We start from the raw sequence: 70836 nt of genomic DNA, 5'->3' as shown, positions 1-70836 counted from the left end.
AACTTGTTATGACGACTTGTGTTCTCAGGATTAGTGCTTCCATCTTTATAACACTCTAATCTTGTCTATATAATTCGTCAAGTTATCATATATCTTACATAATCTTTGGCAATATCGTCATCTAACCCACAATCAGCTAACATCTGTTAATAGAAGACAGCCGATTAGGTTAAATAGCGACGTTGTCCTAGATTATATAAGATATCTACCACTTTATGAAACACCCAGCGGCTTGATTGTCTAGATGTTGTTCTTCTTTTCATACTTAATGCTGCATCAGTTGAGCTTGATCTATTAAGTCGTGCTTAGAATATCAATCTCTAGCCTGTTCTCTGGTTGTCGATTAGGGTAGTATCGGAGTTTCAGCCGATCTTATCTGATTTAACCATATTCGATCTATGTGCTTCAATGACATGTTAAATCCGCCCTTTATGTCCAGATCTTAGTGCATTTAAGTATATTAAGCTTTTGTTTGGTATATTATATTTGTTTTGATATCTTTATATAAAGTAGTATCGGAGTATTAGCCGATAGATGCTAGATCTATCTGATCGGCTATGCTATAAACATATATAATCATGTTATTAATATGTATTTCGATCTAAGTGATTTATACTGTCTCGGCATGGTGACCGATCTATCCCAATCACTTAATTTAAGTATATATTAATATAAGAACTATATATCGTTAATATCTACAGCCGATCGAATAGATTTAGTTCCTTACTATCTATTTATAACCGCAGATCGATTCATATATGACATCGGCTCAAAGATAAATGATATGTCATCGGCACCTAGCCGATCGGCTATCATTAATAGATTTAACCACGAATTCTTTGTCTCTATTTCTTGTTGATTGCAGGATCAAATCAACTGGCACGCTCATACATTCAAAGGCGAGCTTTGGACCTGCACTGGAGTTAAGCAGATCTCCCAGGCCTCGTGTTTTCTATCAACACGCTTTTGGCACGCCCGGTGGGACCGATTAGAAGTCAGCGAGCAATTCTTCCTCATGGCCGAGAAGCCACCGCTGTCTCCATCCTCGGCTAGCCCAAGCACTGTTAAAGAAAAGATCCAGAAGTTGGGGTTGACTGACGTCAATGAAGGAAACGTCGTGCCCATCGATCTAGAGAAATTCACACCTGAGCAGAAGAAGGATTTTGAAGCAATGCTGCAGCAAGCCCTTGATCAATTCTTGAACTCATTCATGCAGACCCGCAAGGGAACATTGGTTCAGAAGTATAAAGTAAAGGTAGTTGTCGATGATCCTGGGACCAGTTCTTCCAAAGTAGAAGACGGGAGACAAGCTCCAGATGGCTCGGCTCAACTGAGTGACAAAGGTGCTACCGACGGTTCTCTAGGAAGTAAGGGTGACAAATCTCAAGGGGTCCATGGAGTTCAAGGCGATGGGGTCCATGGAGTTCAAGGCGATGGAGTGCATGGAGTTCAAGGTGATGGTACTCAGGGGTTGCAAAGGGGAAATCTTAATCAGAATAGTGATGCGGCACAAGATTTTTTCAATAATTTCCAAGACCGGGTCGACTATGCTGTGCACCATGCTTTGATCAATCAGTCTGGGGTGTTAGTCAATACCTTATCAAACATGATGAAGTCAATAGCCGATGGATCAGTAGCTGAGCATCAGGCTGCAGGCCCAGTTTATTTGCAAGGAGGTGTCTTTCCGAATTATCGGCCTTTGATCACTGATGCCCAGCCATCTATTCGGGCAGTTTCCCCCGTCGCACCATCAGCTCAGCCGACGGCGCCAGCATCGACTCCCTTACCTGCTCCGTCAGCATTGGCACCAGGCCAGCTGGTGAACCCTCAGTTGTTAATGAGAGAGCAGCCACAGCATAGTGGGCAGGTTGTGAATCGGCCGACGCAAGATCAGGTTGCTGCCATGTTTCTGCCGCCTCAACCTGCTGTTGATCCACTACAGCAGCAGCCGATTCAACAGACACTCCCGATTCAGCAGGTTGTACAACCAATCCAGCAACAAGTTGTGCAACCAGTCCAGCAAACGCCACCAAGGCAACAGCCTCCGCGGCCGATTCAGCAAACACTGTCAAGACAGCAAATCGTTCAGCCGATTCAGCATCAAGGCTCAATGAGTGCATCGGCCGGGTTTGTGGCGCCTGGTGGACAGCCTGTACAACGATTTTTAAATCAAGTTGTCCCAGAACACTTGGTTCACCACGTACAGCCGGATGGCACAGTAATGCCTCAAGTTGTTCCCGAGCATTTGGCACGTAATATTCAGCCGAATCTTCATAATTACCAGGGGGCAACTTGAATTATCAATATCAGCCTCCTTCTCCGCAAGCCCAATATCAGCCAGGGGGACTGGCTCAACCTCAGTTTGCGTCTCAGTACGGTCAGTTCGAGCCCATGCAACAACAGTCACAGGGAGCAGCTCAGCAATGACCGTGGGCCGATGTGATTGCTGATGTAATGAGGGAACAGTTTGGGCTTAAACCAAAAGAGACTGGAAGCTTGTATCGGCAGCCTTATCCTGAGTGGTTTGAGAGAGTTCCTCTCCCCAATCGGTTCAAAGTTCCGGACTTCTCCAAATTTTCGGGACAAGATGGTGTGTCAACTTATGAGCACATTAGCCGATTTTTAGCTCAGTGTGGTGAAGCATCGGCTGTGGACGCTCTGAGGGTTAGGTTGTTCCGGTTATCTTTGTCTAGATTGGCTTTTACTTGGTTTTCTTCTTTGCCGTATGGGTCGATCAATAGTTGGGCCGATTTGGAGAAGCAATTCCACAGCTATTTCTACAGTGGGGTTCATGAGATGAAGTTATCTGACTTGACTGTGATTAAGCAGTGGCATGATGAACCTGTGCACGAGTATATTCAGAGATTCAGGGAGATGAGGAACAAGTGCTTCAGCTTGAGTTTAACTGATGCTCAGTTAGCCGATCTGGCCTTTCAGGGTATGATTGCTCCGATTAGGGAGAAATTCTCGTCTGAAGACTTTGATAGCTTATCACATATGATACAAAAGGTAACCTTGCACAAGCATAGGTCTGCGGAGACTAGGAAAAGCTCTAAGAAGGTTAATCATTTTGTCCTTACATGTGTGGGTCAGATGACGATGAGGATGACTCTGAGATAGCTGCAGCCGAATGGGTGAGGAGTAAAATGGTCATACCGTGCCAATGGGTAAAGAGTTCTGGAAAGTAAGAGAAGTATGATTTTGATATTACTAAAGCTGGCAAGATTTTTGATCTTCTACTCCGAGAGAAGCAAATTCAACTCCCTGCTGGTCATACGATTCCATCGGCTGAGGAATTAGGCAAAAAGAGATATTGCAAATGGCATAATTCTGGGTCCCATTCTACTAACGATTGCAAGGTGTTTAGACAACAGATTCAGGTGGCCATTGAGGGAGGCAAGATTAAGTTTGATGATTCCAAAAAGCCGATGAGGGTCGATGGTAACCCATTTCCCGTTAACATGGTACACACAGCTGGCCAAACAGCTGATATGGGGCGCATGAGGGGTTATCAAGTAAGTTCGGCTAGAATTATAAACAAATATCAAAGGAAATATGACAAGCAACAGGAAAGGCATCATGAAGAAGATAATGGTGGCTTTGATCCTCATTGGGGCTGTGAGTTCTTCAGGTTCTTTTGGAATGAAGGTATGAGGTTACCATCTATCGAGGATTGTCCTGGATGCAGTGATGTTGCAAGGGGTTCAAGCCGATTGTACGATGGAGGCAATTGGCCAAAACAGACAAGAGTGCTTGTTCATCAGATATTGGGTCCAGTAAACCAACGTGGTGATTCGGAATATGACGAAAATAAGAAGACTCAATGGTGTCCTCCTGGTATTTTTACGAAGAATCAAAAAAGAAGGGTTCAAAGATTGAGGAGTAGGGAACGCTTCCAGGAGGTCGAGCAAGAAATTAATCATTGGCTGAAGAAAGCAAAACCGAGGCAGGAGTGGCGTGTTAAGAATCAGGCTCCTGTAGTCGACGATGTTGTAGCTGATGAGGCAAAGAGGTTGGCAAAAGGAAAGAGTGTTGTGACGGCACCAGTTAACATGGTTTTTACCTTGCCAGCCGAATTCAGGATCGATCAAGCCGATGTCGACGAGGTGGAAGAGGAATCGGCTAAGTTGGTTCTATCACCAGAACAGGCGGTGTTCGAGAAGCCTGATGGGACAGAGAATCGGCATCTTAAACCATTGTATATAAATGGCTATGTCAATGGGAAGCCGATGTCTAAAATGATGATTGATGGTGGGGCCACGGTGAATTTGATGCCTTATGCTACGTTCAGAAAGTTGGGTAGAAATGCCAAGGATCTCATCAAGACAAATATGGTGCTCAAGGACTTTGGTGGCAATCCATCGGAAACCAAAGGTGTTCTAAATGTGGAGCTGACAGTCGACAGTAAGACTATTCCTACCACGTTTTTTGTCATCGATGGGAAGGGTTCTTACAGCTTGTTGCTTGGAAGGAATTGGATTCACGCCAATTGTTGTATTCCTTCAACTATGCATCAATGCTTGATTCAGTGGCAAGGCGACAAAATAGAGATTGTACCAGCCGACAGGTCAGTTAATGTTGCCAGTGTCGATTTAGCTCTTTGGGAGATGGATGGCCTTGATTGTTTATCTAGAAAAGTTTGGAATGGAGATTTTCTAAAAGTGTTCGATTCTAATATACAGCCAGTTGAAGATGGAGAACCCAAGCTATTATTTTGAGGGCGTCGTGGAGGGTTCAAGTGTCTACACCACGGATACAGTAGATGATCTCGATGACAAGCAAGGTTAAGGTTTTATGTCGGCCGATGATTTGGAAGAAATAGATATAGGTCCAGGCGATTGGCCAAGGCCGACATTTATTAGTAAGAATTTGTCTCTAGAATTTAGAACCAACCTGATAAAGCTCTTAAAAGAGTTTAGAGATTGCTTCGCTTGGGAGTATTATGAGATGCCTGGACTCAGCCGATCAATTGTAGAACATCGGCTACCTATCAAGCCAGGGGTTAGGCCGCACCAGCAGCCTCCGAGGAGATGCAAAGCCGATATGCTTGAACCTGTCAAAGCTGAGATTAAGCGTTTATATGATGCTGGTTTTATTCGTCCTTGCCGATATGCTGAGTGGGTTTCTAGCATAGTTCCTGTCATCAAGAAGAACGGCAAGGTGAGGGTGTGCATTGATTTTAGAGATATGAATAAAGCTACACCGAAAGATGAATATCCAATGCCAGTAGCCGATCAGCTGGTTGATGTTGCGTCAGGGAACAAAATTTTGAGTTTTATAGATGGAAACGCAGGGTATAATCAAATTTTTATGGCTGAAGAAGATATCCATAAGACAACTTTTAGATGTCCTGGTGCAATCGGCTTATTTGAATGGGTTGTTATGACTTTCGGCTTGAAGAGTGTTGGAGCTACATATCAACGTGCCATGAATTATATTTATCATGATCTAATCTGCTGGCTGGTTGAGGTCTATATTGATGATGTGGTTGTTAAATCTAAGGAAGTAAAAGACCACATAGCCGATTTAAGAAAAGTTTTCGAGAGGACCAGGAAATATGGCTTGAAGCTGAATCCGACAAAGTGTGCTTTTGGTGTATCGGCTGGCCAGTTCTTGGGATTTCTTGTCCATGAGAGGGGAATTGAGATAACTCAAAGAAGTATAAATGCGATCAAAAAGATTAAGCCCCCGGAAAACAAGACCGAATTGCAGGAGATGATCGGCAAGATTAATTTTGTTCGATGGTTTATTTCTAATTTGTCCGGAAAATTAGAACCTTTTACACCATTGTTGAGATTGAAGGCCGATCAGCAGTTTACTTGGGGGGCAGAGCAGCAAAAGGCTTTGGATAATATTAAAGGATACCTGAGTTCCCCTCCTGTTTTGATTCCTCTACAGAAAGGATACCTTTTAGATTGTATCTGTCGGCCGGTGAGAAGTCAATCGGCTCAGTCCTGATTCAGGAGTTGGATGGAAAAGAACGAGTTGTATTTTATCTCAGTTGTCGGCTCTTGGCTGCAGAGACTAGATATTCTCCTGTGGAGAAGTTATGCTTATGTTTATATTTTTCATGCACGAGGTTAAGGCATTATTTACTGTCCAATGAATGTACTATTATATGCAAGGCCGATGTTGTTAGATACATGTTATCGGCTCCAATATTGAAAGGAAGGGTTGGAAAGTGGATATTTTCCTTAACTGAGTTTGATCTTCGGTATGAGTCTCCGAAGGCGATTAAGGGACAAGCTGTAGCCGATTTTATTGTGGAACATCGTGATGATTCAATCGGCTTGGTTGAAATGGTGCCATGGACTTTATTCTTTGATGGATCGGTGTGTACTCATGGTTGTGGTATCGGCCTAGTTATAATTTCCCCTAGGGGGGCTTGTTTCGAGTTTGCTTATACTATTAAACCTTATGCGACTAATAATCAAGCTGAGTATGAAGCAGTGCTTAAAGGGTTGCAATTGCTCAAGGAAGTTGAAGCCGATGCTATTGAAATCATGGGGGATTCTTTGCTGGTAATCAGTCAGTTGGCAGGGGAGTACGAATGCAAGAATGATACGTTAATAGTTTATAATGAGAAGTGCCAAGAACTGATGAAGGAATTTCAGCTGGTTACTTTAAAGCATGTATCTCGAGAACAAAATATTAAAGCTAATGATTTGGCCCAAGGGGCATTGGGGTATAAGCCGATGATCAAAGATGTTAAGGTTGAAATTGCAGCAATAACAGCCGATGATTGGAGGTATGATGTGCATCAATATTTACATAATCCATCTCAATCGTCTTTTAGGAAATTAAGATATAAGGCGTTGAAGTACACTCTTTTGGATGATGAGCTTTATTATCGGACGATTGATGGAGTGTTACTTAAGTGCTTGAGTGCCGATCAGGCTAAAGTTGCAATCGATGAAGTTCATGAAGGAATTTGTGGCACTCACCAATCGGCCCATAAGATGAAGTGGCTACTCCGGCGTGTAGGGTATTTTTGGCTGACAATGCTGGAGGATTGCTTCAGGTATTATAAGGGGTGTCAAGATTGTCAGAAGTTTGGGGCAATTCAACGAGCTCCGGCGTCGGCTATGAATCCTATTATTAAACCGTGGCCATTTAGAGGTTGAGGAATTGATATGATCGGTATGATAAACTGTCACACCCAGAAATTCTCGAACCAGAATTTCTAAGCTGAATGTGCATTAAATCCCTGTCCAGGACAAGCCAGGGTACACAAACGACAATTGTTGACATACAGACCCACGTCTTACAAAAATATAAAAGATTACAAATGCAGCGGGAAAGATAAAAGCGAGCTAAACCGGGAAGCTTGACTTCAGCAGCGGGCGACTCCACTCCACAGGCAATCCTTGACGGCAGCGACGAAACCAACCTCTCTGAGACGGCTCCAACTGAGAAGAACTTCAACTCTGGTGTGGGGGAAAAGAGAGCAAGACTGAGTACTACCCACTGTACTCGGCAAGTCATACCGGAAGAAGAGGTATGATGCAGGATATAACTAAAGGAAGCTAGGGGTTCTTTTGCATAAAGCAGGCATTTCTAAGCAGTAGTTGAAAGCAGTAAAACAGCTGTAGTAATTAATCAATATTAACCAATCACTGTCCAACGCTACACCACGTTGCAACAGGCCCAATCAACCACCTGAACTACACCAGTTCATTAAGCTAAACTAGGGGTGAGACTAATCACGGTGAATCTGGTTGATCGCCCATAACCGCGGGCAAGGCTATTCGAATAGTTTTACTCTGGCCAGAGGTGTACAACTGTACCCACAAGACACGATTCCACACATGTCGCCATGCCCCGAAGTATCACCATGATACTGCAAAGGGGGAAATCGTGACAAGACCCTCCACATAACCCTCCCCTAACCATCCACACCACGCTAAGGTTTCACCCCCACCCCTCAAAAGGCAGTGGGCGGTCCCCTCTTGCGCCGCGGTGAATCCGGCAGTTGGACAACCGAACACCTCGGCCGACCCAACTCCATCACGCCCACCCTCGCCACCGGTGCCTAGGAAAGGGTCGAGCTATACTTCAGATCAAGCAGTTACCCACTCCCGCTTGTGGTAAGCACGGTAAGTCTCCCAGGGTTTCCCGTGAACCGGTCCTTAACTGCTATGGGTGCGACCAGCAAAACCATGCACTCACAGCCCGCCATTCAGAATATTTTAATAAACTGACACCCTTGCGGTGGCACCAATCTAAAGCTATGCCAATAGACAAAGTCTATGTAATAATGTGATCCCTTTTTGTGTACTAGTTGAGCTAAGCATGGCTAAGCATTTCCTAAACCAACATCTAATCATTTTGATACCCAGGTTATCAATGGCATATGGTAAACAATAAATGGCTAAGTAATAGGACCCATCCCACATGACATTGTAAAAGAATGCAACATTTAATAGAAATGCAGGGTGTTTGTAAATTGGGTACAATATGATCAAATGTAAAGCATGACTTGCCTTGCTCTCGAACTGATGAGACCTCAGCAACGTCTTCGAGAAACTGCGGATCGACGAAACAGCCGAAACCTACGCGACAAACAAAGCACACAAGCAAAACATGCTATAAGTCTACTGAAACAGGAAACAAAACCATTTTTAATGGATTCTTTGCATTTTTCTTGATTTACTGAGACTTGAATGGACTTAAACGGAGCTCGGATGAATTACTTATGAATTTTAGAAGATAAACTGTGTTTTTACTAATAAAGAAAATGTAACACCCTGAAAATTCGACCGACAAAACAAAAACTCTAAAAATACGGACTTTCAAAAACTTTTTAAACCAATTGCATCATGCCGACTTTATTCGCCTGTTTCATTGGATTTTGATGTCGGAGTCTATTAATCGCGAATAATGAATAACTAGCTAGGAACAAACCATAAAAGAAAATCTAGTTGACTAAATAAATAATTAAAATATAAATTAAAATAAAGGTTAGGTGGGATTGGAAACAAATAAAATATTATCGCAACCATAATAGCAATAATTAAATTTTAGTACGATGGAATAACCCTAATTAAAATAAATTATATAAACAGAATATGAGTGATATTAAATTAAGGAGGATTTTAGTTAGGATAACACAAATGTGGGATGTACTTCATTTATACAAGATTTAGAAATTATGAAATCAAATTTATTTTGAAAATAACCTGAAATCGGGAATAATAGGAAAATGCACTGTTCATTGCCCGCAAGGTGTTCGATGTGGCCCCTAGCGTTTCCCCTCTCCCCTAGCCCAGCCCCACTCCTCTGCCCCGCGTGCCGCGCGCCCGGCCGCCCCGAGCCCCGTGCCGTCGCATCGCCGTCGCGTCGCCCGTCGCCACCGCGTCGCCGTCCCATCGCGCCGCGCACCGTCTCGTCGCCACTGCCGAGCCGTCGCCGTCGTCGCCTCACCCCCCCGGTGCCACGCCGCTCCCCCGAGCCCCGCGCCGCTGCTGTGAGCCGTCACCGCGCGTCGACGTCGCCGCGCGACCGTCCCATCACCGCGCGCGTCCCATCGTCGCTCCGAGCCGCGCGCCGCCGCTGCCGAGCCATTCCCATCGCCGTTCCCTCGCCTCTGTCGCGCCGCACCAATGTCGCCGTCGCCATCGCCGCGGGTCGCCGTCGTCTCGCGCCTCGTGCCGCCCGCCGTCGCGTCGCCGCAACCGTCGCGTCGTCCCGCGCCGCGCCGCTGTCCCATCGCCGCGCCCCGTCGTCGCACGCGTCCCGTCGCCGCTGCGGCGCCGCGCGCCGTCTCGTCGCCTCGCGCCGCGTGCCCGCCGCCTCGCGCCCCGCGCGCTGCCGCGCCGCCATCGCATCCCTTCTCCCCCACACCCCCTCTTTCTCCCCCTCTCACACCCTATAAAACCCCCAACCCATCTCTTCTCCCCCACACCCATTCCCCTCCATCTCCTCCCTTTCCGCCGCGCCGCCGCCGTAGTGCCGCCGCGCCGCCATTCCCGTGCCGCCGCGCCGCCATTCCCGTGCCGCCGCGCCGCCGTTCCCGTGCCCCCGCGCGCCGTCGTCGCCGCCGCCGTCGTCGTCGCCGCCGCCGTCGGTGAGCCGCTGTTTTCCCCCCTCTTTCTTTTGTCGCCGCGCTGCTCGGGTAGGAGGGAGAGCCGAGAGAGAGAGGGAGAGCCGAGAGAGAAAGAGAGAAGCCGGGAGAGAAAGAGAGAAGCCGGGAGGGAGAAGAGAAAGAAAATAAAAGAAGAGAAAGAAAGGAAAAGAAGAGAAAGAAAAGAAAAGAAAAGAAAGAAAAGAAAAGAGAGAGAGAGGGAAAAGAAAAGGGAAAAATTTAGGGGGAAATTTACAATATTTACAAATATTAGAATTTAATTGTAGGATTAATGAAAATATAGTTAGATAAACTCTTACTAATTAAATACCTAAAATACTAGCATTTAAATATAGGATTAATGAAAATATAATTGGATAAATTCCTATAGATTATAGATAACTTTTAGTACTCTCCATAAGAAATCAATTCGCGGTATTAATTTAGATGTAATTAATAATTAAACAAATGTATGAATTCTCGTAAATTATTGTGGATTATTTCTGGGAAATCTCTATAAATAATCGATCAACGGTAGCGATTCGGACTTAATTACTAGGGTGTTAGCCGTGTATTATATTTAATCATAGACTAAATTAAGTCGTATAATAATATAAGATAATTTTAGGATTCCGTCCGACATTTAGCTCGCGATAAGAAATTTCTAACCTAATATATGGATATAATGCTAGGGTAGATTAAATTAAAAACATACGACAACAAAATATTGTAACCGCAAAATAATTTAAACCAAAATTGGGGTTTGCCATAGTTCGCGAATAGTAAAATTAATAAAAAGGAATTAACTTTCGCATTCGACTTTTATTTGGATTTATTTGGATTTTTATTTGAATTCTAACCGAATTCAAATCAATTTTTGCACGTAACTATAGAGCCCGAGGGAGTTGCGGATCCAAGCGAAGGCCAAGACCCGCAAGACTTTGAGCAAGGCAAGTCATCACTATTCCTTGAACATGTTGATCCCAATTGCGAAATTGTTTTGTTTACAAATAAAATTGCATGCAATGATGAACATCCTACTTGTGATTATACCATGCCTTGATTATTGTTTACCCTTAAAATCCTTGTAACCATAATTACGTATGAGTCCCTAGTCAATTATGACAATTGCTTAGAAATGCCATTCCAGAATCATGCATACTCATATTTATCAAATGCTATATGCTTGGGCAATTACCTTTGGGAAGGTAATTGAGATGCGGCATGTGGAGACATGAGCGCCACATTGCCATGATGTTGATGACATGATTTGTGAAAGGAGAAATAAAATTAAACAATTGTTTTCGACCAGGGGCGGACGGAGGATTTGGGTGGTATCTGGGAAAGGCTAGTACCGTCCCCGGTCAATTAAGGACCGAGCCATGAAGTTAAGCATGAAACGACCCCCGTACAACCGTACTTCTCGAATGGGTATAGACCTAGCGGATTAGATAGCCGAGCGGAGGCAGTATCCCTGCATAGATGGTTCACCCCTGAGTGAGGCAGGTGCGCTACGATGGGACAGCCGTTGAGGTAGGGCCGAGAGGCGTGCCCTACATCGGTGTCGCCATTGGTAGGACTGCCATGAGTGTGTGAGAGAGAGAACTTAACTTGAACCATAATTTAATATGTGTGTGAGACTTCTCTTTCCCGGGAGCGCCAGAACTCCTCTCACTGCTAGAAACATGGACGCCTAGAGTGCATGAGGATTTAAGTTCATGGAGCGGGTACTGCCAATGCGAGGTTATCGAAAAGCTTTGCCGTGACGCGTCTCATGTGTTGGGACGAGGCCCATGTGTTGGGCAGTCGCGGAGTGCAGGTAAAGTGTACATCCACTGCAGTGTGAGTAAATCAAATCTATTCGAATAGCCGTGCTCGCGGATATTGAGCACCGGGACATGTATTACACTTGGCTAGACTCTAAATTCTTAACTTGTGTGGGAGGGGATATTGCATGATGAATTTTATGCTGTTGGAGCCACTTCCTGAGAGGCGGGAAGGTGGACGTCCTCAGAAAACCATGACGAATCAATGGCGGGAAGCTATCCTTGGGATCACAATGGATGGTGGACAGAACCGTCGTTGTTTAAATACAAACTCTGGTACTAAAATTTGATCAGTCAATGCTAGGTCTTAGGCTTGTGAAAAGAATTACAAAACTTGCTTTGCGCAAAAGAACTATGGCCATCCTTTGAATTCCCCCTTTCATATGCATTGTTGCTGTGGTGGCTTGCTGAGTACGGTTGGTACTCATCCTTGCAAATATAAAATTTATCAGAAGTGGGAGATGAAGCCTCGGAGGATCCCTATGCCTATTATCAGGAGGGAGATGAAGACGATGGCGTCCAGTAGGTCTTAGTACGATCGTTGCCTGTGGCAATGGCATGCCGCTGCCTGAATTCCGCTGCCTTATCTATTTCTGCTTTTGGATGTATTCCGGACCTCTCGGTCCGATGATTTAAGACTATGCCTGCGGGCCTATGATGTAATAATTCGTATTAAACACTCGTGTATGTGCACTTGATATTCCAGCTATGAGTTCGTGTGTACCAAACTACTTAATCCAGGGAAATGGTACTGTTTACACGATTGATTCCTGTTATAAAAACGGGGGTCCACAGAGCTGGTATCAGAGCCATACGACTGTAGGAAAAGACCAAAAGGCGCCCCACCCTTTTTCTAAGTTGGCCAAGGGAGAAATTCCCATTTAGTAATACTTTCAAAAATAAAAACGCTATGTTTACAAAACTCGGCACAATTTTTATCTTACTCTTAACTATTTTCTTTACAAAACAAGTTTTACTCTCAACTGACTTTGGGTTTTTCTTAAAATTAGATGGCAGATTCGGATTCACCCGCTACCTGGGAGTTGAGCTTACCCCAATTGGAGGGTTATGTCATTGAGCTGCATCGGATGTTGAGGCGTCTGCGATACCCTGGTTTTCCGTCATACCGAGTGAGGCAGTGTGGCCCAGTTTGGGAGGCTCGGGTCGAGATTCACCCCCGAGTCCCTTCCGAGTTGGACTACAGCTTTCAGACACGTCACCACCGAGACCTGCCAGAGACCGCGATGCAGGATGCTGCTCGGGAGGCCTTTCTCCGACTCAGCTCTATCCACCGAGCTGAGTTAGTGAGTACCGAGTTTGCTCATCACCCGTTCCGGGAGGAGGGCAACTCAGTTTGCACAGTTCATGACATGCCCTGCTGCTACAACCCGATAGTGACTCGGTTGTCACGATGGGCTGAGGCAGTAGATGACTACTACGAGGAGGCTTTGTTGGAGATTGACGACCACCAGAGACGTGTGGGGGAGTTAGAGACTGAGGTGACCGACCTCACAGCACAGCAGCTTCAGTTGGAGGAGGAGCACCAGGCTTGGGGCAGTGAGATAGACTCACTGAAGGCACAGCTCCAGGTCCACGGCGATCAGTTCCAGCAGTTATCCGACCAGTACAACGATCGCCGCGGAATGATGGATACTCTTGAGGAGCAGCTGAGAGAGAGTCAGGAGCACGTCAGCCAGCTGGAGGAGCAGCTTCGAGCAGCCAAGATCAGCACCACAGGGGCCTCTACTTCCACAGCAGTAGGCCGTGACCGCTACTTCTTCCTCACCCCGCCATACCCACCGGCGTTCCACGCTCTTCTGGGAGAGGCTAGTATGCTAGCTACCGAGTCAGCGCCCTACCTAGTGGACCCTACAGCAGCACAGCCACCTGTTCCGGAGTTGGTGCACACTCCACTGATCCCTACACCTTCTCCGCAGCTGGGTTCTAGTTTGGAGACTCCGATCCAGGTCGACTCCGAGACAGAGGGGACCGACACCGAGCCAGAGATCGAGCCAGACATCACTGATCCTTCAGAGGATGAGGCTCCTGTTCCCCGTATCACCTTCCTCGGAGGCCCTCGCACCCTCAGCACTGCTCGCAAGAGCACACGACCCCCGGGCAAGAGGCCCAAGCCAGATCCAGAGGCCACTACCTCTGAGCCGTGGGGACTCCGGTTTGCGCGAGCCAGCGACCACCCTCTACCTGCCCCGGGATCATGCGGATAGCTGGAGAATTAGACTGACGGACTCCTTGCAGCTTCGATCTCGTATCAGATGGTTTTTGGATAGTATGCGAGACACCCCCTTCCCTTACCTAGATTGACGAGTAGTTTGATGATTGGTTTGATGTATCGTTTGGATGAACCTTATTTGGACTGCGTATGTATGCAGTCAATTGCATCATGATTTATGTACCATTTGTGAAACTCTGTGATGTTATTTATGATATCTATTGTTGTTGTGTTGTAAATGAGTTTATTCCACCATGCTTGCGAAACAAAGTTCATATCGACACAACTCCCTTAATGGGATAAAGCCATAGGAGCTAGTTAGAAAATTAGGATGCTTACTCCATCAACCTACACAGATGGCAAGCCGACGTCGGGCAACAACCAGCAATGACGAAACTCAGACACCCGACTTAAACACTCTGGCCGGAATTATGGCCACCCAAACTCAACTTCTGCAAGCTATCGCGAGCAACCAAGGCAACCGCGGAGGGTCAAGCTTTGGAGAGTTTATGAGGACCAAGCCACCCACATTCGCCACAGCTGAAGAACCTATGGATGCGGAAGATTGGTTAAGGATCATTGAGAAGAAGCTAATTCTTGTTCGAGTACGTGAGGCCGATAAAGTGATCTTTGCGGCAAACCAATTGGAAGGACCAGCCGGAGACTGGTGGGACACGTACAAAGAAGCCCGAGAAGAAGATGCTGGAGAACCAAACTGGGAGGAATTTACCACAGCCTTCCGTGACAACTTCGTGCCTGCCGCGGTGATGAGGATGAAGAAGAATGAGTTCAGGAGATTACGGCAAGGGAATACCACAGTGCAAGAGTACTTGAACCGTTTCACTCAGCTGGCGCGCTACGCAACTGGAGATCTTGCCGACGAAGAGGAAAAGATTGACAAATTCATTGAAGGCTTGAATGACGAGTTACGCGGGCCCATGATTGGACAAGACCACGATAGTTTCCAGAGTTTAATCAATAAGGTCGTTAGGTTGGAGAACGACCGGAAGGTCGTGGAGCACAATCGTAAAAGGAGGCTTGCCATGAACCGCCCGCCTCAGACCGCACCCCAGCGTCCTAAAGGGACAACCTCCTCGGCTTGGAGACCAACAGTGGTGACAACCAGTCGACCTGCCACCTCCAGCAATTTCCACAGGCCGGTTACCATTCAGAACCGCGCTCCTGCACCGAATCAGGCCGCCACTGGATCAGTAAGGCCAGGAAGCTGTTTCAACTGTGGAGAGTATGGGCATTTCGCTAATAAATGTCCTCATCCAAACAAGACACCCATTCGTACCTGAGCTAATGCAACGGCTATTCACGGTACTGCTACCCCTGCTGCTGGACGAGGTCTATTCAGGACTCCGCAGACTAACAGGACCGCTACCGGATTTGGACGCGGGCAAGTGAACCATGTTCGAGCTGAAGAGGCCCAGGAAGACCAAGGCGTACTGATGGGTATGTTTTCACTCAACTCCACTCCAGTTAAAGTTCTCTTCGATTCAGGAGCATCGCATTCATTTATATCTTTGAAAGCAAGTCAACAACACAATTTAACCAGAGTTAAATTAAGACAACCAATGTTAGTACATTCACCTGGGGGTGAGATAGCAGTGGATACAGCTTGCATTGACGTACCCATCTGCCTTAGGGATGTGGTATTTCCCTCCAGTCTTATGGTGCTAATACCCCAAACTCTTGATGTCATTTTGGGTATGGATTGGTTAGCAAAGCATAGAGGAGTAATTGACTGTAGACGTAGAGAAGTTACCCTGACCACACCCTGGGGATCGGATATGAGAGCAACCATGGATCAAGATCCTAGGCTAACCGAACATGCCGGAGGTATATTTACCATGCTACCCCTAAAGGGAATGCCAGTAGTGCAGCGATTTCCTGATGTGTTCCCAGAAGATTTACCTGGAATGCCACCAGATCGTGACATAGAGTTCATTATTGACCTGATACCCGGAACTGCCCCCATATCCAAGAGACCATATCGGATGCCGGTCAATGAGTTAGAAGAACTTAAAAAGCAAATCAGGGAGTTGCAAGAGAAGGGATTTGTACGCCCCAGTTCGTCACCTTGGGGAGCCCCAGTGTTGTTTGTTAAAAAGAAAGACGGTAGCATGAGAATGTGTGTAGACTACCGATCACTGAACGAAGTAACCATAAAAAATAAGTATCCACTACCACGGATTGATGACCTCTTCGACCAACTTAAGGGAGCTAAGGTGTTTTCAAAGATAGACCTTCGATCAGGATACCACCAACTGAAGATTAGGACCGAGGATATCCCCAAAACCGCGTTTTCAACACGCTATGGGTTGTATGAATTCACAGTAATGTCGTTTGGTCTAACCAATGCCCCAGCATACTTCATGAATCTTATGAACAAAGTATTCATGGAATATTTGGATAAGTTTGTGGTGGTGTTCATTGATGACATTCTGATCTACTCCAAAGATGAGGAAGAACATGCGGAACACTTACGATTGGTTCTCCAGAAACTCCGAAAGCACAAGTTATACGCAAAATTCAGCAAGTGCGAATTTTGGTTGAAGGAAGTCGCTTTTCTAGGTCACGTAATCTCAGCCGGTGGAGTAGCAGTGGACCCTGCTAAAGTGGAGGCTGTCACGGAATGGAAAGCACCCAAATCTGTGACTGAAATTCGGAGTTTTCTAGGCTTGGCTGGATACTACCGAAGGTTCATTGAAGGGTTCTCTAAGATAGCCCGACCAATGACACAACTACTCAAGAAGGAAAAGAAGTTTGTATGGTCAGAACAATGTCAGGAAAGCTTTGAACAGCTTAAAGAAAAGCTGACCTCGGCACCTATTTTTGTTCTTCCCGACATCAGGAAAGACTTTGTTATATATTGTGATGCGTCAAGGCAAGGACTAGGAGGAGTACTGATGCAGGACGGAAAAGTTGTGGCCTATGCGTCGCGACAATTACGACCACATGAGGAAAACTACCCTACCCATGACTTAGAACTCGCAGCTGTAGTTCATGCGCTAAAGATTTGGAGACATTATCTGATTGGAAACCATTGCGATATCTACACTGACCACAAGAGTCTAAAATATATCTTCACCCAGTCAGATCTCAACTTGAGGCAAAGGCGATGGTTAGAATTAATCAAGGACTATGATTTAGAGGTTCATTATCACCCAGGCAAAGCAAACGTCGTAGCCGACGCTCTGAGTCGTAAGAGCCATTGCAATCATCTGAGAACGGAAGGGATGGTCCCTGAGCTTAGGGAGGAAATGGCGCAGCTGAACCTACATATAGTACCCCATGGACAGATAAACACCCTGGATATTCAACCTCTTTTGAGAACCCAAATAGAAGAAGCCCAGAAGGACAACGAGGAAGTCCGAGAGGTGAAGGAACGCTTAGCTGCCGGACGTGCAAAGGAATTTTCAACCGACGAAAAAGATGTTCTATGGTATAAAAAGAGAATTTACGTACCCGAACAGGGTGGACTGAGGGGATTAATTTTAAAGGAATCTCACGAATCGGCATATTCATTGCACCCCGAAAGTACGAAGATGTACCAAGATCTGAAGGAAGGATACTGGTGGCCCAACATGAAGAGAGATGTGGCCGAATACGTAGCACTCTGCGACGTATGCCAGAAGGTGAAGGCTGAACACCAGAGGCCGGCAGGTTTGTTGCAACCTCTCAGGATTCCCGAATGGAAATGGGATGAGATAGGTATGGATTTTATTGTTGGATTGCCCAAAACCGCAACAGGATATGATTCCATATGGGTGATCGTGGATCGACTCACCAAGACGGCAAGATTCATCCCCGTCAAGACAAACTATAGCAGTGCAAAACTCGCCGAGTTGTACATGACCAGGATAGTGTGTCTTCATGGTATACCTAAGAGGATTATATCTGATCGAGGCACACAGTTTACCTCACATTTCTGGGAGAAAGTCCATGAAGCCCTAGGAAGTTACCTCGCATTTAGCACCGCTTATCATCCACAGACGGATGGCCAGACGGAGAGAACCAACCAGGTCCTGGAGGACATGCTGAGGGCTTGTGCTTTGGATTTTAGCAAGGACTGGGAGAGATGTTTGCCCTACGCCGAATTCTCCTACAACAACAGCTTTCAAGCAAGCCTAAAGATGTCACCCAATGAGGCATTGTTTGGTCGACGATGTCGTACCCCGCTAATATGGTCCGAGACTGGGGAACGGGCGGTATTTGGACCTGACATCATTCAAGAAGCCGAAGAAAAGGTTCGTTTGATCCGTGACCGTCTAAAAGTAGCACAGTCACGACAAAAGAGTTACGCCGACACTCGAAGAAGAGACCTGGAATTTAAGGAAGGAGATTACGTTTATCTAAAGGTTTCTCCGATGAGGGGAACAAAGAGGTTTAAGGTTAAAGGAAAACTGGCACCAAGATATGTGGGGCCATTCCAGATCATCGCCAGGCGAGGAGAAGTTGCATATCAGTTACAACTACCAGAGAATATCGCCGATGTGCACCCAGTCTTCCATGTATCCCAATTAAAGAAATGCTTACGAGTGCCGGAAGAACAAGCTCCGCTGGAAGAGATTCACATTAGCAATGATCTCACATACCCAGAACACCCGATTCGGATATTAGATGAAGCAGAAAAGAGGACTAGGAGCAAAGTGTGGCGTATGTACAAGGTACAATGGAGTAATCACACTGAGGATGAAGCCACCTGGGAAAGCGAAGAATTCTTGAGGACGGAGTACCCGCATCTATTCTACAACTGGTAAGAAAATCTCGGGACGAGATTTATTTAAGGGGGGTAGGTTTGTAACACCCTGAAAATTCGACCGACAAAACAAAAACTCTAAAAATATGGACTTTCAAAAACTTTTTAAACCAATTGCATCATGCCGACTTTATTCGCCTGTTTCATTGGATTTTGATGTCGGAGTCTATTAATCGCGAATAATGAATAACTAGCTAGGAACAAACCATAAAAGAAAATCTAGTTGACTAAATAAATAATTAAAATATAAATTAAAATAAAGGTTAGGTGGGATTGGAAACAAATAAAATATTATCGCAACCATAATAGCAATAATTAAATTTTAGTACGATGGAATAACCCTAATTAAAATAAATTATATAAACAGAATATGAGTGATATTAAATTAAGGAGGATTTTAGTTAGGATAACACAAATGTGGGATGTACTTCATTTATACAAGATTTAAAAATTATGAAATCAAATTTATTTTGAAAATAACCTGAAATCGGGAATAATAGGAAAATGCACTGTTCATTGCCCGCAAGGTGTTCGATGTGGCCCCTAGCGTTTCCCCTCTCCCCTAGCCCAGCCCCCCTCCTCTGCCCCGCGTGCCGCGCGCCCGGCCGCCCCGAGCCCCGTGCCGTCGCATCGCCGTCGCGTCGCCCGTCGCCACCGCGTCGCCGTCCCATCGCGCCGCGCACCGTCTCGTCGCCACTACCGAGCCGTCGCCGTCGTCGCCTCGCCCCCCCCCCCCCCCCCCCCGTGCCACGCCGCTCCCCCGAGCCCCGCGCCGCTGCTGTGAGCCGTCACCGCGCGGCGACGTCGACGCGCGACCGTCCCATCGCCGCGCGCGTCCCATCGTCGCTCCGAGCCGCGCGCCGCCGCTGCCGAGCCATTCCCAGCGCCGTTCCCTCGCCTCTGCCGCGCCGCACCAATGTCGCCGTCGCCATCGCCGCGGGTCGCCGTCGTCTCGCGCCTCGTGCCGCCCGCCGTCGCGTCGCCGCAACCGTCGCGTCGCCCCGCGCCGCGCCGCTGGCCCCGCGCCGCGCCCCGTCGTCGCACGCGTCCCGTCGCCGCTGCGGCGCCGCGCGCCGTCTCGTCGCCTAGCGCCGCGTGCCCGCCGCCTCGCGCCCCGCGCGCTGCCGCGCCGCCATCGCATCCCTTCTCCCCCACACCCCCTCTTTCTCCCCCTCTCACACCCTATAAAACCCCCCACCCATCTCTTCTCCCCCACACCCATTCCCCTCCAACTCCTCCCTATCCGCCGCGCCGCCGCCGTAGTGCCGCCGCGCCGCCATTCCTGTGCCGCCGCGCCGCCATTCCCGTGCCGCCGCGCCGCCGTTCCCGTGCCCCCGCGCGCCGTCGTCGCCGCCGCCGTCGTCGCCGCCGCCGCCGTCGGTGAGCCGCTGTTTTCCCCCTCTTTCTTTTGTCGCCGCGCCGCTCGGGTAGGAGGGAGAGCCGAGAGAGAGAGAGAGAGAGCCGAGAGAGAAAGAGAGAAGCCGGGAGAGAAAGAGAGAAGCCGGGAGGGAGAAGAGAAAGAAAATAAAAGAAGAGAAAGAAAGGAAAAGAAAAGAAAGAAAAGAAAAGAAAAGAAAGAAAAGAAAAGAGAGAGAGAGGGAAAAGAAAAGGGAAAAATTTAGGGGGAAATTTACAATATTTACAAATATTAGAATTTAATTGTAGGATTAATGAAAATATAGTTAGATAAACTCTTACTAATTAAATACCTAAAATACTAGCATTTAAATATAGGATTAATGAAAATATAATTGGATAAATTCCTATAGATTATAGATAACTTTTAGTACTCTCCATAAGAAATCAATTCGCGGTATTAATTTAGATGTAATTAATAATTAAACAAATGTATGAATTCTCGTAAATTATTGTGGATTATTTCTGGGAAATCTCTATAAATAATCGATCAACGGTAGCGATTCGGACTTAATTACTAGGGTGTTAGCCGTGTATTATATTTAATCATAGACTAAATTAAGTCGTATAATAATATAAGATAATTTTAGGATTCCGTCCGACATTTAGCTCGCGATAAGAAATTTCTAACCTAATATATGGATATAATGCTAGGGTAGATTAAATTAAAAACATACGACAACAAAATATTGTAACCGCAAAATAATTTAAACCAAAATTGGGGTTTGCCATAGTTCGCGAATAGTAAAATTAATAAAAAGGAATTAACTTTCGCATTTGACTTTTATTTGGATTTATTTGGATTTTTATTTGAATTCTAACCGAATTCAAATCAATTTTTGCACGTAACTATAGAGCCCGAGGGAGTTGCGGATCCAAGCGAAGGCCAAGACCCGCAAGACTTTGAGCAAGGCAAGTCATCACTATTCCTTGAACATGTTGATCCCAATTGCGAAATTGTTTTGTTTACAAATAAAATTGCATGCAATGATGAACATCCTACTTGTGATTATACCATGCCTTGATTATTGTTTACCCTTAAAATCCTTGTAACCATAATTACGTATGAGTCCCTAGTCAATTATGACAATTGCTTAGAAATGCCATTCCAGAATCATGCATACTCATATTTATCAAATGCTATATGCTTGGGCAATTACCTTTGGGAAGGTAATTGAGATGCGGCATGTGGAGACATGAGCGCCACATTGCCATGATGTTGATGACATGATTTGTGAAAGGAGAAATAAAATTAAACAATTGTTTTCGACCAGGGGCGGACGGAGGATTTGGGTGGTATCTGGGAAAGGCTAGTACCGTCCCCGGTCAATTAAGGACCGAGCCATGAAGTTAAGCATGAAACGACCCCCGTACAACCGTACTTCTCGAATGGGTATAGACCTAGCGGATTAGATAGCCGAGCGGAGGCAGTATCCCTGCATAGATGGTTCACCCCTGAGTGAGGCAGGTGCGCTACGATGGGACAGCCGTTGAGGTAGGGCCGAGAGGCGTGCCCTACATCGGTGTCGCCATTGGTAGGACTGCCATGAGTGTGTGAGAGAGAGAACTTAACTTGAACCATAATTTAATATGTGTGTGAGACTTCTCTTTCCCGGGAGCGCCAGAACTCCTCTCACTGCTAGAAACATGGACGCCTAGAGTGCATGAGGATTTAAGTTCATGGAGCGGGTACTGCCAATGCGAGGTTATCGAAAAGCTTTGCCGTGACGCGTCTCATGTGTTGGGACGAGGCCCATGTGTTGGGCAGTCGCGGAGTGCGGGTAAAGTGTACATCCACTGCAGTGTGAGTAAATCAAATCTATTCGAATAGCCGTGCTCGCGGATATTGAGCACCGGGACATGTATTACACTTGGCTAGACTCTAAATTCTTAACTTGTGTGGGAGGGGATATTGCATGATGAATTTTATGCTGTTGGAGCCACTTCCTGAGAGGCGGGAAGGTGGACGTCCTCAGAAAACCATGACGAATCAATGGCGGGAAGCTATCCTTGGGATCACAATGGATGGTGGACAGAACCGTCGTTGTTTAAATACAAACTCTGGTACTAAAATTTGATCAGTCAATGCTAGGTCTTAGGCTTGTGAAAAGAATTACAAAACTTGCTTTGCGCAAAAGAACTATGGCCATCCTTTGAATTCCCCCTTTCATATGCATTGTTGCTGTGGTGGCTTGCTGAGTACGGTTGGTACTCATCCTTGCAAATATAAAATTTATCAGAAGTGGGAGATGAAGCCTCGGAGGATCCCTATGCCTATTATCAGGAGGGAGATGAAGACGATGGCGTCCAGTAGGTCTTAGTACGATCGTTGCCTGTGGCAATGGCATGCCGCTGCCTGAATTCCGCTGCCTTATCTATTTCTGCTTTTGGATGTATTCCGGACCTCTCGGTCCGATGATTTAAGACTATGCCTGCGGGCCTATGATGTAATAATTCGTATTAAACACTCGTGTATGTGCACTTGATATTCCAGCTATTAGTTCGTGTGTACCAAACTACTTGATCCAGGGAAATGGTACTGTTTACACGATTGATTCCTGTTATAAAAACGGGGGTCCACAGAAAAAGTCCTTAATTAATTATTGCGCAATAATACCCAGGGCTAACGTCATCCAGGGGGCGGCGCCGACAGGCGGGGCCCACGGGTCAGCGGCTCAAAGGGGAGAGGAAGGGGGCGCCGGCATATGGGCCCCACGGGCAGTGGCACAAGGTGGCCGGTCTACCGTGGACCGGGACCACGCGGGTGGTCCACCGCCGGTCCACGGGACCGACGGTCCGGATCGGCCGGGAGGCCGATCGGACGGCACGGCGGCGGCTAGGCACGGCTTCAAAACCGGCCGGCCGGCCATGGCAACCGGCGGCGATGCTCACGGTCGCCGGCGACGGCAATCGGCGGCGCGGGAAGCGACGGCGGACGGGGTACAGGACGGCGGCGTCGACCGAAGGCGACGGCGAGCGTGTGGAGAGAGGCGGCGCAAACGAGAGAAAGGGGAAGAGGAAGGAGGGGAGGATCCTCACCGGCGAGTATGGCGGCCGGAGCGGAGGATGAAGGTGGCGGCGACGACCTGGCGATGAGGAGGGGTGGACGAGTGGCGGCGGCACCTACGGAGGGAGTTGAGAAGGATTAGGAGTAGAGAGAGTGACCACGGCGGCCACCATTATTGGCCGGAGACGAAGGAGAATGGATAGCTCACCGGTGTGCGAGGAGAACCGGGCTCCGGTGGGGTTTAGCGGAAACCGAGCGGCGGCCGAGGTGGCTCACGCGGCGGCAATGCTAATGGCGGCGGCGGCTTGGCGCGGCGGCGGCTCTAGCGGCTGCGGCGCGCGACCGGAGGTGGCGGCATGCGGCGGCGCTAGTGGCGAGCGGCGCGTGACCGGTAGGAGGCACGGGAGAGCACGGCGAAAAGGGGAAAAGGGAGAGGGAGATGCGGGGAAGCTTTATAGGGGCTCGAGAGGGGCGGACATGGCCGGGAAACCCCCCGATTTGGCCGGCGACGTGGGGGGAGAGAGAGAGAGAGAGAGTGGGGGGGATTCAAATCGAATCCCGCCCATTTGCGGGCGCGCGTGCGGGCGGGAATGGCGGGGAGGGCGGCGACGTGGGGACGCGGAGTGGGGGCGCGACGTGGAGCGGAGAAGGCGGCGGCGCGGACGGTTTCGGCGGCGGTTGCCGTCGTGGGGCGGGTGGCTGGAGGAAGGGGACGACCTGACAGGTGGGCCCCACCTGTCAGCGTCCCGGAGAGAGGGGAAAAGGGAACGGGCCGGCCCAAAGGAAGGAGGCCGAGCGCGGGAGGGTGTGGGCCGACGGCCCAATAGAGAAAAAAAAGAAGGAAAAGAAAAAGAAAAAGAAGAAAGGATTTTTCCTGGGATTTAAAATTGCACTTTGGTGATTTTTAATTGGTTAAAATTATTTCCAAGGCTCTGAAAATTCCACTAAAAATCTTGTTAATGCATTGGAGCATGGGGAACTCAAGAAAAATTCCACCACGCTATTTCCGATTATTAATTGCATTTATTAACTAGGGATTTAGCTCTAGGTTAATTAAGATAATTTCTTCGGGCAATTTATTTAACCAATTTTTAAAGCAAGAAAAAGGGGAAACTTCTGGGCGTGACATAAACCCACCATCAAGTAAAGGGCATAAGTTTATATTGGTGGCGACTGATTATTTCACCAAGTGGGTGGAGGCCATTCCTTTGAAGAAAGTTGATTCTGGGGATGCAATTCAATTTGTTCAAGAACATATATTCTACCGATTTGGTATTCCTCAAACTATTACAACTGATCAAGGTTCAATATTCGTGTTCGATGAGTTTGTTCAGTTTGCCGATAGCGTGGGTATCAAATTGTTGAATTCTTCACCATATTATGCACAAGCTAATGGGCAGGCTGAGGCATCTAACAAGAGCTTGATCAAATTAATTAAGCGGAAGATTTCTGATTATCCTTGGCAATGGCATACCCGGTTGGCCGAAGCATTGTGGTCTTATCGGATGGCTTGTCATGGATCAATTCAAGTTCCTCCTTATAAGCTTGTTTATGGACATGAAGCTGTTTTGCCATGGGAAGTTAAAATCAGCTCTAGAAGGATAGAGTTGCAAGACGGTTTGATAACTGATGAGTATTATAACCTTATGGCCGATGAGAGGGAGGACTTGGTTCAATCGCGTTTACGAGCCCTTGCTAAGGTTACCAAAGATAAGGAACGAGTTGCTAGGCATTATAACAAGAAAGTAGTGCCTAAGGATTTTTCGGAAGGTGAACTTGTATGGAAGTTGATTTTGCCGATTGGAACTCGGGATAACAAGTTCGGCAAGTGGTCACCAAATTGGGAAGGACCGTTTTAAATCTATAAGGCTGTGTCTAAAGGGGCATATATGTTGCAAGGGCTTGATGGTGAAGTTTATGGACGAGCGCTCAATGGCAAATACTTGAAGAAGTATTACCCAAGTGTTTGGGTTGACGCATGATCGGCTAGTGTTGCTGATGCATGACAGCCGATGTGTTTTACATCGTCTTGAGATGGCCGATATTGTTATATCGCCCTTAGTCGTTTTTCTAATTGTAATCGGTTATGGTTTGCCGATATATAACGGCCAATATTGTTATATCGCCCTTAGTTGTTTTTTTAATTTTATCAATGTTGTTGACATTATAAAATTGGGGGGCACATATATACAAAAAATGAAAAATTAGAAGTTATGTTAATCGTCACAAAGGATTGTTAAAACACCAGGGTATTAAGGTATCTTAGCCGATTACAAGAATTTCTAAGTCCTATTACACAAAAGTTATTGAGACAAGTACTGCTGGATAGCCGAAATAGCTTTTTGCCTAATTTGTTCGACTTCTTCAATGGCTTGGGCATCTTGAGCATCAGTCCCGGGAATGATCTTTAGGGACTTGGTTAGGTCAGCAACATTCTTGATAGCCGATTTGAGCCTTGTTTTTTGCTCTTCGACAGATATTGGGAGATCAGCTAGCTTTTTGTGCTCCATATCCAATTCAACATTGCATTCTTCAAGCTGTGCCAAGAGATTGATCTTGCGGGCTTCAAGCCGATCGATATTAGATTTGATCGGACCTTCGGATAGCTGATCGAGTTTGACTTTTTCTTCATGCACAAGCTACCGATTTACTTGGATTGTGGCTTCAATCTCCTTATGCTCACGGCGTTCGGCTAATCTTAGCTTGGCTTTTTCTAGTTTAAATTGATGTTGCTCAAGATAAGTAGCTGGAGTTAGGACATCGGCCAGTTCTTCAGGAATTAGAGCTTGAACTTCGTGCAATCGTGTCCTAATCGATCCACAGTCGACCACTAAGCTATCCAGAGAAGAGGTTTCTAGCCGACGCGAGATATCTTCAAGTGTTTTCTTTGCATCGTCAGATAAGGGAGCTAGAGCTTTGCTTGAAGTATCTTCTTCTGCCTCATCAAGATACCAAAAGAAAAGAGATCGGCTAGAACCTACAGGTATAAGTTCAGAAAGTTTGAGAGCTAAGTCAATATAGTCGATCTAAATTCTTGCATCAAAGGAAAACTTACTGGAATAGCAGGAGCAGCCGGTTGTTCTTCTTCCACAATATGATGACTCCCCACGGCTGATGGAGTTCGGTCACTCGATGATTGTTGTACAGGAGAAGGAGGAGGAGGAGGCTGTAAAAAGACAAGTGTTAGATAAAATCGGCTGAAATCAACTAGTAAAATTGAGAGTGTCTTACTGGTGGAGCTGATTTCTTCTTTATAGCAGTTTTCTTCTTCTGCAATTACAAAACCTATGAGTAGTCGGCTGAAAAATAATGATTACAAAAGGGTTTGCAAGGAAAGATGTTTTACTCTGAAGAAGTGAGTGGGGCAGAAGGAGTTGAAGGTATCTGCTTGGGCGAAGCCGATGGTGTTTTTTCAGTATCACTTACTTCGGCTGCAGCCTGTTCAACATCATCCTCAATATCTGCTTCATCCAGAGCTTGTTCAATGGATGGATCCAAAGCAGGCAGGTCGTCGGTTGGCTTGGTTTTCTTAGACTTGGCCTTTTTCTTTGGAGCTAGAGTCAATGTGCTCACAGCCGATGATCTAGTTTTTCTTTTCTTGGTTACATCGGTTGGTTCCCTGATGGCGCCTTGGAGGAGGGTTAAGACCTTGGGGGCGTGATAGCCGATGACAGGGGGAGACAATCCACCTCCATTAGGAATCAGACCTGGGGCATATTCAATGTTCCTACCACTATTGCTCTGATGTGGAGGGGAGGATTCTGTTGTCTGCAAAATAGGAACAAAAGATTAGTCAAGTAATGAATTGGCTAACCTTATGAAATTTAGTGATGACAAAGTTTACCTGGGGTATGACGTCAGGGAATAGATCTGTCATGTACATTGTGGTCGATTGATGAAATAGATGCAACTTCCATTCACCCCACCATCTGTCAAAGTTCCTGCTCCTGAATCCTGCTAACTCAATATTGTCGATACTGCCTACGGGAGGTCCTTGGAGGTTAAGCAGTCGATCCATCATTAGAGTTGAAGAAATTTCTCCTCGGCATTGGATCTTGTCAGCAAAGAATAAGCCGATTGGGAGTTGGCCTAATCCAAGTTGTCTAGCTGAACTCATAGGGTGATAGAATTCATAGGAGACTTGGATATTTCTTCCTTGGTGAATACCGACAGGTAGGATGCATGGGCTGATTGCAGCTGTAAAGACTTCCCTGGACGTTTGATATCTTTCATGATTGATGTCTTCAAATCTGAAGTCTAATGGGAGCTCAAGGTCTGCCGAGTCTTCATAAAGAAACCAAACCCGGGCATCTTTCTGGAAGCCTTCATAAAAGCTGCAAAACCAATCTTTGAGCAGCTCAGCCGATAGTTTTGCCCCAGCATCGGCTGGTGTGGATGCATATTCTCCATATGACATGCATCTGCGATGGGTGCGTTCTTCTCCATCGTCTTCTACAATTGGCTCCAACCTTGGGAATTCAGCTTCTGTTACAGAAGGCCGATTGACAACTTTCATGACTACCAGGTTTAGCCAGGTCTGCAGTAGCCACCATGGTCCACCTGCTCCAACTATTGAGCCGACGGCTATCTTAGCCGATGCATTGTTCAACATTTGGTATAGATAGCCGAGAAGGATTTTGCCCAAGGGAAATTGTTTCTTTGATTCTAAGGCTTCGGCTACAAATTGCCAATTGGTTGTGGGACCACAGCTGGATCCACAGAAGAGAAACTTTTCTAGCTACATTAGCAAGAAAGCTACGTGCTCCCGAGGAGTGACAGGCCCTTTGCCCATGTATGCCGCTACATAACTAGACCACCCTCCTATGCTTTTGGTCTTGAAGTCAAATTGGTTCTTGGTGTTCATACTCATAGGGTTGGCCGATGAAATTACATCTAATCCAATAATCATGATGATGTCGATCAAAGTTGGAGTCATCGGCCCTTGGTTAAATAAGAAGGCATTGATGGTGTTGGACCAGAAATAGGTGGCGGTAGCCATCAGAGGTTCATCCTTAGCAGAATTGGCTATGGTGAGAGCAAGCGCTTGGCCGATCCCAATCTCATCCCAGTGGGTTTTCTTACTAGCCGATATGCGTTGGTACCAGGTGGTCCAGCTCTTATCAGGGGTAGGCTTTTCAAGAGATGGCCAAGACTTGAAGGTATTCTTCTAGTGACCCAAGTTAGGGTTGGCTAGTCTAAAGGGGATTCTGTTGGTTTCACCAATGATGAAATCAGTGGGGTCAAGATTGCCGATTGGGCTAAGAAAATAGTGGTTTTTGTGCGATAGGCTGGGAATCGCAACTAGGTTGGAAAGGTGCTGCAAATCCAAAGGAATCGGGAAGCAGAAAACATAATGAGAAAAGGAGAAATCGATTTCATGCGAGGAAAAGGGATCTAGCCAGTGAGAACTTACCTCAGCGTACTCGGCCGATGGCGCAGTAGACGGGCTAGTGGAAGACGGCATCGCCGCAGGCGGAGATCTGATCAGAAGCGGAATCGCTTGGGGATCGCTTTTGCGTCGGAGGAATCGCCGGAGAGAGAAAGGATGAAGTTTCGCTTGGGCGGTGAAAACGGAAGTCACAGCGTGAGATTTTTTTGAGGGCAACGGTTGGTATTTAAAGCGATAGAATAACGGTCGAAAAACGGCAGAGTGCGAGACTTGCTCGGAGTCGGTACAAGGCAAATCCGGAACATTATCAAATATCCCGGACTTGGGGGGCATGTGTTAACGACCAAATTTGGCAATATCAGCATTGGAAAAGGAGATTAGATCAAGGTGGAGTCGAAGGCGGAGATTGATCCAAGAACAGAGCAAGAATCGGCTGAAGTGCAGATCGGCTACGATTAGGATCGGCTGGGTCTGAGTCGGACTAGGTGAGCCGATGCAGCCGATTCTGACAGTATAATTTGGTGTATGACATTGGGTTGAATTGAGGTGCTTCAAGATGATTGCCACACATGGATAGAGTCCTGAGAAGGCAATTGTATCTATTAATTAGGATATTTTATGTAACTTCCTTAGAGATATGTTTGGGCAAAAGTCTGCCGCAAAGACTTATGAGATCTTAGAGTTTGTTAGAGATAGTGGTCGTGTCCGGTATGGACATATCTTGTAATTCTCGGGTATAAATAGACCCCGAGCCCTATGTAATTTTTAACACACACGTTCAACATAATTTCGGCGCATCGCCACCTTTTTGCTTTAGTTTTGTTTCGACGAGTTCTTGCTTTCGGGTTGAGCTGCAACGGTTTCGATCTTCAACAAGAGGTAAAACTTGTTATGACGACTTGTGTTCTCGGGATTAGTACTTCCATCTTTATGACACTCTAATCTTGTCTATATAATTCGTCAAGTTATCATATATCTTACATAATCTTTGGCAATATCGTCATCTAACCCACAATCGGCTAACATCTGTTAATAAAAGGCAGCCGATTAGGTTAAATAGCGACGTTGTCCTAGATTATATAAGATATCTACCACTTTATGAAACACCTAGCAGCTTGATTGTCTAGATATTGTTCTTCTCTTCATACTTAATGCTGCATCAGTTGAGCTTGATCTATTAAGTCGTGCTTAGAATATCAATCTCTAGCTTGTTCTCTGGTTGCCGATTAGGGTAGTATCGGAGTTTCAGCCGATCTTATCTGATTTAACCATATTCGATCTATGTGCTTCAATGATATGTTAAATCCGCCCTTTATGTCAAGATCTTAGTGCATTTAAGTATATTAAGCTTTTGTTTGGTATATTATATTTGTTTTGATATCTTTATATAAAGTAGTATCGGAGTATTAGCCGATACATGCTAGATCTATCTGATCGGCTATGCTATAAACATATATAATCCTGTTATTAATATGTATTTCGATCTAAGTGATTTATACTGTCTCGGCATGGTGACCGATCTATCCCAATCACTTAATTTAAGTATATATTAATATAAGAACTATATATCGTTAATATCTACAGCCGATCGAATAGATTTAGTTCCTTACTATCTATTTATAACCGCAGATCGATTCATATATAACATCGGCTCAAAGATAAATGATATGTCATCGGCACCTAGCCGATCGGCTATCATTTATAGATTTAACCACGAATTCTTTGTCTCTATTTCTTGTTGATTACAGGATCAAATCAACTGGCACGCTCATACATTCGAAGGCGAGCTTTGGACCTGCACTGGAGTTAAGCAGATCTCCCAGGCCTCGTGTTTTCTATCAACAGCGCCGCCGCCGCCGCCGCTCGCCGTGGGGGAAGGTGGCGCCGCCGCCACACCCCGCCGCACCCCGCCGTCGCCACACCGTGCAGGCGAGAAGGGATGGACGGCGCCGGTGGCGGGGGAGTCGGCCGGCTGGAGGGGAGGGGGAGAGGCGCCGGTGGGGAGAGGGAGAGGGGGAGGAGGAGGCGGCGTTGGGGGCGGGGAAGGAGGAGGCGGCCAGCTCGGCTCGGCTGGGGGGAGGGTTAGGGTTAGGTTTTCATCAAATTTAAACTGATCTGAGGCGTCCATCAAAACGAACGGCTGAGATCGATTGAAGGTTTGGGCCGCACCACTTGGGCCGCACGTGGGCCGGCGGTCCACTAAGCGAGAGAGGAGGAGTACGGGGGTATGGGGTATTAAGTAGACTTTGCTCTCTTGCGGGCTGAAAAAGGCCCATAGAGAAAAAAGGATTTTTATTTAGATTTTTATTTGAATAAATGCTGAAATGATATTTGTATTATCAAAATTAGCAATTAAGCTATGTAAATTCTAAGAAAATTTCAATGAGTGTAATTAATATAGAAAATTTAATAAAAGTTAAATCAACCATAACATTTTATTTCTTACACTTACTTTACTTATAGATTAATTTAATTATATACCTACCTACTTAAAAAATACCAAATATTAGAATTTAATATGTTTTAATTCAATTTTATCTGTTTTTTCTTTTCGTTGCAACGCAAGACCACTTTTGCTATAATTTAAAAGAGTGTAATTAATATTGCAGAAAATTTTATATTTCATTAAATTATAATTCATTTTCTTCATAAAAATAGTTCAAATCAAATTTCAGTCACCATATCATTACCCGGTGCAACGCACGGGCATTTTGCTAGTAAATACAAATATTCAGTTGTGCAGTCCGATTTCATCCGAACTAGAGTAGAGTTACCTGAAAACCTCGCCTGAGGTCGCAATGCTTTGGAGCTGGAGCGCCCGCGTCCTCTCCCACCCCATGGCGCGGCGGCCTCTCTTCCTCGCGCCGCCGATCCAAACTGCGACCACCGCCACCAATCCCGACCACCGTCCATGTCCGTGGCTTCGTCTTGGAAGGGCCGGACCGGGGGGCCGCTTTCCGCCGGCGGCGACTCCACCTCTCCACGCCAGCATCGTCGTCGTCCACCGTCCGCGCCTGCGCCCATGTCAGCCGTGTCCTCCGGCTGGAGCACGCCGGTGAGGGTGCCCTGTCCTCGTCCTGCGCGACTGACATATATACGCCCGCATCTTACACCTCCGAAATCTGGACGGACGCCGGCGCGGGCGGTGGCAGACTCGCGGCGGTGCTCGAGCTCGTGGTCTCATGTCCGCGCTCGCCCTGCTGCTAGCACTCGCCTCCCTCCGTGCCCACACCACGCTGTGGACGACGGCGACGATGGACGCCGACGAGGATGGACGATGCCGGCGACGGATGGACGCCGGCGCAGCTGACAAGGGCGCCGGCACGGGCGGTGGCGGACTGGCGGACTGACGACGACGGCGCCGGGCGGACGGAAGACGACGGCGCTACGGACGGAAAAGACGGAGTGGCACGGAATGAAGAAAATTCATGCTCCGATGGCGTAATCTGAAAGTAGCACGAATTGAAAGCAGTGCAAATTCGATGGCATATTCTGAAAATTCTCCTGCCCGACCGACGTCAGCGACGCGTGCGTTCGTTGGCGTCTACTTGTCTCCTGAGATTTTCCCCGTCTTTCCACTGTTCTTCCTCCTCCTCCCTCGCCGTCCTCACAATTTGTCTCTTCCCCTAATTTCTCCCCCCAATTTCGTCCCTTCTCGGGTCTCGAATTTGTCGCCCTTCTTCCTCGCGATCTGTCGCGCTTCATCGCCATCGGCGACCTCGCGCGCGCGCCGCCGGCGCTGGGGGGGCGCCGGAAGCCTTTCTCTCGTCGAGAGGCGTCGCGGCCCCCTTCGCCCCCCCCCCCCCTCTCCCGACTCCTCCGCGGCGTGCTGGGCTAGCGCACGTGCAGCGTAGATCCATCCGGGTTTGGATTGATTTCTTATTTTTAAAAAAATCGGTAAGGAACCCTAGCTTTGCTTACCTCGATGGTTCATTTCGATCTAAATCTTTATTTATGCCCGTCGTTCAGTTAGTGGTGGAATTATTTGCTGCGCGTTGCGCTACTAGCCTAATAGACTTATCCGTGGCTGGTGATTCCATGATTAGGTACTTATTCTTCTTCAGAGCTCAAGATCAACATGAGTTGAACCAAATAATTTTGGTACTCTAGGTGCGGGCGCAGTTACCTTTTTTTTCCAGAAATCTATGTGGTTCAACTGAATTTTCCATGCCCTATGTTAAGTCTGCCGCTGCTCCTCTGGATAGGAAAAGTTTCCAATTAGGTTGTACCTGACCAGGTTGGGTAATTTTTCGGCGGCCAATATGGAGCACCTTCCTGTTGAAGTCATTGGCAACATTCTTGCACATCTTAGCGCTGCACGTGATGTCATGGTTGCCTCTGGGGTGTGCCGGAAGTGGCGGACGGCATGCAGGAAGCACCTCCATTCATTATCGTTCAATTCCGATGACTTCCCTCGGGACATGACTACACGCCAGCTGGAGATTGTCATCACACAGACTATATTTCAGACAATGGGGCTGCAGTGCCTCTCTATTCACATAGATCGTACCCATGAGTTCTCGGCAGCACCTGTGATTGCATGGCTCATGTATACCAGGGAAACACTCCGGAGCTTGTCTTACAATGTTCGGACAAACCCTAACGTGAACATCCTGGAGAAATGTGGGAGGCAGAAATTGGAGGTGTTGGATTTAGACCATAACACAATCACTGGTGTTGAACCAAGTTATCAGAGATTCACCTGTCTGAAATCCCTTTCTTTAAGGCATGTGAGCATTTCAGCCTTGGATTTGAGCCTTTTAGTGGCTGCTTGCCCAAAGATAGAGTCACTGGCACTTGATTTCCTTGAGGTTGTCACTTCAGATCCACAGTCTACAATGGAGCTGACTAGCCATACCTTGAAGAGCCTATTTGCAAAATCTGTTGGTGTGGACAAGATCATACTTGATACAGATAATCTGGAAGTTCTAAACCTAAATGCTTTGAACCTTGATTTGTTTGAGCTCATTGGGAAGGGTACTCTAAAGCATCTCAAGATTGACGATGTTAGTGTTACTCATATGGATATTGGGGAGAGCACAGATCATCTGGAGGTAGTGGATGTGAGTAACTTTACTATAGTCCGGCCAAAGCTGTACAGTATGATATCCAGAGCATCTAACTTGCGGATGCTACGATTTTGGGGTGTTGTGTTTGATGATGAGGATGAGATTGTGGACTCAGAAACCATTGCTGTTTCATTTCCTCTTCTAAGGCATCTTTCATTGAGTTATGAGTTACGAGATGGGCTACTTCATTATAGCCTGCAAGGATCGTCACCACTGGATAATGTTTCAGTCTTGGAACTTGGTTGGACAGTTATAAGTGAGCATTTTGGACCCTGGGTTTTTGGAATGATCGAGAGGTGCCCAAATCTCAAGAAACTTGTCATTCATGGTGTTCTTTCTGAGGCAAAAACACGCGAAGAGCGCCAGATGCTAGCAAGCTTTACTTCATTTATAGTCTGCCTCATGAGGAAGTATGTGCATGTTGATGTACAATTTGAGTACGAGTGATCATTGTCCAAGTTGGGTGGGCATTCTTGCCCTAGCTCATTCGAGACATACCATCAGGTAATCCTGGTTTTTGGACTTGAATACTATTTTTGTATAGCCTCATACAATTTTAACCTTATGCAGTTCAATCACTGTAACGTGCATTGTAGAGATGGTTCATATTGCCTCATTTTTCAATATTTTCCTGTGAAGTAGTTCAGTTTTTTTCTATAAGTAAAATATTTCATTGCTGCATCAGATTTCATGAACTTAAAAATCCAACTTTTGGGCCTTGATTGTTATGCTTAGATTCTGACGCACAGTTGCTTTCGTAAAACCCTATGTAGGGCTTCTTCAGCTCCTGCTAATTGTGACGTGATGTTAGCCCTTGGTGTAGGTTTGCTATTGATATGTGCTGTTCTTTCAGTCGTTCAGTGCTTACTTGAAGGCCCATATAGTGGAGGGGAAATCAATCATTTATCTCCTTAGGACAGCAATGTAGCATTTACCACTCCTCAAGTTGATAAAATTTCACTCTTCCCATTGCCTTTTATAGGATTCACTACTTTTAACTGAATTTCCCTTTCACCCACACCCTTTTTTCTTCATTCACTTTTTTTTGCCTTTACTGCGGTGTTAATCGCTTTGCTTTTATATTTCCTGTCCCTTGTGCACATCTACCTTGATGAGAAGGGCATCATTTTGTGATTTGGCCAGGTCATACCTTGGTTGTAGCTTAGTTTTGTTTCTGGTAATAAAATATTTGAGCTTAAATACATCTTGTGGACACAAACCATATGATTGATGCTCCTAACTCATAAGTCATACTCATACCAAGCATATCTGGTTGGTTGCTGCATTACATGGTAGACAAACCTTGGACCTTGCCAGGTTGTATTATTGACTTATTGTCACTCCCTCTGTCCATAAATATAGGCCTTTAATCATTATTGTCTTACAATTCCCGATACAATATTTTGAGTGCATTTTTCATGATATTAAGAGAGCAATAAATGAATATCTATACCTAATTAAAAAATTCATAAGGTTTCCGTTAGTCCGCTTCGTCCGTCATCGTCTTTTTGAGTCCGAGTCCGTCTTCAAAAATACCCAAATCAATCAATCAACGAGACAACAAAAAACAGCATGAAAATACCAAATTTAATCTGGAGCTCATGAATTTGATCCCATGAAACCTAAACCCCCAATCCGATCCATCTGAGCCAAGACAATACATAAACGATTGAAAATGAATCAAAAATCCACTTAATCACGAAATCAAAAATCCAAAATCATCCAGGAAAATTAAATCACAAAACTAAATTACCGACGCCACTGCTCATCGGAGCCGAGGACGCCGCTGCCCTGAGACCATGGTGGCTTGGCGGGCGCGCCGCCGTGCGCCGCGAGGAGGGTGCCACCGCCGAGGCGCTACCGTGAAGAGGGTGCCACCGCTGTGCTGAAGAACAGGGTGATGCTATTGAGGAGAGGACGCCGCCAGCCGGGGAAAGGGCACCGCAGGCCAAGGGGAGGACGGTGTGAGGGCACCGCGGCTGAGACGCCGGCTGCCAGGGGAAGGGCGTCCTGGCTGAGGGGCAGGGGAAGTGGCGTCGCCCGTGGGGGAGGAGGGGAAGCGGCGCCGCCGGTTGGGGGAGAGGGAGGGCGTGCTGGCTGAGGGGTAGGGGAAGCGGCGTCGCCGGTGGGGGAGGAAGAGGGGGAGCGGCACCGCCGGTTGGGGGAGAGGGACTGAGGGAGGGCGTCGCTGGCTCAAAGGAACGCGCAGCAGAGGAGATAAGCTGGGCGGGCGGAGGAGCGAAGTCAGGGAAAAGAGAAAGGAAAGAGATAAGGTCAGGGAAGAATCGAGACGCGTGTGCGAACCGCTCTCTTCTCTCGGCTCCGCGTGGAGGAAGAAAATTACGTAGGACTGTAGTCTTACCCTCATCTGAAAGACTTGATTCCTTTAAGCGACACATGTCCGGCACGAATCTCAGAGCAAAGCTTACTCCCTCAATCCCCTCATCTCTCCTCTTCGGTTCTCAAATCTTTTGCTCCCGATGAGATGTCGAGCTTGGGGCGGCCCCCCATGCGGCGCTATTCGGGAATTAGAGTCAAGGCATCAAGCTAGCTCGTGCTGCCGTCCTACTGCTAGAAAGATATCTCATGATTTGGAAGAACCCGCGTGCTTGCGTTATAAATTCAAATCTACTTCTTGAACTGCAATGCAAAGAGTTGCCTCATGGTGAAGTTATTCAATGATTAGATTTTGTTTGCTGTTGAGTTTAGTTTGTATAGTAAATTTCACTGATAATCTTTGTTGGTGATTGAACTTGATTGAGCCTTCAAGGATTTCTTCGTGCATTTTTTTTTAAAATTACACAGTACAACGCAGACACGCACAACGCACGCACACTCACCCCTATGAACACACACGCGCAAACCCTACCCCTATGATCATCTTCAAAGACTGGGTCGGCAAATCCTGGAGATTGACGAAGTCGGTGTAATGTGAAATAGGTTGTTTTGAAAGAAAATTTACCTACTGTCTAGACCTTGACAAAAGATTGTGTATGCGCGCAACATGAAGAATATTCTCTTAAAGCGCTTGGATCATGAAAATTATCACAATCTTAGTTTTCTGTAGCAACGCACAGGCTTTTTTTCTAGTGTATATATATATATATATATATATATATATATATATATATATACATATATGTCCCATATATATATATATATATACATATATATATAATGAAAATGTCCTGCGAGACAATCCAATGAATTACTTTTGTGTAGTAAATCCATATATTTCAATACATATTAACGGTCAAATGTTTTCCTTATGGACACCACAGTGGCCTACGTTTGTGGACTGAGGATGTAACCCTTTAGAGATGAGAAAATATAAGATGTCCTGAATTACTTTTATCTTGGCATGATAGCAACTAGCAAGAAGCTACAAAAATCAGTATCTACACAATCCAATCAATCATTCCTAGCTTATGTTTTTTTCCTTGATTGGATACTTAAGTGGTGGTAGTATAATGCTTTAAAAATGTAGTATTGTATTCTCAATAAAACATTGTGTTTGTTGAAGAACTGCAATAAGGAAAGGACTTCTATCTTGGTGTAGTAGCAACTAGCAACTAGTAAGCAGCTACAAAAACCAGTGCATATACATTTGATGTTCATCCAGCCCTTCCATGATTTGCTTATGATAAAGCAGGCTACCAACCTACTGTAGCGTATGTTTGTTACCTTGATTGAATGCTTAAGCGGCAATGATAGAGGACTTCTATAGATGTAGTGACTGTATACCCAATAAAAAATTTCTGTTTGTAAAAGGACTGCAGTAAGGAAATGTGCTGATATGTGCAAAAGCATATATGTGCTGATATGTGCAGTTTTATCTGGCAATGATAGAGGACACACAGTCAAAGCATTTTTTTGTTGTTTCAGTTATGTTGCTAATTATTTCCATGCAATGTGCTGATATGTGCAAAACACCACTATTCTTTTTTATTTTTATCATTATTTGCTACCTTATTGATTCCTCATCTCCTCCCCTTACCTTCCATGGCCATCTGGCAAGTCTGCAAGTTAGGATCACACCATTCTAGGATGAAGATTGACAGATAAAACTAAGAAAAGTAGTAAATGACACACAAAAGTACAAAGTACCACAGATTGACTATGCTTCGATGCGTCTGGTTGTTTGATTCTTCACTATTTTTCCTAGGGGGTCAATCTGACTTCTCTGTACGTAGAGCAATAATATCCACAGAACAACGACAAAGAAAAAATTAGGCACCACATCCTAATCACATGGTTTTAAGTTACAATGTTTTAGCAATTGAAATCTATCAAAGTAGTACTTATCCTATAAGTACTTGTGTATAGCGTTGACATTCGTATGGTCATTCTATATTATTTGATGCATATGGAGTAATATTTTCACAGGAGGATATGGAGACACTGCATTAGTTTTCCTGCTATGTAGTTTTTTTTTCTTGTGTGTGTGTGTGTGTGTGTGACATGATCTGCATGGACCAGGACCAGTATACGAGGTCTCTTAATGGTTGTGTCTAACTGGTGAATGTACTTATTATTCAACTTCTATGTTTCTTAGTTGATTAACTCTTTTAGACTTGAAGTATGCATGTGATTGCAGTTACAGCTTTCAGTATGGTAGTTAAATCTTTTGAGTGATCAGCAAACCATTATGATTCTTCTGACAAGTAAAGAGGCTGGGATTGAATGATTGATCATTTCAATGTTTTATAGGCTTTAGCTTTAGGAAGTAATAATTTGTTTGGCTTTGAAATTCTATGACCACTCATCATTCTTGAATAAGTTAAAATATCTGTACCGTAGGATCTATTTGATATAAGGAAAATAAAATTATTAGATATATTTGATTCCATCTACCTTTCGCGATGGCATGTTCCTGAAGCACTGATTCTGCAAAACAACGGTGGCAGACAAACCCGCTCTTTTTTGTCTTTTATCTTTTCCTTTTTCTGGGGGGACTACCTAGCAGTTCCTGTTATCAACTGTGCTGCACTGTTTTACATTTAACCGTGTATCTGAAATCTATCAGCTCCTAGAAAGAACTGTTGTGTGCCAGTTCTGGGCTTGAATCTTCACTAGTTTTTGGTGATACTGATAGATAATTGCTTTGCTTCCTTATGCATCTTTTATGATGAATACTTTTGAAAATAAATTCTGAATGATACTGATAGTTGTAGCTATATTTTTGTTGTAAATATGTCTGGTAGGTGTTAAGTTGTTAGCCTCATCACCATGCATCTGAAGAAAGATATGTTAACACAGATCTCACGCTCCTCCAATATTTTTATCTGTTAACTGCGAGTATAATTTTATTAGCATCACTTATTATTTACCCCAAACCTAATGGATTTTTAGGCATCTTGCAGATTTGCTTCTCATCCAACTTCACGAAGGCCTGTGGTTTGTTACTGTCAGCTGCATGTACTTGATCAAGAAAGTTTGAGTTGACATGTCCACAGAATAAAAAGCGCATGCATTTGCCAATACATTATAGCACAAGTCGCGCACCCTTCTCTGGAAACCATCGTCCTCTCTGTTAGTGAAACACCTCCAACTGAAATGGAATGCTTAAGGTGACATTTATTTGGCACATGCCCATGAATATAATGCCCTCATCTTTTGGTCTGTTCATGAGAGAAATTTTGGGTGGGAATTCTCTTTACATACTGTAAGTGTGAATGGAAGATTTATAAATTGTAAGTTGACTTCATGCCCACAGAAAACGTGAATTCTCTTAGGAAAATGGTTATTCCCCTGAAACTTTACGCCTTGAAATTCCTCGCGCCGAGTGATTCTATTATATTGATATTTGCTCTTAGCATGGAAGCATCACCGCCTATTCTTATTTATCCGAGCCCAAGTGTTTAAAATCCAGTAGTAGCATATAGCATGCATTAACCTTTTTTTCTAATAGCAGAACATATTCCACGAGCGGATCAAATCAAACTATGGGTCCGGTTTGGCCCGGTAATCCTATATTCATCTTCACTCACTATTCCTGAAAAATATTCCTCTTACATGTTGCGGTATTAAAAACGAAGGTTGGATTTGGTTGACAAAATCAACATAAACATTTCAGAATTGCACCGAATATCTATGGGTTAGTTTTATATGTATCCCCTACCATTGTTTTTGTTTTCTGCCAAGGCTGCTTCAATTCTGTCCCAGTCTGTTCTTCATCGCTAAACTAATTGGTTGGTGTTATGTTGAGAATCTCATAGTCCGTGTCAGAAATAAAAAAATATTAAAAGGTGGCGACCTGTTTCGTAAAATATGCAACCAGAAGCATGATGTTTTGTCAAAAGTTCAAATCATTGACTTGGTATGCTGTTGCTTTGCTCTACAAGATTGGAAGTGAGAATTTCGTAATGTCTTGAATCAGTAGCGTTTTCTCTCCCCCTTTTTCTTTATCAAGTGGATCGAAAAGATATTAGCCGTGGAAGCAAGCATTTGCATTATCCATATTCTGGACATGGAACGAGAAATTCCGATTGGTGTCATGTCAAAACCAAAAAGACACGAGCGAAACAGGGAGTAAAAAAGGACGGTACAATCTAGTCCATGTATTTATGATGTCTCGTTTTCACCTTGATAATTTACCACTGTTGAACGAGAAGAATCGTTCGCCAAAAATTTAGCCCATTTTCCTCCCTTCGCGTGTAGTTCACTTCATGGTTCGCTTATATTCTCACTCTAAAAAAATGTGAAAAATATACTACTCTACTGCAGTCCCTTCCTCTCAAAAGATTTGCAAAATCTACCGAATCTCTAAAAAGAAACTGAAATGGTGACCTTCGCATGGCATAGTACTCAACAGTATACTATAATTTTACACACAGTACGTATACTATTCCATAATTCGCTGAAGTCCCTGGGCTCCGACACATGAACAAGACTCTTGTAACTGCTCCTTTGACCAAGTTGCTCCTAAGAAATTAAAAAAAATACTACTAACAGGCAAAGAATCCCTGGAGTAAATGATCTTTGGTGGCCTCTGGAGCCAAAGGATTTGTCAGTTGTTTTGATGAAGTGACCTCATGAACTGGCCAGCAAGTATGAATGCATCTTCTCTTCACCGCACCACACTTTCCTTCAGCTAGTTTATAAATATGCTCGAGGACCTACGTACTAGTTAGGAAATGGATTAGGCACTAGTGACTTATTAGTGAGCCACTTGATCTCACAACTCAAATGACAGCATTTGTGCTCCTGACCAACAGTGATCCATAACATATCAGGGCTGCAGATCATCAGACTTGGAGAGAGTCCTCTTCTCAAGAACAAAATTTTCTCTTTGAGGAAAGAATCTTTTAGTATTTGGTGCATGACAAGGCACTGATGTTGACCTATGGACACGGGGATAAACCCAAACAAACCCATTTTGCAAGCACCCCAAAAAACCAATTTTTTTTCCATGCAAGTGGATTTTCAAATTGGATTAGTAGTATATCATATATTTGTTGGTGCTCTTGTTAGGAGTGGCCAATGAGCAAACTAATTAATTGTTTCCTTATAATTAAGCAGATGAGTATCATGGAGTGAGAGAAAGTGCATATAGTTGACAAATAAGCCCAGCTCCTCCCTCCTTTGTGCTTTTGAACAACAAAGAGATAGGAAGAGGAGGAGATGGAAGCGTAGAACAACTTCTCGAGCTCCTTTTTTTTAAAAGCTTGTGTGCCTTTCTCTCTCTCTTTTCTCTCTAGCTATTCAATGCTCCTTTTGTTGAGTACTTGCCGTCTCAGAGGGCGAGGGCCAGACTGCAACCAATGAGAGATGAAAGGTGGTTACAAGGAGTGGAGTAGGAGACAGGAACCCTGACAAGAAAGCCCTACCACATCTCCTCCTTCTCCATCTCCCTCTACACATCTCTCTCTTTCTCTCTCTCTCTCTCTCTTCATCTAGCCTGTGAAGAAAGGAGGACAAGGCTCGTAGGACGTGTTCAAAAGGACAAGATCTTCTTTGCAGTACACAGTGGATGAAACTCCAAGGCTGATTCAATTTGCCAGTGTGTGAGAAACGAGAAACAACCAAGAGGCTCATCAGGATCAAGTGGCTGATCATCATCATCTCTCTCTAGGATGGTATGTACACTCCTAGTACATATGCTCACTCTCTCCTGGTTTTGATCTCAAGTCTGTATGTAGCTGGCACTCACTCAGGTTCTCTTGTTTGGCAGTAGAGCTAGTGGTGATCATGGTGCAAGGTGAGGAGAGTTCTTGGAGGATGGCAGCAAGCACCCACCATGAGAGAGCAATACCTCTCAACCAAGCACTTGCTTATGGAGTCCAAGCCCATGCTTCTCCTTCTGTTGCTGCTGCACCACCTGCCAGCTTCTTGTACTGCTCTCTCTACCTTCTCATAGCTCATTTTCCTTGCAAAATTGATCACCATCAGGCATCAGCTAAGCTAAGCTTGCTTGCTTCTCCTGTTCCTCTCACCCCGTGCAAGAAAGAAGATGGAGGTCTAGACTTAAGACCAGACCACTACAACTTCTCTCGTTGCAACTAGAGACTGATAGTTTTTTTTTTCTCAATTTTCTTGAGTGCGCTGCTTCTTTTACATGTTTATTATTTCTCTGGCCTTGTTCACCTCCTTTTATCCATCTTTTTAACAAACTTATTCCTCATATATGCTCATGCCCTTTCCATTGGATTACACCTCTGCCCACAAACCAAAATTTCTTAATGCCTAAGGCCTGAATCCTGCGAGTGATTTGGGCACCAAGCCTCCATCTTTTCGCCCTCATCCTTATCTGTCCAGCTCTAATCCTCTTATTAGCTTTACCGGCCTCGCTCTGCATGCCTTTCCATTCTTGAAAAGTTTTTATCTTCTCGCGCGCTTTTAATTGCTTGCCCTATAGCTTAGCTAATTAATAAGCTAAAAACCCCAGCTTTGATTAAGCAGCCGGTGTGATGAGCTCTGTGCGCTACTGCTTGGGCAGGGACTTCCAGCCTGCTGCCGCGGCAGCTGCCTACTTCGGCGAGCTGGAGGAGGCCCTCATCCATGGCGCCAACGCCGGCGGCGTCGTCGATCCCGGCATGATCAGAGCCGACGTGCACAGCAAGTGTAAGCCAAATTTTCTTCTTTCTTTCTTGTTTTCTCTCTCTCTCTTTCTCTGCATCGATGTTTCGGTGTCTCTCCAAACCTTGTCCGATTGCCACACATGGCGAGACATGCCTCGCCTTTTGCGATCCAGCACACAGTGGCCGGCCACATGCACAGAGAGAGAGAAATTGTTGTTGGCGCCGCATAAATGGCGAGATGCCGATGCCACAAAGATGGAAACATGATCAAGCATGTCCTCCAGCTCGGCTTCACCTACACACTATTGGCGATTTACCAGTAGCAGCTTCTCTCTCCTGTTTCTCTGTAGCCTTGTTGGAGAGAGAGAGAGAGATGAACAGGGTAGCAGTAGTAGGAATCGATGAGGGCGGGCTTTTTAATTCTCTTTGTATGCATGCAGCGGCGGCAGCGGCAGCGACGGCAGGATATCTCGCGGCCAGGCCCCCCACGCTGGAGATCTTCCCTTCATGGCCAATGAGGCAGCAACAGCAGCTACACAGTGTAAATGGACGCGCTTCCCATGATCATTCATTCATCGTCTTCTTCTTCCCCTCTCTCTCTCTCTCTCTCTCTCTCTCTCTCTCTCTGCTCATCGCTGAACCCAAGAAAAGAGATCGAGACGACACTGTTGCCGCTGTTGTTCTTGGCTCTTGGTTCGCATCACCACGAGCAGAGAGAGAAAGAGAGAGAGAGACTGAGAGATGATTCAGAGCACATTAATCTCATGCTTACCGACCGCTCACTGTTGTCTCTCGCTGCCTCAATTAATGGCTGAACAGGGGAATTCGCAGTCAGTCGGGAGCACCACTGACTCGAGCTCAGCCCAGAACACAATGCCGCAGATGGAGTTGGTGTCCCCAGCGAGTATCAGGGCCTCCTCCGAGCACCAGCACCAGCAGCAGCAGCCGGGGCAGGAGGTCATGATGGTGACCACTGATGATTACAGCTACAAGCCAGGCCTCGCTGCTGCCTCCCCAAGCTTTCAGCAGCAGCATCAGCTCCAGCACCACCAGCAGCAGCAGCTGCACGGAGGAGGAGACCATGACAAGGTACAGCCAAGCTACTACTGGTCGTACTGCTGCTACTACCACTCTCCCCTTCTTGATCTTTTCTCCATCACCTCCTCCTGCTCCACTGCTCCTAGTACTATAGTACTCCTACAGTTCTACTCCTCCCAGCTCGAAGAGATAGAGCAGGACCACGACGACTAGCTCTCCTCTCATCCGGTAAAAGGCAGTAACTTGTCTACGAGAATAATGCTGTCAAATCGAATCGCCAAAATCTCCCTGGTCCTTGACGAAACTGTTATGAATCGGTAGTGACAATAGCATCGATCGCTCCGTCATGTCACCGGTACCCGTTTGCAGTTGTCGAAACAAGCTTACTATGCACCAGCCCTATTAGGTTATGTCTCTTTGAGTCCTAATGATGTCTCAAGGACGTACTGTAGTACTAGTACTAATACTCCTAGAAATAAAGCCATAGGCATAGAAAAGGGCACGCATGATTGTCAGGATGCAAATGGATTGTCCTTGGGATGATTTGACTAATTAATTGTAGTACTAGCATCTGGTCAATGCTGAACCTAGGCAAAAGGACACCAGATGATGTGGTATGGGTCACCCTAAATTGCCTTTTGTCTCTCCCCGGCTGGGTGATAAAAGCAGGGATGATGCTGTGCTAAACACCCTCTTATCTGTTTCTCCTGCACCTTTGGCGAAAACACGGCAATGCCTGATGGTTACAGAGCTGTGATGGCCAACATGGCTTACTGAGCCATCAGGACAGCTACAGCCGAAAGTTTTGTTGGGATGCTACAACTAGTGGCTGATGATTACTGGGCAGGATCAACAATGCCAGGACAGGAGCTTTGGCCTCGATTCACTATCTTGCTCCCCTGTAGTTGCTTTCTCTCTGGTGATGCTGAGAGGTGTGCATGCACTGTGCTGTATAGGGAGGAACACTAGTTATACGCTGCTCTCTAAAATTCTGCCTTTCTGGTTGTGTACTTTTTGCACAGAGGAAGCATGGATCCACAAGAAAAGATGGCAAGTCAGTGGATGCCAAGGTGGGATATGTACATAGTATAATGTTGTAGCTCTCATTCTCCTTATCCAGATCATTATCATTGTTTCTAGTTCTTGGACATGTATTTGCTTGCTCCAGTATCTTTTCTTACATGGTTAAACCTGCTCGGTCGCTGGGTGTTCTCAGACAGAACGGAGATTAGCGCAAAACAGAGAGGCTGCGAGGAAGAGCAGGCTGAGAAAAAAGGTGACGAAAAGAAACCCGTGAACTCAAACTTCAAGACTAGTTCAAAAGACTGCTTTCCGATCGTGTGTTTTTTTTTCTCGCAGGCTTATGTGCAAAACCTAGAGACCAGCAGGGTCAGGCTTCAGCAGATCGAGCAAGAACTCCAAAGAGCACGGTCACAGGTTACACCCATTCTGAATTTCTGATGCTAGTACTAGTACTATTTTTTTTCTACTATCCAGAAATGAAATAAATTAGCAGGAATTTAATATGGTACCCGCATTGCTTGATTGATCGTCAGGGCCTGTTTCTTGGGGGGTGCAGAGCAGCAGGCGACATGAGTTCTGGTAATCAGAGCCGTCCGTTTCTTTTTTCGATGCGTTGAGCAGCAGCAGCTGCAGCCTGCAAGCCTGCAGCTTGCAGACGAGGGTGTGCCTCGGAGTTCTCACCACGGCGCAGTAAAATCGTTTGCAGGCGCGGCCATGTTCGACATGGAGTACGCGCGCTGGCTGGACGACGACAGCAAGCGGCTGACCGACCTCCGTGGCGGCCTGCAGGCGCACCTGCTGGACACCAACCTTGGCCTCATCGTGGAGGAGTGCATGCAGCACTACGACGAGCTGTTCCAGCTCAAGGCGGCGCTCGCGCGCTCCGACGTCTTCCACCTCCTCACCGGCACGTGGGCTACCCCCGCCGAGCGCTGCTTCCTCTGGATGGGCGGCTTCCGCCCCTCCGACCTTCTCAAGGTTCGCCTCCGCCGCCGCCGCCGCCTGCATCGCCGGCGTTGCCTGCATGGGCGTGTCACGAATATATACTCATCGTCGACTATATATGCAGATACTGATACAGCAGCTGGACCCGCTGACGGAGCAGCAGATGCTGGGGATCTACAGCCTGCAGCAGTCGTCGGAGCAGGCGGAGGAGGCGCTCGCGCAGGGGCTGCAGCAGCTGCACCAGTCGCTCGCCGACACCGTCGCCGCCGGCACGCTCAACGACGGCCCCGGCGTGCCCAACTACATGAGCCTCATGGCCATCGCCCTGGACAAGCTCGCCAGCCTCGAAAGCTTCTACCAGCAGGTACGTCAACAGCTTAGCATTGTCATCCCGTTCCGTTGATCATTCATGCAGAACTTACTTTTTTTTTCTTCTTCATTCCTGCGTAAAACGAAACTGGGATTATGATGACAATTTTGTATTTTTGTTAAGTAGGAGTACTGAAGTTCCTATTACATATGAAGCCTATTGCAAAGCCTGAAAAAATAAACTGCTACTGTTTGATCATCATCGAGTAAATCTTTTTACCGAGAGCAACCAAACAAACGATGCATGAAAGAAAAACTATGCTACAATTGTCCTTCTCTGTCAGATGCGCAGCAATGCTCGCTAGCTGTTGGCCATGGCCCTACAAAGCTTTGTCCAACCTTCTCCCTGACAGGCCAACTTTTGTCAGAAAGAAGTACTATACTACTACTCCAGCTTAACACTTTCAGATAAGCATCATTAGCACTTTCCAGCATGCATAATTACCTTGTTATTAACTGAGAACAAGCTAACGATACCGGATTACTGGTACTACCAATTATTGGATGCTTTTCAAAAAGGAGTTGTTGGTAGGGGCCAAGCCATAGGAGGCAAAGGTTGTTGTACACTTGTACTGGCATTACATACAGTACTCTACATGTACAAACCTGTCTCTTTCTTTATAAAGTCAATGGACGAATACATACGGTTGTTCTTTGTGCCTCTACCCCCTGTGCCGGCTATATCTCTTGTTTATTCTCTTTTGTTTGCTGGTACCTCAACAGAGGCCCACAAGCATAGCAAAAAATAATTGGGAGTCCCATTTATGATGTTCCATGCCTTGCAAAAGTTGCAAGGGTTCCAATCCATGAATAGTGTTCAGGAAAAGGACACAGCCACCTAAACTTCAGCTCCATGGATAGGAGCTTGCTGTTCCATCAGAAGTCTGGAAGAAAATGGTCTTTGCCTTTCTCATGGGTTATCCCTTCTCTGTCTCTTTCTCAAGGCCTCAAGGGATAAAAGGAGACTGAGACCTCCATTTTGGTTTGTTCATGACCCTTCTTATTCCTCCTGGCCCCTTTTCAGATATGTTGATTGCGGTTTATTGGTTGTATTAGATATTGGCAAAGTAGGCAGCAAATTATTAATTGCAGGTTCAGGATTGTAGTGATCATTCTGCAAAAACAAGTCCTCTACGATGCATGGTGAATAGATCAGGTTGTGTTAGATATACTTGCATGAGAAAAAAGGTATGCATAATGATTTGCTAATCATACTTTTGCATGATATAAAAATGACTCGAAATAAACATGACCACCGAATATTGTTTTTATCATCGATTTGCTGCTCTTTTATTTTTGTTACCACCCTTTAAGTGTGCAAAGAAAGAAAATAATAAGTATCATACAATTGATTGGTATATACAGTTACACTATCGAAAAGTCCAAAAGGTTATCAGAAAAGACCATCCTAGTGTTATTCTAGAAAGAACCTACAGGAAGCTAGATTTCAATGTGTCCAAAGTAGAATATAGGAGAGAAAACAACATGACATTAGAATATACAGTTAGATTATCTGAAGATGCCTCATTGTTCAAAAGATAATGGCAGAACCATACCGTGTAAAATTTCTAGCTAAGACAGACAAGATACAGAATTACTATACAATTCGACATGTCGTTTTCTTTCAGGAATGCTATTCAATTCCAGCTTTTAGGTGACTAACCTGGCAAATGTGCAGGCTGACAATCTGAGGCAACAAACGTTGCATCAGCTGCGGCGGATTCTAACAACCCGGCAGGCGGCTCGGTGTTTCCTCTCCATTGGGGAGTATTACCGCCGCCTCCGTGCTCTCAGCAACCTCTGGTCTTCACGTCCTCGCGAGTAAGACTCAGAACTGCTTATCTGAAAAGAAAAAAAAGATCAAATAAACTGTTCTAAATTTCCAAATCATTTTTCAGCCACATTATTGTACTGGAAGGAAGAAAGAAAATTTGAGTGAAATACCTCCAGCGAGTCATTAGATAAGCGATGAATTATACTAGTGTTCATAGGGTGGATGGTTGATTTGATCATTTGATGTGTTATATCGAGGACAGATATTCGTGCAATATCTCTTCTAGTCGGAGAAACAGATGAACATGGCTGGCATTGACTCTTTTTTCTCTTGCAACAGGAACTTCATTGGCACCGAGAGCGTCAGTCCCACAGGAACCGAGCTGCAACCGATGCATAATCAGCCTCAGCAGAATCAGTACTCAGGATTTTGAGAGCTTCTCCTGGAGGATGTAAACTCCGGCCAAAAGTGATGTTAGAAAGAGAGGGTGGGAGAGGGAGAGGGGTTGTAATGTTCTATTATTAAAGTATTGAGAAAGCAACATCACTAGGAAAAGGAAGAGGCAAAAATTTGTTGAGGTGCAATGCAATGCTGGTCACTGGCTCACTTGTTCCAAACTTCCAATGGCTCTTGAACAGGCTGAAGAGTTAGCACAGAAATAATTGTTGCAGACCAGAGCAATGCAAAGGCAGGAGATGCGTGGCTGCTCATGACTTGAGCAGACAAAATCCTCCCAAAAGACGATGCATAAAACAACCTCTAATATTTCTGCTGAACAAGCCATTTTTTTTAAAGGTAGGATGTTCCCAAGCTTACTTTGAAAATAGACATCTACAGATAACAACAGAACATGACGCAGATCAACACTACCAAAAAAAAAAAAAGAAAAAAGAAAACGTGCCAGCAAATAAGGCTTTCCCAACCTGGCACTAATGGCACTGATGGAAGAGAGATGATAACTGTCTGAACTCTGAAATCACGGAGGACAAATCTAATACCATCAATTGACAGACAAAATAGTTGTCACTAAGAGGTACATCTGAAATACATGTAAAAAACAGGACACAGAAAAACAACGCAAGTCACAAGGAATGTCACAATGCTTATTAGTAAAACAAGAAACAAATAGATGGAAGTCCCTTTTTTCAAAGACCAAATAAATGGAAGAAAGGGCAGATCAGTGAATTCAACTGATAAGAAGATCAAAGAACTAGAAAGGTGAAAAGCAACCCTTTTGTCATGTGACATCTACCAAGACCATTTGAGATATTTCTTGCCAGGCATGCGACTTTCCGTAGGATGTAGATTGTTCCAATAGTGCAGCTCTTGATTTTGATCCATCAACTGGCAAACTGGTGCTTGAGACAAGGGCAGAAAAATGGCAAAAATTATGAAAAGGCCAGAAGAGCATACTCCACACAAGATAGCATGATGGGATGAGTACACTACAGCTTAGCCACGATCATTACACACAAAACATGAGATACAAACATGAAAATTTTCATGAGTCAAGTATGAAATGTCCACAGAATACAGGGGTACAGCAAAGTGGTGAATAGTTGAGCATTTATTTCAGGCCAGATGAAAAGAACCTAACAGAGAGATAGATGCAAACTACCAAAAATGAAAAACATACCACATTTCGCTATAAATGAGAATCTAGCAGGCTAGCAGAGGCCCCTCTTTTTCAGAAAGAGAGATCCGACAATACCACGTCTCTGGCAAGCATTCAATGACAGGGAAGATCATTAGAGCAAGTTTAATAGTACACTATAAGGCAAATAAACTTATGTGGAGGAAAGAGAATTTAGAAAATGAAAAAGATTGGCTCTTATTATGCAAGAGATAGCTATTCACATACTTCAAGATAAATACATTAAATGCATATGCATGAGAGAGATAGAGAGAGGAGAAAAATAGAGAGATAACCTTATAGCTCATCACTATACATGTTAATTCTAATATAAGCTATAAACTTAAAGTTGGCTCTATTATAAAACTTGTTCTTAGGCTGCGTTCGGCAACGAGCTTTCCCAACTTATACCTCTCAATTTTCCACACACACGTTTTTCAAATTGCTAAATGGTGTTTGCAAAACTCTTCTATAGCAAAGTTGTTTTAAAAATCATATTAAATCCATTTTTTAAGTTAGTTTGAGCTAATACTTAATTGCTCAAGCGCTAATGAGTTGCTCTATTTTTTGTGCCGAAGGGGAAGGAAAGGTTCCCAACAAGGGTTTTACTTTTCAATTTCGAAGTAAAAACCGCTCCTCACCGGTTTACCGAAATCCGACCAAAAACCGGTAAAAACCGATGACTTTCGGTCAATGCGGTACAAAACTGGTCCGGTTTTCATAAACCGAGACCTAGCAGTTTCAAGAAATCCGATTGGTTTTCGCGAAATTCCATCTGTGAACCCTAATCCCAAGTCAGGGCAACAAACGCAGCCAACAGAGCGCCTAAAAGAGCTGGCGTTGTAAGCCACAGTAGTAGAAGTTTTACAACATACTCCCAAACAATTAACTTAGAGAATGAAATGCCTTGGACATGACTAGGATAACAGTAGATAATGCCAGAGCATTTAAACTTCATCTCAATTATCACAGCCACTGAGCAAGTTAGTTTTCTTGCGAGATCAATGCCTTTTTCGGGTATGATCCGAAAGAATCGCATAACTCACATCTGATTCCCCACTTCTTTTTGAGGGAGTGAGCAAGTGTTTTGCCCATTCCTCTAAACTTTTACGATGAAGAGAATTCATGCTAATAGAAGGTCGCTTCTCACGAATCATTTGCTCAGCAGCTTTCCAATCCTCAGCTAATCCCAATGCAACAAGAAGTGCACACATCACGCAGACGCTTCTTCCATGGCCTGTTACAAAATAACAAAAGGTCAGTGATGAATGGTGTGATTCTGTGGCCTACACTTACAACACCTGTTGTTACATGAAACTTGGTGTTATATAAAGTATGATACCATCATTACATTTCCCGTCATTTATATGTTAACGTTGAAATCTGAATTGCACATATGAGCATACATGAATATCATGGCAATCATAATGGATATTGTTTTATGCCATAAATTTTGCCTTAGTCTATGCGAGGGAACTTAACTTCATGTCGATTTGTATGTGATATAAATCAGAAATGCTAAAATAACTGCATGACGTGATAATTGAAAAGCATGCATAATCAAAACATCAAAGCACTTATGTTTGTGACTAAACAATCAAAATGATACGATGTAGTTATTGTGTGAAAATACAAAAATCTTCATCAAGTTGAGACGGTAAAAGTGGTTCTAGAAATGCATAAACATGATCGTTAATATTACTATTTTGAAGAAAAAAAGACATGTATGGAAACACACTATTGTTACCACATAAGAGCTAAGCAAAATCTCAGAGAATAGCAAGCTCACCATAGGCACAGTGGACATATACAGCTTTGTTCTGCGAACGCTTTCTCAGTGCCCATCTCACGGCAGACTCAATCTGCGATGGTTGAGGAGCCCTTGTATCCCAGGTGGCAACACACAAATATGAATTCTCGGATATAGTAGAGCTTCTTGGGAGCTCGCACGTACAGTCTATGACTGCAGGTTCACCAGGGGGCAGGCGCTCAACTGAAGAGGGCCACCCTCCAACATACACTCCATCAGCAATCTCAGTGTACAAGGGCTCATTTTTCACAAATCTTCGTAACAGAACAAACAGATGGATGAAAAGAAGAAATGGTGAGAACATGATCCATGACCACACAGGAAAGCTTCCATTCGACCCCTTGCCAAGGAGCAAAGGAAGGTCAATTGATGGATGTGAAGCAATAGAAACAAGCATCGCAATCACAGAGGCATATATGAGGGGAAAAGAAAGCAGTGTCATGTCCAATCTATGGAAGAAATAAGCCACAGAGAGGAACACAGCTGCTTTCAGTCCAATCAACCGGGATATCCCCCAACCCATCTTTGCCAATCACCAAACGCTTGGGTCTTCAAATATTTGGGTGAACCCTAGCATCATCGAGGGATGGAGTACAATATAAGCAAAACTTGAATCGGAAAGAATAATTTTGTATATTAAACTCAGTTCCACCCAAGGTCAAATTAACTCCTTAAAATTCGACAATGTGAAGCCCACAATTAGTTCAAAACGTGTAATAAACAAGAAATCTGCAGTTATTTACATGGAAAGGACTGGCAGCTATTTGATCACATCAAGAAACTAAGAAGCAGTAAGTACGAGAACGAGATAGCAATCAATCATGAGATCTCTATCGCAATATTACACCTACACCCAGGGGCGGATCCAACTTGGGACATGGGGGTTCAGTTGAACCCCCAAACTTTTGGTGGAACAAACAACAAACTGTTATTTGTATTAAGGTTAAGGCTCTGAAATTAAGAGGAGAGCTTCTTCCAGATCTAGAAGATAAGCTAGGGTTAACGCAAGCAAATTACACAAAAGTACTCCCGGTGAGAGAGATGAATCAGAAAGAGGATGCAGATGCTCACCAGGATCCCCTCCCCTCCCTTGGTCTGCTCGTCGGATAGAGATCGGCGCCCCTCCCCGGTTCAGCCGCGAGATGGCGCAAGGAGCGGGAGAGAAGAGACGGGAGACTTTCTTTTACACGCAAGGAAAGGGAAGATACTCGAGTATCTCCGCCTTTATCTTTTTTTCTTACTTTAAACCTGGCTTAGTAATTCCACTGTTCTAATTTTAAACAAATATGACACTTTCTCCTACTGAAATGTCCTATCCGTCTAAAATCTATTAGAAAGTGTCTCATCCGTCCAAAATATAAAAGTGTCACATCTGTCCAAAATCTACTAGAAAGTGTCTCAGTATAAAACTTGTTTAAATAATGTCATAGTCAGAGGCCATGGGAAAAGAAACACTGAGGAAATATTTTTTTATAATAATTGGTGGCTCACATATTAGCACTACTTAGAGAAAAAAATACAATAAACTTGATTAGAGATTGTGTCGATAGCAAACTCTTCGGACCACCAGTAATCACTACCTGCCGCTCCACGGACCGCCACCACCGCTCTTTCTCAATGAGACCACCACCGTCCCTCCGCTTCGTCTTTGCATGTCCAGCCACACCCTCTAGTTATCAATATATTTTTTTATTCTCCCGTCGTCATGCACGCTATTGTTATGGTGGTCATTGAGATTGAGAGTATTAGACTTGTAGAGACTTGGAGAGGTAGGAACCAACACGAACACGAGTGGAGACGCTAAGCCCGATGCTGGCAACCTCGTGCTTAGGGATGTAAGTAGGTAATCCCGCTACCTGCATAAAAACCTGCTTGCTAGTTTATTTTTTTTATAGTAGTACAAAATTTAAAAAAAAGATAGACTAGAAGTGGGATAAGCGGGAAAAAAACCCGCTTGCCTGTCCCGCTTGCATCCCTGCTCCTGCTCAAGCGACGGCAACACGGCGAGATTAACCGAGGATCGGGGAATTCCCACAAACTAGCAAACCGTGTAACCTCGCGTCAACTTTTCCATCGGATCATAGAAGCCGAACTTTTCGCCATCGCAAAGCCCAAATCATCATCAGCTTGTTTCGGTTTCCAGTTTATTCGGCCAGAAATTTGGGCCGTAATCGATACTACCAAGGTTTGCCTATACTGTAGCTTTTCTTTTTCCAGCGCATATGACATGAGAACAAACTTACAGATACAAACTAGTATACTATTGTATAATTTTATTCATCGTTGTTTTGTACAAACAGCGACATGTAACCATATAAGCAGCAAGGACCGGTGAACACGATGGCAAGACATGTGGGTCCAGGCAGGTTTACAAGCATCACAGCATATATGTATATCAACTACTACCATAATACCTTCACATCACTTAGTCTGAAAGAAGACTTAATGTGCAAATCCTCTTCAGAGCCTCAGAGGCTAGTGCCACACCAGAAGCAGGATGAGTGTGCCACTCGCCGGTCACCGCTATGCCCGTTTCACCACATGCAGCTGCCGCTGCGGCGCAGCTGGCTGCCACCCCTATTTGCATTCATCTTCTCCTTGGACTGCTCCATCATTTTCTCAACCAGCTGAAAAATCACAGGAACACGACATATTTCCATGAGCATATATACACACACAAATAAATGAATAACAAATATGTATTTAATAATTTCACAAAACGATGAGCACTATGCGGAATGGGGATTGCCACATGGGAGAGGACAATACCATTTGCTTCTTTGTCAGTAGAACCGTCTTCTGTAAAAGGAAGATAATATAGACATTGTATATTTATCAGTTCAATGTTACAGAAAAGGAAGGAACGAGACTGTTTAGGAATGACAATGAAAGCTGAGTGGATAATGTTTCTTGCTTTAATACCTCTGCCTCTTTGAGACGAGCGTTCTCCTGCTTGAGATAGTTCAGTTCAGCTTCGAGCTCCACCGTATAAGCCTGTAGCATTATTCATAAAAATTTCAATCTCCATGCAAAATGTCTTAACGATACATAGAAACTAAAAGGTTCGGAGCAACATGTGTACCTGCTTTCTAGCACGGGACCGTGCAGCTGACTCACGGTTCTTGATCATGCGCCGTTGGCGGCGCTCCACCGTCTTCTCGGCGCAGCCATCCTCTCTGTGGGGACGCTTTCTTGTTCCATTCTCAATCATCATCCCATTCCCAATACAATTCATCATATCAGCATGTGTCATGGCACTCATCCCATCTGATGATCCAGGACTCACGACAACCATGGCACCTTGGGCGGGAGGTGGCGGTGGCACAATCGCCATCCCGTTGTACCCACCGGGGTACCCCATGCCATCACCCATCACCGGATACATGGCGTTTACCGGTCCTACTGGGAACATCATAGGACCGCCTTGGCCCTGCTGCATGGGGTTCACCGGCCCGTTGACCATGCCAGATCCCATGGCCGCTTGCCCGGTAAAGGACCCTCGGACCACCCCGGCCTTTACCAAGAAATCCTCAAGTGTCATCTCACCTAGTGTTACCTGTCGGTCGTTAGCTGCAACACCACCGCTCCCGGCATGTGGCTGGAGCGCGGAGGCCGGAGCGGAGGTGTGTGCAGGGGCTTGGTTGATCTCAGTCCACACCTCCTCCACCGTCTTCTGGCACAGCGGTAGCGGCAAGGAAAATGATCCCTGCCGACATAAACCGCTTCCTCCTGCATCACCGCTTCCGCTTCCACTGTCTACCACCTTGGCTTCCTCCATGGCACCCTTGCAACCTCCGGTGGTAGCCTGGAATTCTTCAGCATTCCATATGTTAGCCACAAACTCGTCCATGTTCATGGAACCAAAGTTGCGTCCTGGCTCACACAAGGAGTTTTGTAGCTCTTCCAAGGTGAGGGAGAGGATTGACGACTGCCGCGCCAGTGGAGCAATTTCCTCCTCCCCACCTACTTTTGTACCACCACTTTGGTCACGCTCCTGTGATGTAACCTCTTGATCATCGGTGACCTTCACGTTCTTGCTCATCTCCGATGCCATCTCACTATAACACTCAATTTGTAAAGTTCTATTAAATTTTCTAGGTGTGTCCCTTCAGCTATGGATGCCACCCCTTTTTATAGCCTGTGATGCAAAAACGAAGTTGGCTGTTAGAACATAGAAGAGGGTTGAAAGGTGTAACATGACTGCATCCAAAAAACTTAAGGTAGGTGTGTTGTTTGTCATATGTACTTTATTAAAAGAGTGTGCAACTGATGATGTGCTTGGCTTGAAGTTCTAGGCGATTACGTATGGATGGTAGATAACCAGATAAGCACTCCCAAGTTTGGAAGTTGGCTTATGCCTTATTTTCTTGATGAATCTTTCATACTGCTTTATTTTAACATAGATGATATGGAAAAAATGTGTTGCTCACATGAATGCTACATATATGGATGCCTTGAATGCATAGAGAACGTTACTGGCATAATTTGCGTAGGGCGAAATTACTCTCACCATAATTCACACGGTGTTGAAGGTTTTCAGGCATAGCATCATTCGGATGGAGGTATACCTTGGACTCACCCTCTTTTTTTCTGGACTTCAAGACACTGATGAGGTACTAATATAAATATAATTACACTATCATTTAACGTTTGCTGGCCATTTGACTAGACATCTGAAATAGCTGAAGTGGGTATTAGTTTAAAGTGCTTGCTTCATACAAAGTGTATTGGGTTCAAATACTTGGTCAAGTGCATTGAATTGTTGGTCTTGTTTGGTATTGCTAAACTGTCGCAAGTATACTCCCTCCAGTCATGAAAATGTATCATTTTTTAAAATTGGCACAATTTACAAAAATCAACTTTGACTACTTATTTTCTTTGTATAATTGAAAAATCTAGTACATATAATAATATGATTTTCTTGTGACCAACCGAAATAGTACTGAGATGTCGCATTATATTTTTCTAAAGATTAACGATGTACATCCAAAAGTCACACTATGGGACTATAGGTATATGACACAACTAGAGATAGGTTTGCCAGGTAATTCATAAAAAAATATATGCATACATTTTGCTAGCTTGAAAGTTGGATATTGACAATATTGCTGGTCTTTCAAACAATATTTATAACAGAAGTAATTAACAATCATCATTGTAGAAAAAAAATGATATTTTTATATTTTGTTGTACGGAGTGGCATAACACCAGAGCACTACTTTTAAAGATGAAGATAGAGATTTCGTCATCTTTGGCTGCAAGGACGAAGTTTTGGTTGAACCAAGCCATAGGAGATGACGGGCGGCACCAGCACATGCGTGACTAGAGCAGTCTCATGGAGGGTGGATGCTGCTACACCAGAAGCGTCACCATGTTCGCAGATTGTGGTCAGTGGCGAAGCTAGAGCAAAACAGAGGGTGGTGCACCACTATAGTAGCAATATACTACCATGTTCGAAAATGATATACGTACGACCTATCATGTTTTATCAAAGAACATTATGGTAAACAATAGTAAAACCATTGATTTCAGTATCTACATTAACATGAACGAGTGATATAAGAACGAAAACTTAGCGGTAAATTATAAAACTACTTGCCAAAATGGGAATTCCCAATGACGATACTTATCAGCGCAGTGTCCTGAAGAAGTTAAGATTAAAATCACAACCAATAGGTGGCCAAAATTGGAGAACTACTCGTCCAACATCAGCATCTCAAGGAAAAAAAAAGACAAAACAACTTAATTTTTCGTTTGAAATTATCGAAAAAATGGAATGAAACTATGAAAGCAAATTGCAAAACTTTCTTTTGACGTCACCCCTTGCCTGCTACGATTAATAGGTGATAAGACCATAGGCTGTGGCTGGCCACCGAGTGCATTCTGTTTCACCTTGAAGTAGTTAACAACGCTGTTATGCAGGGCAAATTTGTCAACTAAACATGCTGCACCACAAGAAAATCCTCATGGCTGTGCGCTTCTCTGTTGGCCTTGTTACCTTTGCTCGGCCTGATGGTCTGCTTGGGGGTACACATTGTTGGGATGAGGGGGGTGCATATATGGTGGAGATGGGGTAACCATAGCTAAAACTTTTCTCTTACCCAGGTGCCTAGGAACCCTCATAGCTGCATGTAGCTTCGCCCCTGATTGTGGTGGTTTCCGTAGGCGACTTGGCATGCACATGTGATCGGCGAGGGGCTTCACTACCGTCACCCACCTTGCAAACGACAATAAGCACTAGTTTGTCATTCTGGCATGGTAGTACCTAAGGCATGGTAAAAGCACTAGTTTGGTTGTGTTTAGTTCACGCCAAAATTAGAAGTTTGGTTGAAATTGGAATGATGTGATGGAAAAGTTGGAAGTTTGTGTGTGTAGGAAAGTTTTGATGTGATGGAAAAGTTGAAAATTTGAAGAAAAAGTTTGGAACTAAACTCGGCCAAAGCTTTATATCTCGATTGAACATATCTTCGTTTCTGTGAGTCTTTCTTTCTTAAGAAAAATATTGGACATAAGCTTTGGCTGAACCATGACGGGTAGGAGAGGTTAAATGGCATCTTAATCACTCCCAATCAGATAATAGGTGATGTGCCAGCTAACTTTAGAACATTGTTATTTCAAGCCGATATTAGTAATTGCCAATTTTTTCTATAGAGTTTCATGAGAACATGAATGCACCCTCTAGTGTGTCAGTGTCCAAAGGAAAGTCATAATTTTAAAAAAGAAGAAAAATCAAGTGATATCCACTATAGCTCAGTTTTCAAAAGGACCGGTCACTATGGATAGACAGGATGCGAGGAGGCGTGTCCATTTCGGAGTATTTGCTTGCAGCTTAGCTTGTGTGGGATATATCGCCAATACATCCATGAGATAAGGGCCTTGTGAAAGGACAAACTCGTGCTGACTTAATTGGCGTGCGGTTTGTTCCTTTCAATAGCCGACGGTGGCCGCCACGAAAGATACCTCATTCTGCCGACTTAGCTTGAGTGCGTTAACAAACCCTACGAATCTGGACTATGGCATTTTAATAGAGGCATTTTTTTTTTGTTTATAAGAGGGTAGAGGTATTTTTTAGAGATATCAAAATTGTACCACAACCATATCAAACCAATGTGAAAGAGACACTTTTTTATGTCAAACCACATTTTATAAAATGTATCTATGTCTTGTGGCATTTTAATAGAGGCACTTTTTTTATGTCTTTAAGAGAGTAGAGGCATTTTTTTAAGATATTAAACTGCACACCAATGTGAAAGAGACACTTTTTTATGTCTATAAGAACCAATGTGAAAGACACTTTTTTTATGTCTATAAGAACCAATGCGAAAGAGGCACTTTTTTATGGCTATAAGAACAAATGTGAAAAAGGCACTTTTTATGCATGTAAGAGGGTGGAGACATTTTCCAGAGTTATTAAATTGTACCATAACCATATCGAACCAATGCAAAAAAATAGAGTATTTTTCCCCTTGCTATAGCCAATCATTGAACTCAAGATCTCTTAGGTATACTAATGTTATCTTCAATGCACTAACCAACTCAACCTCCTATCATTGTTGTTGTGTTTGTGCCTTATGTACTTATATTTATTCCATTAGTATATATTTGTATTCTAAGAAGTGTCTCTACAGAGTTTAAAATGTCTCAAGAAAATATCTTTACATATCAGGCACACACATTTTAAAGTGACAAAAATAATGCATCTACGAGATAAAATTTAACAAAATGTGTTGAAAATGTTTCTAAAGTGTCTTTAGAGTAAAAGTTTTTAGACAATTTTTAAAGTGCCTCTAAAAATTTCTCTACACTATAAAACTCATGATTTTAGAGGCAAATTACAAAACGTCTATACATAAGGGGTTTTTTTTTGTGCTAACACAAGTTTCTCTTGGCTTCATTGAGTTGCATGCACAACCAACCAATTTACCTAGAAGATTAAACTACTATCAAAAGGTAAGCAGAAATTATACGTGTGTTATTAGGGATGCAAATATTGGATATGTATCCATGACGTCATGGGTACCCGACCTGTTCATATTGGATGCGAAACTGCAAGCCAAATTATCTAGCGTAGGCCAATATGAGTGTCCATGGACCAACCCACTTGCATCGATATTACTATAGGTTGTGCAACACACCATAATTTTCCTTCGACTGCAATTGTAATTTACCAACAACAGAACCTCGTACTGTTGTTAGTTCTTGCATTTTTCTTTGGTTGAACAAGAAGTCACGATGTGATCATGTGAAATTCAGGCGGGCCAAGGCTGATTTTTTTTCCTTTTAAAAGCTTTTGGTGTTGGAATTTAATCCAACTAATTAATTGAGTCTTAGCCTAAACATGATCACCTTCTGCTTATACGGAAATTAATTTATCACTGACCTGAGATGAAGCCATTGCTTCTCTTCTTTCTTCTTCTTTTGTGAGATACCTCACGAACCCCTTCCAGTGTCTAATCGATCGGGCGATTGATTTAGGGTTTAGGGTTGGAGAGAGTTAAGTCGTCACCCAGCCTCCCTCCTTCTCTTTCTTTATATAGCGACACTGGTGGGGCTCGGGGGTTTATCTCAATCTAAAATTTGAATATATTTTGTACCGATCACACAAAACAGATTTATCTTTTAGTTTGTTTCTTGTTAGGATAGGAAAACCGGTGGGATTTTAACCTTATCCTAACTAACCGGCATTAGCCAATAAAATCAACCAACATTCTCCCCTTGATTTTGAGACTAACTGACGAGTTTATCAAATAAAATACCTCCCCAAGGCAATGTGTCTTCAACAACATTATGCGTCACCGAGACAACAAGACCTATAGTGAACTATAGTACCCAAATAAACTCAAGCTTAACTTAGTGGGTGTTGATTGAAAAATTAAGTCCCCCTCATCCAGGATCTTAGTGAGGCTCTTATTTATGCACGTACTGGCCAGAACATATCTTAATTAATCTTAACTTTATGAGCCTTTAGAGTATGGATCCATGAGCAAAAGCTTAGCTTAATAATAATTCGATCCTGGGACATATCTTTCACAACTATGTCAATGTGTTAGGCAGAAAACACATAACATGTTGCTACTAGAATAGAAACCTGTGTTGCACACAGTATAATTGAGTGGTTTACACCTTTTGAGTGGTTTATGAGCGCTATTTACCACTCTTAGTTCTGGGAAATATGATTAATCATAACATGCTTTAAAATCTAACTGCATCGTCGACTATGCAGTAAGAGATTATTTTGGAGCTTTTCCATGGTTATTACTCCCCTATGTGTGGATATAGCTTAATCTGAATAATCTTTATAAATATCCAAACATCTCACAAAATAAGTGTCCAAATGTCTCTAAACTTCTGAGATCATTGGACTTTAGAAATATGAGCATGTTACTTCAGATTGTCTTGCAATAATGCAAAACATTCTTAATACCAGTGGTCTAGTCTGGATTTAATTAAATACTGCCAAGATTCCCAGTAAAAATATATGCCAAATCTATATGCATCCAGATTTGAGCCAATCTCAAGCTTCTGTCAGCTGAATCATAAATGATTATCTTTATAACTTAATTTCAGCTTGATTAACTTTAATTGAATTCTCTCAAATTATTTCTTCTTGTCAATGTATGACTAACTGATATAAGCCCAGTACTCCTTCAGACCAAAATAATTCATGGAAAAATTTTCTCAGTTTCTAACAGCAATATGCATTGCTTGACAATAAAATTTCATTAGTATAGAGTACCAGTGAATGAAATTCCCACCTTTAATTTTCATGCAGCTGTCCACCTCACTTGGATTGTTCGAAATTTCCATCAGAGTCAGGCTTAATTTTATTAACCCACTTAAATGGCCCAATATTTTGACTCATTCAGAAACTTCTACTAAATTCTTTATTTTGTTCATCAATCTCAATTATTCTTATATGGTTCGAAAACCATTCTTTATTTTGTTCATCAATCTCAATTATTCTTATATGGTTCGAAAACCATTTAGATGAACACTTTAATGTCTTATTTTGTTCATCCATCTCAATTTACTCTTACATGGTTCGAAAACCATTTGGATGAACGCTTATTTTTAATGTCTTATAAGGTGAACAAGCTTTATTTAGTGTTTACCACCATAATCCGATCTCATAACTTCATTTGATTTTAGCATTAGTGTCTTAAATTTCTTAAAGGAAATCGGAGGTCGCTTATAGGTAAACATAGCCATAAAAATCATTTGTTGGCTAATATCTTAACTTCATAAAATTTTCACTTAAAGCTAAACAACGCCATTAAAATCTAAGAGAAAGAATATCTCTATCTCATGAGACGTTCCAAACTCCCCTAGGTATGTGACATAAGCGACAATGACACAATTTCAATGATGTCTTACTTCCATCATTATAGAATAAATATTCTCCTCATTGTTATTTAAGCTTAGTTCACTAATGACACAGCGGAAATTAAAACATCATCAATGTTTGATTAAGTCCACAAATGGATTTCTTAAGTCTGCACCCTATATGTGACTTGTCTTTCCATAACAAAACCCCCAAGTCATGTTATGTATATTTAATTGTGCAAGTCACAAATTAAGAGATGCAAAATTCTAGCGTCCACATAATGGAGCTATGAGTCATTAATGAGGTAGAATAATCTTCTCTTATTAGAGCTCTTGATGAGCTCCCACTGATTGTATTATTTATTTAATGGAAGCATACTATCTTATTTTTCATAAACTTGAATCACTTAATTTTACTTAGTGAATTAGCATTTAAGTAATAATAGATGTCAGAAATTTCTAAGGGTGAAGTGTCTCGATCTCAATGAGACGTCCATTCTCCCCTAGAAATGTGGCCGAATAATAAGGCCATAATTTCGACAACGTCTCATAATAATTCAACCCAAAATAATGCCATTAAATCAGGACATTAAGCATGTCCCTATTTCTTGCAAAGAGCTTACACAAGAATATTTCAAGAGTAGCATACATAGGACATCGAGGCAATTTGAATTCCCCTTGCGAGGAATATGAGCTTTATTATCATTAAATTTGGAAGTTGCAACACTTCCCCTTAGTGAAGCTCCATCTTTGCCATCAAATGCAAGATTAACAGGATCTTACTTAGTTTGCCTCTTAGTCTTCTATATTTCTTATTGATTTGCAGAATGATGAACCAAGTCAATTATGGTCCACTTTGTCTTAGTATTACAACTCTGAAAATGACCGTAGTCTAATGGGAGAAGAATCATATGAAATGGACAAGTGGCGCATTTGAAATGTGCAATGTCCATCCCACTAAGTTTGCACGCCATGTGATTTATTTCTTGTGCTACCTTTAAATTATGGCGGCAAATGTGCATAGGCACTAAATTTGTACTAAGCATTAGTCTTGACAAACTTCTAAATTTCATCTCAACATTTGCTAGACGCAATGTCATGCTCAAAATTCTCCCCTTAACACTAACAGGGATGATAATCTCAATATTTATGAGTGACATGCGAAACATAGCATTATATTGGCCTTCTCCCAGGCTAAAGATGCCTCTTGAGTTTAGGAAAAATTAGTGACATTAGCTGCGGGAGTCACAAGGAATCCTTTGTTAATGCTAAGTCATACTCAAATAGGCCTTAGGCTCAGTTAAGTCAATGAGGAATAATAATAATAATTCCATAGACTTTAACTGATAAATAAAATTAAGTGGCACTATTATTTGTGGTTGCTTGTGCAAATTACGTACAATAGTACACTAACTTACACAACAATAACTTAATCTTTATTTCGCTTTGTATCACCATTGGGCAGAGACAAAACGAAGGAATCAATAAATGAAATTACTTATAATCCAAAATCAAGTCACCGTTGGGCAGAAATGATTAGGGAATAAACATTAATGTCTTAAGTCACATCACCAAAAGGTAGAAGTGATAAAGTAAATAATTTAAAATCCCAAATCAAATCACCATACGGTAGAAATGATTAGGAAATGACGCCATTAGTGATGCCATAGAATTAAAATTAAAATCCTTAGCCATATAACCGTTGGGCAGAAATGGTAAAGGAATTAAGCTTACTAATAGATTAGATCCTCGATCACATCACCGCAAGGTAGAAGTGATAAAAGGAATTAATGCACTAATGGCATAAATAAAATTCTAAGTCATATCACCATTAAGGCTAAAATGACAGAGAAAATTAAAATAATGATTGACAATACTTAGATTTCTTCCCTTAATTACATCACCGTTGGGCAGAAATAATTAAGGAAATAACAATCTTAATGAAATCATCTTTCTTTCTAGATAAACTTCCCGTTGGTTCCATTTATCTAGAAATAATTTACTCGGTATTCCAACTAATCTTAAATAATAAGCATTGATAATTGCATATAATTAGTTTACTATGGCTTAATCAATCATATGCAAAATAAACTTAGAATTTCATAGTCAAAACACCATTGGTCATAAATAATTATGAGTAATCTTAAAATTAATTCCTTAATTATATCACCATTTGGTAGAAAATAACTAAGGAAAAAAATTATAATTGACATGCAATTATAATAACGTGGGTTAAATATATCTTCAGATCTTAATGCTTTCTAGTCGAATTTCTCGTTGGTTCCATTCGACTATAAATAATTAAGTTATTAAGGAAATGACTATCATAATGATGTTGACATGAAATCATAAATACTTTCTAGTTAAATTTCCATTCAACTAGAAATAAATTAATTGGCTTAAGGAAATAATAATCTTAATAAATATTGACATGAAATCATATTAATGTTGGTCAAATATAATATCATATCATTAATTTCTTTCTGAGTGACCAAATAATTGATCATAATTTTCTAGCAATTTTAAATGGCTAAGAAAGCTCATAAATGAATTTATGGAAATAAATAAAACATTAAATTCACGGGCTTAAGATTAAAATTAATAAGAGCCCACTCTTATTGGTGAGGCCGTCCCAAAACGGACCGGTCCACTTATTGTTGCGCGGCGCTGAGGTGGCCGCAGCCCAGATCGGCTCGGCCCATTAACGGCGACGGCCCGACGCGGGAGCGAGGACGGCCGTCGGATCAAACGGACGGCCAAGATTTCGCCCGCGCCGAAGAAATCGCGTGCCAGGGGGGAATGGGTGTAACCCTAACCCTAGCTCATTCTTGTCCCCTTCTCTTCCCGATTCGGCGTCCGGCGAGCGAGTGAGCGAATCGGCGGCGATGTTGCGACTGCGGTCCGGCGAGACGGCACGCGCGTGCGGCGGCGAGCGCCGCAGCGGCTCCACCTCAGCTGGCTGGGGGGCGCGCCCGAGGGCGACGCCAAGCCGCGTGCTACAGCGTCGGCGGTCCGGCGAGGCGGCGCGCTAGCGACGGGAAGCGTCTATGCGGCCGGACCTCGTCGGCGCCGGGGGGGGGGGGGCGGAGCACGAAGGCAGCCGCCAAGCCGACGCTTCCCATCCCCGGTGAGGGACGGTGGAGAGACGAGCTCCAAGGCGGCGCGCGCACGGCGGTCAACCGGCGCGGCCCTGAGGAGGCCGGAGAGCTCCGGCAAGCTTAGGGGGTCTAAATCCGGTAATTAACCCGAACTCAAAACCTAATTTTGACTTGAATTTGGATTTAATTCGGGTATTTGTGACTTAGGGTTCTTCCCCCAAAAATTAGGGTTCCTCATTTGGGGATTTTAGGCCGATTGGATCCGGCTTATTGGGGATTCTGGGAAATTTCAATCTTGTTTATTCCCTTTTGCTTAACAGTGGGGAATTTCAATCTAGTTTATACCCTGTTTTCCCCAATTTACTTCTTAATCCACTGTTCTTATATGATAAGAACCTAGGGTTTATGAGTTGGGAACAATGAGAGTTTCAATCTGGTTTATCTCACTCGTTCTCCGCTTAGTAAAATTTGAGAGAAAAAAAAACTCTCTCTGATTGAATTTCTCCTTCCCTTACTGATTTCTAGCCGAAGCTATGATTTACTTAAGCATGAACCCTAATTCGATCTAATTAACTTAAATATGACATAATGCTCAACACAAAGCAACTTTAAGAACTAATAAACAGAATAAGGGGCTTAACAGATTAATCATGGCATCATGCCGGGCTTAACAGATTAGGGTTCATCACTTCATTGGCACAGTGGCTTCAATCAGGGATGATGGGATCAAGTGGATCAAGTAGCTAAGATTAGGCTCTGATACCACAATGTTGGAATTTAATCCAACTAATTAATTGAGTCTTAGCCTAAACATGATCACCTTCTGCTTATGCGGAAATTAATTTATCACTGACCTGAGATGAAGCCATTGCTTCTCTTCTTTCTTCTTCTTTTGTGAGATACCTCACGAACCCCTTCCAGTGTCTAATCGATCGGGCGATTGATTTAGGGTTTAGGGTTGGAGAGAGTTAAGTCGTCACCCAGCCTCCCTCCTCTTTCTTTATATAGCGACACTGGTGGGGCTCGGGGGTTTATCTCAATCTAAAATTCGAATCTATTTTGTACCGATCACACAAAACAGATTTATCTCTTAGTTTGTTTCTTGTTTCTTGTTAGGATAGGAAAACCGGTGGGATTTTAACCTTATCCTAACTAACCGGCATTAGCCGATAAAATCAACCAACATTTGGAACCTGTGTTATAGGCCCATAACAATGTGCTTTGTCCCATACATCTCATGTAGTCCCACTTCAAACCCATGTACGGCCAGCCTATCTAAGGGCCAAATGCAGATTATAAACAACCGGACCTCTTTTTTTCAGCAAAAATAAAAGAATTTGACGACTCAATGCCAGACGGATTTTTTTTTTTTTGAAGTTAAAAGAGAGAGCTACAGCACTGATCACACCTTTAGAAGCAAAAGCTAGGATAGATTTACGCCCTGCTAGCTCAGCTAAACCAAAACGAGGAAAAAGGATAATGACCGCAACTAAACAACTTACATGGAACATTCAACCATTCAAGCACATATATTTCTCATCATCTAAAAAAACACATAAATTGCATTATATAAATTTCATCAACTCCACTACGATTTGCTCCCATTTAATTGTAACCGGCGTTGAATACTTTCTGAATGACTACAAGTATAACTGGTAGCTATACGCGAGATGACAAGAAAAACGAGAGCAAAGAGTGCACTGCATTCGCGGCGGGCCGCGGGGCGGGCGTACCTTAAATTCTCCAGCCGTTTCCGGCAGCGACGGGGCCAGCCACCGTCTCACCGAGACACGGCGGCGCGCGGGCACCGGGGTCGATCTCCGCCAACTAGCTCGCGCGCGCTCTCTGTCTCAGGGTAGCTGAGCCGAGGCAACGGAGCAAACCAAACAGTCGCCAGGCGCCAGCAAGCGGGGCAACACGCGCGCGCGGGGGTGGGGGGGGGGGGGGTGGCGCGCCGTTTGCGGCCTTGCGGGAAGCTGGGGAACGGGGAGGCAGTAACAGTTGGGCATGTGCGCCGCTGCCCGCAGTTGGTTAAGTAGGCGGGGCGCGGTGGTGGCATTGTGTTGCGGCACGCCGCCTCCTGTCGTTTGGACGTGTCGGGCTCGTCGGCACTCGGCACGTTGGCTTTTGCAGAGGCCTCGGTGTCCTGCCTTCCTTCCGAGGGAGGGGGCCGAGGAAGCAATGGGCTCCGAGTTCCGAGGGGTGGTGGCGTAGGCGTGTAGCCAAGCTAACCCGAGGCTGAGCCCCCCACCCGCTCTCTGCACTGCACTTTCGGAAGAAATATACAGTAAAAACCATATAGGGCCATGTTTAGATCCCTCATAAAATTTTACACCCTATCACATTAAATATTTGATACATATATAGAGTATTAAATAAATAACTAATTACATAGATTGCGTGTAAATTATGAGACGAATCTTTTAATCCTAATTACGCCATGATTTGATAATGTGGTGCTACAATAAACATTTGCTAATGACGGATTAATTAGGCTTAATAAATTCGTCTCACGGTTTACAGGCGGATTCTGTAATTTATTTTGTTATTAGACTACGTTTAATACTATAAATGTGTGTCCGTATACCTGATGTGACACGCCAAAACTTTACACCCTGGATCTAAACACACCCTTTGTTCCATGGGTGAAAAGTTTTGGTGTGTCACATCAGATATACAAACACATATTTAAAGTATTAAATGCAGTCTAATAATAAAACAAATTATAGATTCCGCCGGTAAACCGCAAAATGAATTTATTAAGCCTAATTAATCCGCTATTAGCAAATGTTTAATATAGCACCACATTATCAAATCATGGCGCAATTAGGTTTAAAAGATTCGTCTCGCAATTTATACGTAATCTGTGTAATTAGTTTTTTTTTCTATATTTAATACTCCATACATGTATCCAAAAATTCGATATGATAGGGTGAAAAGTTTTTACGTGAAAACTAAACAGAGTCTACGTAATGAAAACCTGAAAACTATCGTTGAATCGAAAAAATAGATGTATGAGATTCATCAAACATCATTATAAGTAAAAAAAAAATATTCTCCGTAAAACTTTTACTTATGAATAAACTTATGAGTAAGATTTTTACTCGTGAGGATATAAACGAATCTCAGATTTATTTTTCAATCCACTTATAGTTCCAGATTTATATTACACCATATATTTTCCTGCGCTTTCACCATATATTACCATATATTTTCCTGCGCTTCTACTGTTCTATATGCTGCTTCTGCTTCCTTCCGCCCGGGCTTTTGTCATCTCTGCGGCCCATGCAGTTGCAGACTGCCACCCGCGTTATGCCATTGCCTTTTGGTTTCACACTACGCGAGCGCCGCGCACTAGCTGCGTACACCGAAAAGGCAGCTGCGTACACCAAATGGCTGCCGAGTTTGTCGATCAATCTAGCCCGTACAACTTCCAACGAACGGCCGCGGGTCGATTGTTTTACTCCATCACCATGCATGATGTTTGCAACCATGACAACACAGAGATGGCTGATGGCACGCATCGGCGTACGAAGATGGTGTCACCGTAGAAGAAAAGAGATTAGTCTGAGGGCGGAGACGACGAGGCTCTGACACGTGTAGGCTACGTGCCATGCTCGCAGTTTACCGGTCCAACTCAAGCTGAACAGTACGATTAATATGCTAGCCGTGTGCCTGTGTGAATCCGATCCGATATCCTCATTGCAAGGGAGTCTACTGCTTTATCTAGACCTGTTGCCTATTGGGTCACAATGTCACATGAAGCAATCACGTTCGGCACGAGCTGCCCACTGGCGCGCCTCATTGTCACTTCGACGATTTTTAGTTCTTTCTTTATCGCAGTTTAACCCAGATCGATTGGACGACAAACTGCGTACCGTCAAATACTACTGCCTCCAGCTTACTGTATGAATCACTCGACTAATAGAAAATACATACGTACGGATAAACAATAGGAAACACATGCATAGATGATGTATAAAAAGTAGCATACGGCATTTAAGAAAGCTTCGTGATCAAGCATTCATTTCCCGTTCCGTGATGTTTGACCAGGCATACCACTCCTGACAAATCTTTGGGCATGCAGGTGTGTCTGGATGAGAAGAAATGACAAGACTGATGACTCCCAAACAAAAAAATTTCTCTGTCACATTGAATACCTAGACACATGAAATATTAAATATAGATAAAAAATTAATTACACGGATTATGTATAAATTGCGAGACAAATCTTTTAATCCTAATTGCGCTATGATTTGATAATATGGTGCTACTGTAAACATTTACTAATAATGGATTAATTAGGCTTAATAAATTCGTCTCGCGGTTTCCATGTAGAATCAATTATTTCAAATCTAAAATATATATTTAAAGTGACTTTATTATAGAATTTTTTTAAAACACACACTATACATTTTGTAGTTCGGAAAGCATGCACGTTAAAAAAAAAGGACTCCCTCCCCCCCCCTCCTCCTCCGGCGTTAGGTCTCCTTAGAATTGGATAAAATTTCTAAACTAGAGAATTAATCCTTTCTAAACTAGAGAATTAATCCTAAGGATAAAATAGTATGAACCCTTTGGGATGGTGAAATATTTTAACACGTGGTCTCACCTAATATATATTTAAAAATTCCTTTGAGAAATTTCAATGTTACACCCCCTTCTCTCACCGTTCACTCTTTAATAAATTAATATAAAAATATTATATTTTCCAAACAAGATTCTACGTAATTCCTATGGTTTTAATTGCTGTAGTGCTCAATTAATAATGACATCTCACTTTTACATTTTTCCTATTCCTATATTTCACTGCGTTTGTGTTCTAATAGAGCCCTTAAGTTCTTTTGCTCCTTCCGGTCACAAATATAAATATAAGCATTTCTAAAGAAAATCAAATAAATATATTTTTAAATATATAATAATAAATAATCAATTTATCACACTCTAATAACCCACCTCGTTTCGCGTGCCAGAATAAGCTGACCAATTTCAGCCATCTCGAACATAGACTTCAAATGAGTACCCGACGAGTGAGGTCATCAATTACAGGTGAGTCCATTTTGCCTTCCTCAACTGTAGCTCCGGTCTTAATTTCTTCCCTTAACTACAAAACCATATATGAGGTTCACTTAACTGACAAATTGGTTTGTTTTTCCTCGCTAAGTGATTTTATCCTACGTGGTGTCTACTGCCTAGGTGGCACATTAACATGTTCTCCATCTTTCCCCGCAAAAAAAAAAACTTGTTCTAAATATTACGTGGCGTCAATGTGTTACGTGGCATTAAAAACAATGAACTAAAATATAAATATTGCGGCCATATGTCATGATCTCAGCACTCTTCCTCCCCTCTTACTATTCTTTTCTCTACCCTTTCTCTATCTATGCTCATACAGGCCCCGCATTGTTCCCTCTCCAACGTCGTTAGGTGACTAGGGGGCAAGCCACGCCGCCTTTGATGCGCTTGCCATCCCACCACCGAACCCCTGAGCCACTTGCTGTCAGGTCCTTCCCGGCCCCCGAGCCACCAACCGAAGAGGAGAAGGAGCTCCAGAACGACATCGCAAGATAGACGTTGGCCCTGATATGCTGTACCGCAACGACGAAGATAGAGCGGGTCGATCAAATCAACGCCAAGGAGGCGGCTACGCACGTGTGTCGATGCAACTCGAGCAGAGATTGTGTTGGGCCCGAACCCATCTTGGTCACACACGGGTGGAATTGAGGGCGAGCTCCATCTTGAGCTTATCCCAGACGAGAGGCAACTTTAGCGGCGACATTAGGGGCTTTGTATGGCCTAAGAGAGCCGTGTGCGCATGTTTAGTACCATCTTGCTAGTTTAGCACTGGTGGTGTGTGTATGTGGGCCCGCCCGTCGGTTGGGCTGGGCTGCGCGGTTCTGGAGGGAGGGCTATAACACTTTGTCTACAGATGACGGTGGAGCCTAGGAGGCGTGTCCTTGTCCCACCATCACGTGCGCCATCGCCTCCCTTACCGCCCATTGCCACATCAATTTTGATAATTTGGCCCTTTTACT

At 44.1% G+C, this 70836-nt stretch overlaps 5 protein-coding genes and 1 long non-coding RNA gene across 12 annotated transcripts; 3 read left to right on the top strand and 3 right to left on the bottom strand.

Annotated features, from left to right (window-relative positions):
• The first annotated feature begins 14550 nt into the window (after positions 1-14550).
• LOC136355504 (uncharacterized) lies at positions 14551-15420 on the top strand. The gene has a single exon (XM_066308161.1). The coding sequence runs from the start codon at positions 14551-14553 to the stop codon at positions 15418-15420; it is 870 nt and encodes a 289-aa protein (XP_066164258.1).
• A 16859-nt stretch (positions 15421-32279) lies between these two features.
• On the top strand, positions 32280-39540 carry LOC4325064 (F-box/LRR-repeat protein At1g67190). 4 transcript variants are annotated; one of them, XM_015766007.3, is made up of 4 exons: positions 32280-32596; positions 32746-32809; positions 32905-34272; positions 39132-39540. In XM_015766007.3, the coding sequence occupies exon 3, from the start codon at positions 32962-32964 to the stop codon at positions 34213-34215; it is 1254 nt and encodes a 417-aa protein (XP_015621493.1). In that variant the 5' UTR covers positions 32280-32596; positions 32746-32809; positions 32905-32961; the 3' UTR covers positions 34216-34272; positions 39132-39540. The 4 variants fall into 4 exon arrangements, with proteins under 4 accessions (XP_015621493.1, XP_066162075.1, XP_015621491.1 ...); XM_066305978.1 differs by having other exon boundaries at positions 39121-39540; XM_015766005.3 differs by having other exon boundaries at positions 32746-34272.
• A 1917-nt stretch (positions 39541-41457) lies between these two features.
• On the top strand, positions 41458-48759 carry LOC4325063 (transcription factor LG2-like). Of its 4 annotated transcripts, none has more exons than NM_001428179.1 (13): positions 41458-41846; positions 41942-42101; positions 42707-42831; positions 43229-43329; positions 43608-43877; positions 44849-44896; positions 45043-45102; positions 45186-45263; positions 45383-45428; positions 45556-45827; positions 45919-46158; positions 47842-47984; positions 48277-48759. In NM_001428179.1, the coding sequence occupies exons 2-13, from the start codon at positions 41959-41961 to the stop codon at positions 48368-48370; spliced, it is 1620 nt and encodes a 539-aa protein (NP_001415108.1). In that variant the 5' UTR covers positions 41458-41846; positions 41942-41958; the 3' UTR covers positions 48371-48759. The 4 variants fall into 4 exon arrangements, with proteins under 4 accessions (NP_001415108.1, XP_066166481.1, XP_015616930.1 ...); XM_066310384.1 differs by having other exon boundaries at positions 41582-41846; positions 41945-42101; positions 48277-48554; XM_015761444.3 differs by having other exon boundaries at positions 41582-41846; positions 45541-45827; positions 48277-48554.
• Positions 48760-50189: 1430 nt separating this feature from the next.
• Positions 50190-52553, bottom strand: LOC4325062 (uncharacterized protein YnbD). Its single transcript, NM_001428178.1, has 3 exons — positions 52452-52553; positions 51360-51950; positions 50190-50807 (listed from the first exon to the last, which is right to left on the bottom strand). The coding sequence occupies exons 2-3, from the start codon at positions 51901-51903 to the stop codon at positions 50572-50574; spliced, it is 780 nt and encodes a 259-aa protein (NP_001415107.1). The 5' UTR covers positions 51904-51950; positions 52452-52553; the 3' UTR covers positions 50190-50571.
• A 1066-nt stretch (positions 52554-53619) lies between these two features.
• LOC4325061 (bZIP transcription factor ABI5 homolog) lies at positions 53620-55482 on the bottom strand. The gene is made up of 4 exons (XM_015773198.3): positions 54463-55482; positions 54303-54374; positions 54150-54179; positions 53620-54007 (listed from the first exon to the last, which is right to left on the bottom strand). Exons 1-4 carry the CDS (start codon positions 55432-55434, stop codon positions 53915-53917), a joined length of 1167 nt encoding a protein of 388 aa, XP_015628684.1. The 5' UTR covers positions 55435-55482; the 3' UTR covers positions 53620-53914.
• Positions 55483-57037: 1555 nt separating this feature from the next.
• On the bottom strand, positions 57038-66734 carry LOC136354497 (uncharacterized). The gene is made up of 2 exons (XR_010738136.1): positions 66535-66734; positions 57038-57597 (listed from the first exon to the last, which is right to left on the bottom strand). It is a non-coding gene; the product is annotated as an uncharacterized lncRNA (long non-coding RNA).
• Between the last annotated feature and the right edge of the window lie 4102 nt (positions 66735-70836).

The sequence above is a fragment of the Oryza sativa genome, chromosome 1 (genome assembly GCF_034140825.1).
Source record: "Oryza sativa Japonica Group chromosome 1, ASM3414082v1".
Taxonomy (NCBI): Eukaryota; Viridiplantae; Streptophyta; class Magnoliopsida; order Poales; family Poaceae; genus Oryza; species Oryza sativa.
The sequence above is the reverse complement of the archived record's forward strand: the minus strand, read 5'-3'. Positions and strand labels throughout refer to the sequence as shown.

Excerpts from the sequence above, each read along its gene's own strand:
- LOC4325063 (XM_015761444.3), top strand. The coding sequence starts at position 41,959 with ATGGTGCAAGGTGAGGAGAGTTCTTGGAGGATGGCAGCAAGCACCCAC. Across the intron at positions 45,264-45,382 it reads TCCAAAGAGCACGGTCACAG|GGCCTGTTTCTTGGGGGGTG; the intron begins GTTACACCCATT and ends ATTGATCGTCAG. Across the intron at positions 46,159-47,841 it reads TCGAAAGCTTCTACCAGCAG|GCTGACAATCTGAGGCAACA; the intron begins GTACGTCAACAG and ends GCAAATGTGCAG.
- LOC4325062 (NM_001428178.1), bottom strand. The coding sequence starts at position 51,903 with ATGGGTTGGGGGATATCCCGGTTGATTGGACTGAAAGCAGCTGTGTTC. Across the intron at positions 50,808-51,359 it reads ATATGTCCACTGTGCCTATG|GCCATGGAAGAAGCGTCTGC; the intron begins GTGAGCTTGCTA and ends ATTTTGTAACAG.
- LOC4325064 (XM_015766007.3), top strand. The coding sequence starts at position 32,962 with ATGGAGCACCTTCCTGTTGAAGTCATTGGCAACATTCTTGCACATCTT.
- LOC4325061 (XM_015773198.3), bottom strand. The coding sequence starts at position 55,434 with ATGGCATCGGAGATGAGCAAGAACGTGAAGGTCACCGATGATCAAGAG. Across the intron at positions 54,180-54,302 it reads CTCGTCTCAAAGAGGCAGAG|AAGACGGTTCTACTGACAAA; the intron begins GTATTAAAGCAA and ends TTCCTTTTACAG. Across the intron at positions 54,008-54,149 it reads TACTGACAAAGAAGCAAATG|CTGGTTGAGAAAATGATGGA; the intron begins GTATTGTCCTCT and ends GTGATTTTTCAG.
- LOC136355504 (XM_066308161.1), top strand. The coding sequence starts at position 14,551 with ATGGCCACCCAAACTCAACTTCTGCAAGCTATCGCGAGCAACCAAGGC.